General features: G+C 48.4%; 1 long non-coding RNA gene across 1 annotated transcript; it reads right to left on the bottom strand.

The window, feature by feature from the left end:
* Nucleotides 1–24,988: 24,988 nt before the first annotated feature.
* On the bottom strand, nucleotides 24,989–51,878 carry LOC115079749. Its single transcript, XR_003853362.1, has 3 exons — nucleotides 51,709–51,878; nucleotides 47,324–47,533; nucleotides 24,989–31,323 (listed from the first exon to the last, which is right to left on the bottom strand). It is a non-coding gene; the product is annotated as an uncharacterized LOC115079749 (long non-coding RNA).
* Between the last annotated feature and the right edge of the window lie 7,938 nt (nucleotides 51,879–59,816).

Raw genomic sequence — 59,816 nt, 5'->3', positions numbered from 1 at the left:
GCTGCAAGGTTGTGATCAGGGAGAATAGCTGCTGTTTCTACCAAGGAGAAATGAGAGAACATTAATGTGAAAGCCTTCACCTTAGTACAGTAAGAACATGTCAGTTACTTTGGTTTGACATGAATGAGTTTATAGGCTGTAATATAAACAACCAAGCTTCCTTTTTCTCACCACCACCCATAAGGGCAGTAGAAATCCATCTTTAGAGAACAGAGATGAAATTATGGGAGTAGGTAAGGCCCATCTGGTCTGCCCAGTTCATAGTGCTTGGCTGGTTTGACATGCAGTAGTGCTCAGACTAGGAGCAGAGGCTGCTGGGGTTCAAAGTCTCATTAACACCAGATGGCTCCTGCCTCTTCATTTGTATACCTCATTCCAACCCTTCATTTGTTTTGTCTCAGGCTTTTAATGGCCTTAATCCTCACTGTGGTCCTGATCCTAGCAACCTGTTCCCAGTGGGGTCGGGAGCAAGACATTAAAACCCCCACATAGTTCAGGTTCTCAGCCATAATTCGGTTTTTAGCGGCTCTGCTTTTTGTTCATCTTGTATTGCATGTTTGATTAGTTTACATTTAGAACAAAAGAGATGCTCCTTTTTATGGCTTCATAAATTTAAAAATTCCTCCTTTAATAAGAGGGGGGTGTCACTTTTTGATCTTTGTATGTTGCATATATCAAAATGTTAGCACAGGTTTCAGATGTACACTCTGCTGGAAGGAGTGGCTAAATGGAAGCTTTTAGAAAATTCAGAATCTCTGAAATACAAGAGAAACCCGTTGTGTAGGGACGGAGAGAAGATTGGGTGTGTCTGAATAAATTATAACATGAAAGGTGGTATGTACAAGTTAACTTTTGGAGGAAGGGGTGCATATTTGGGCCTCCAATTTTTCTGCCTTTGCTTTCATCTTGTATTCTGTTTCTGTCTACATCTAAATCTCTTTAAGAGGAAATGTTTGCCAGCAGTATGCACTGCCTTGCAGGACACCCCAGGTTTACTTTTCCTGTTTGGTAGAGTGGACATGGGAGTGATGTGCTGGTTTGGATGGAGAACAATTGCCCACTGCTGGCATTGAAGGGACAAAGGAGTGCAGTCCGCTGTGGTTCCTATTTACTGTGTTATTAAGTAGATCGCTTTTCGCTCATTCATGTAAGGGTATTTTGAAAAGGTTTGTGCCTTCTGCTGACTTGGTGTAGTGGGCTGGAACTTGTAGGTTTGTTTGGTGACTGAGCGTAGCACAAGTCCAGTTTTGAAACCTTTTTCCAAGGTCAGGAAAGGGAATTTCATTGCAGTTGGCTTTTCATTGTATCTGTAGATGGGCGGGACATGCCCCAGAAACAGAGGAATTGTGCCATGTGTTGCCCAATGAGTGATGACGGCCCATATGCCGCAGAGTGTGTTGTCCTGCAGACATGGCTTTCACTGAATTGCTGCCTTGGCTCCGCTCCCCCATGTTGATGAGCAGAATGGAGCCATGGTCACTCCTGTCTCTTACTGCCTTGGACAGGCTAATGCTTTGAAAGCTGCTCCAGCACGTGAGTATAATCTGCAGCATGTGTCCTGGTGATGAACTATGTCCCTGTGGAAATGTTTCTGCACACATTGGTAACCACTTACATTTTGGAAATGTACTTGGCTTTTTGCTCCTTTGCTGAAGGAAAGAGTTGATTCATTCATGCTCATCTAGCAAGTGCATCATGATACTTCACAAAACTATTAGCTAATCAAAATCAATATCAAGGCTGTTTTTACTGTGCCTAGTTCCATCTCATTATATTTGAGTCTCAGCATATTTCAGGTGTAATCACAAACTGCGAGTTTTGCTTTAAAGTGTTTCAACACATTTCCGGGGAGTAGACAACACTTGGCCTACTCTGTCATCCTGCCTAGCAAGGGTGTGCACCGAGATCTTTTAATGGCTACCTTGTCACACTGGAGGCATGTTTTACAGTGAGGGGATGCCGGGCACTTTGGGTGTTCTCTGCATTAATCCACTTTCCCATGATAATGGAATCCTGACTATTCAGTGTGCAAAGGCTGAGGGAATGGCAGGAAAGAAGAATCACTGAGGGGTGACATTAATCAGCATGAGCAGGTCTTTAGATCATTTCTTCCTCCCCTTCATGCTGGTGCTGAGCATCTCTAAAGGTGCCAAGGAAGAGCTTGTTGGTGCTAGGACGTGGGTTTTTCAGTAGGTGGTGCCTCGAGTGCTTGCCTCGGTAGCCAAAAGCTGCTCATTGGAACCAACCCAACCCCCTTGGGCACCTGGAAATGAAAGTTTGAGAGAGAGAGAACCCGATCTCAAACGGTGTTTTGAGGTTACTATTGTAATTCCAAATACTGAATTTTTTAAATGGAGGTTGCTCAGAAATTGTATCTTGGCCTCAGAATCTGTCGGATTTTGCACATTTCGCCATTTGTTAGTAGGACCGCCACACTGCATGACTGTCCCAGGAAGTAGGAAGAGGGTCTGTTAGTTTGGTGTCTAAGGTTACTCTTTACTCCTGGCTGCCGCTTTTGATGGTTTGCTGGGATTTTTGTCATGGTTGCCACTGTATTTCTTTTATGCTGCTTTCAGCTCTCTTGTCTGTACATGTGCATGGCTTGTTTTCAAACAGTTTAAACGAGGAATATTAGTTATAAAGCCTTCCTGCTACTGGCACGCCCAGTCTTATGCCAGTATTAAGTGGCTATCAGTGGTAAAACAAAAAAACTGGAATGGCCTGGCAGAAACCCACCACTGGTGTCCATGTCATTTTCTGTACTCGGTATTTTATCCACCTGTAGTAGTTAAACCCTTTCTGCCTCACTAGCACATCTATTGCCATAGGCAGAATATAATCACTTTTAAATAACACTTTTTTTTTGTGCCAACCACCAAATTCTCTAGCCATATGTAGATGATACTTGTAACGTCTGTCTTTACCATGGGGCGATGCCCACACGCCCCGGGACTTGCGCTATTATGCAAAATAGGCTCGGCACGCGCAGGGGGGTGATGCACGGTTTCCTCATGCAGGAGTCCTTTAATGCCTTGTGTCCCTGATAGATTTTTTTTTAAGTGCTCACTCTGTACCAGCGTGTGCATGATTAAGATAAAACATAAATATGGCCCATCTAATAAGGATAAAGGCAGCTGCTGCAGGAGAAGCGAGGAGCTGAACTGGAATTGGATACCCATGTGAATCCTCCATGCACAGGGCATGTTCTGAGTATGCGGTCTTCTCTGGAAACATTTCCCTTGTACTTTTAGGGTTAACTGATGGAACAGGCTCCAGCCCAAAAAGTGACTAGGAGCTCTGCTATGGTCTCTGCAAAAAGTGAATATATGGATAGCAAGCTTCCCATGCTGGTATCTGCCGGGCAGTGCAGGTTACAGTCAGTTTTGCTTTGATCTTTGCTTATGGACGTGGCTATAGAAGCAGTTTTATGTTTTTTCCTTAATATCTGCACATCAGTACCCCAGACTGTAAAGGGAAAAAAGTCGCGACTTGTGTTGGTTGTCTCTGATGTCTTTTTAAACTGAATGGAGGTATTAAAGATGCCAAGGTTTTGAAAATAGTGGTCAAAAGCAGCATAGCATAAAGTAACTGCATCTCACTCTTTTATGTTCTCACTCCTTCAGACTCGGGCACAGAATCCTTCCTTTTCCTTAAGATAACACCTTTGTCTCCAGTATCTTGGTGAGGTCTGGGAAGTGATTCTAGGTTTAGGAGGCTGAACCTATTTAAATCTTCCTATGAGGGTGCCTACTGGTCACTCTGAAACCTTTAGTGCCTTAAAAAAACAAATATGGTGGTAGCTAAAAACGTTTAAGAAATAAACGTTTTATCTATTAAGCTGGCATTCATTTGAGTCTGAACATGCCCCCTAGCACAGCCAGGAGCAGTGGGAAAGATTATCGAGTGCTCCTTTCCTCTGACTGCAGACCACCACCAGCTCTTCCCTGAGCCCTCCTGTGTTGCTGGGAAACTGGTAAACACAAGGACAAACAGCTGCTAGGACAGGCATTGCAAGCTTGTCTGCATGTGCTAGAATAGCTTTTGGTGTGGGGGAGGGGAGGTTCTTCCTTTTCAGAACCTTGTACAATTGTGAATGGTGCCCGCACCAGTGAATTCTGGCTCTAAGGACACAGCCGACAGGCTTCTGTTTTCTCTTGCCTGGCAGCCTCATGTACTGATCTAAGGCTCCTGCAGTTCCAACCTCTCCACCCTTGCTCTGTCGTCCAAAGCAAGCCACTCGAGCTCACAGGCCAATACAATATAGTGCCCAGCCTTAAGTGGGGTTGGATGTGCTAGAATCACTCCCGATGCAATAATGGGATTAGCGCATCCAAACAGTGTGTAACTAATAGCGCTCATCACCTAATTGTAAATGCCATGTAGATGAGGCTATTAGATATTACCCCAGTGCAAAAAAAAAAAAATCATTGTGCGTCCAGTGTGCATGTTTTAACATGCAAAAATTAACACCAGCCCCGGAGCTGGCATTGTCTTCACCCGCTCCAAGCCACCACAAAAAAGCCAAAAATCTTGCTTTTCTGTGGTTCCTCGTACTTCGTATTGTCCCGATACTAAGTAGGAAGAACCACAGAAAGCATCAAAGTCTTGACGGGGCTCAGGTTAGGGAAACGGATGCTCAGTTTTCGAGTGCCGCTTTCCTAACGTGTGGGCTAGGAAAATAGACGCTTGTTAATTGAGCGTCTGTCTTCCTACCCCGCACACAGCCACACGTCCTGGCTCCCGATGCCATGCTTTGTGCCAGGGACACAATTTAGCTCTAGCACAGCCTTTTTTAGCTCGGTAGCTCACTTGCCTATTGCATTGGGCACCCAGGAGAGGGGGATGTGCACGCGTTGGAAAAACGTCCAGTGTGGCTGCACGTTTTGTTGCGCTTGATACTGCTTCAGCCTGAAAATTTGAAGAAGCTTTTTAACCATGACTCTTTAAGTTGTTTGTACACTTTTTTGTGCTGGTTATATGAATGCTAAAAATCCTGCTCCTGTTATCTTTGAGCATGCAGTAGTTAAACCCTTTCTGCATCACTTGTATGTGGTGTAGTGTTGGTGAAAGCACTGCTTCCTTCCAGAAAAGGCTGCACCTGATTGTACAATATAGTTATACCATGGCAGCAAAATGTTGAAATGGTCCCTAACTGCATCCTGTGATCTAATTCTCTAATCATTCAGTCCAATTTGACACAATCTGCCTCCAGTAAAACCATGTTGTCTCAGGTCTTGCAACCCCATTGGATTGTAGGTAGTTCACTATCCTTCAGCGATGACTTTATTTTCCAACCACTATGGTAAGGCTTGCTGGCCTGTAGTTTGCAACTTCATCTGTTACCCTTTTTGTGAAAAGGAACCACAGTCCGCCTTCTGTAATCCCATGGAAGAACTCTTCTCTGATTTATTGAACAAGTCCAGCAGTACTCCGCAGACACACTTTATAGTGCATTGGTTCCTGCCTGCTACCTAGAGGCTGTATTAGTAGCCAACGTGAGGCCTCTGTACGGACTTCCCTAGCACAGGCTGTTCTCACCTGTGTCTGTATTGCAGCTGCCCTTTCACTGAAATGAAGCACAGAGAACTGGGGACTAACCCAAGGTCACCAGAAAGTGGTAGGAAATGATGCAGTTTCTAACTAGACCAGGTATAGTCCTTTTCTTACTATGAAAAGTTGTCCAACTCAGAATGGAAGTTGAAAATGACTTAGCCCAAAAGCAGGCAGCTGACCTGCATTTAGGTACAGGCAACTGCCTCTGAAGGTGGCAAATACATGGCCTGGCGAGGAGCCTGCTCCTCACGTTAGGGCTGTCCACTATTGTTACTGCTGTTGCATGCTGGGATTACTCTTGCTTTCCAATCCTGTCTGGAGGCAGGGGGGCATATTTTAATCTGACTCCTTATGGTTAGAATTAAGTTCTGACCAAAAAGAGAGCAAAGATGGGTAGAATCCGCAGCCTGCTGTGGCACTAGCTCAAGGCTGAACATGCAGCAGGCTCTCTTATGATGAAACAGAGAAATGAACATGATGGCAGAAAAAGACCTCATGGCCATCCAGTCTGCCCATCCGTCTAATTAATTCAGCATTAGAATTCCCATCACTTCTTAAAGATCCCCTGTAACTAGCCCATGCTTTCTTGAATTCAGATCCTGTTTTTGTCTCCTCCCTCCACTGGGAGGCCATTCCACACATCCACCACCTCTCTGTAAAGAAATATTTCCTAAGATTATGGCAGTCTACCCACTTTCAACCTCATCTCATGACCCCTCGTTCTAGATTGAAAGAGGCTCCCTCCTGTGCAGGGAAACCTTTGAGGTACTTGAATTTAGTCTCTTACCATATCTCCCCATCTCACCTTTCTTCCAGGATGTACATGTTTACATCTTTAAGTCTCTCCCCATGTGCTTTAGAATGACGACCACTACCATTTTAGTAGCCTCCCTCTGGACCAACTCCATCCTCTTTATATCCTTTGGAAGGTGCGGCCTTCAGAGTCTTACATAGTGAGATGTCTTAATGCTTGTTTTCATGCCAAACTTCTGTTCTCTTTTTATTTTTTAAATTTTAAAGCAAATTTGATGTAAGTAAATCTTTAGGGTGTCTAGGCCAGGTAGGTGAATAGCAGTTATCCTCCCTCAGATCCAGTGATAGCATCCATGCCAGGGCTTGGACCACCAACAGGTCGATGCAATGCTGAGGGCATGACTTTACTGGCACTTAGATGTACCTTTAAAACCCTCATACAATAACAGAATTAGTGTGTCCAAACGAGCACGAAGCTACTAGTGCTGATCACATGTAAATTTAATTTTGATGAGGCTATTACCTCTCGATGCAAAAAAAAAAAAAAGTGCACCTATTTGCATATTTTTACTCCAAAATTTAATGCTTGCCCCAGAACAGGTGTTAATTCTTGAGAAGCCCCAAAAGTTTACATTTATGTAGTTCCTTCAACTTAATAGTGTGGCAATATTAAATCGAAGGAGCCTAAAAAAAAAAACCCAGAAAAAAAGGTCACTGGTAGCCTGGAAAAGGGTGCTCAATTTCGGGCATCCATTTTCCTAACGCTTGGCTGTGCACAGATTAGGAAAAGGGCGTGTCCGTTCTCCTAACCCGCTGACAGCCACCTCTGCTGGGAGCCTGATGCTGAGGGGGCGCTAGGGACACAATTTTCCCTAGCACCTCCTTTCTAACACGGCAGCCCATTTAAATATTAGGTGCCTGGGAGAAGTGGATCAGCGCTCATTAGGAGAGCGGGCACTCGATCATGAGTGCCCGTTTAACACACACTGATACTGAATTGCAACAGAGACCAAAAAGGTTCATCCAGTTTGCCCAGTAAGTTTTTATATAATATTTCTATATAGTGTCTTGCAGAAGGACTCTATCCCCGGCTAAATTGGAAACAGTTTCCATTAGCCTATGGTGCCATAAGCCTTCATTGCGTGCTGCCCAGCCCAACTACTATGGTGATTAGTCCTAGTGCCAAAGGCAATGGAGTGCAGCTTCCTTCCTGCCTCTGGGGGAGCCCAGACATAGATCTGTTCCTGCAACAGGAACATGCTTTGGTTCTGCTCCCTGCACAAGACAGACGGCAAACCAGCATCGGAGACCCTCGCCCTCAGTGGGGGCAAGGGTCTTCTGTATGTGTATCCTCCAATTCCCTTAGTGGCGAAGACCCTCTTGAGCCTTTGTGAGGACAAAGGGTCTATGAGTCTCATAGCCCCTCATTGGCTGAGTCAGGTCTGGTTTCCACTCCTTTGGGAGTTGTCCAGCTGGAGACTGATCAGTCTGGGACTTCCCCCAGATCTCATCACTCAAGACCAAGGGAGGCTGCAGCATCCCAACTTCCATGCCCTGTCACTCAGTGCCTAGATGTTGAGGGCTTAATCTTGCAGTCGCTTGTTCTTTCAGAGGATAAGTCTCTGGTCCTGGTGGCTTTTAGACAGCCTTCCAATAGAAAGTCCTATGGACTGAAGTGGAGGAGGGCTTCTGGGTAGTGTGAATAAGGCCCTAGCCTGTTCTTGCCCCCTACAAAAACTGCATGATTACCTTCTACACCTATCGGAAGCTGACTTAAAGACCAACTCCGTTAGAGTTCATCTTAGTGCAAGTCAGCTTCCGATAGGTAATCAAGCATCTCATTACTGTCTGGATAGGGATGGCTGATGCAACAGGTTTGGCCAGTCTGTCCTTCAGCTTCTGTTTGAGGTGTAGAACCCACCACTCTCTTGCCTAGGGCCCATTGTTTGGGTTCAGGCTGTCTCCCCCCTCAGTTACCAACAGCACTGGTGGTGGGGTGCCTGTTGAATCCTGGTTGGGTGTTTGGTCCCCTTTTTTGTTGGGGAGCAGCCTGTAGCTAGGGATTCACCCATGTGATGACTACCATCTTGCTTGGCTTCAGAGTTTCTTACCTGTACCAGGTTCTCGGAGGACAGCAGGATGTTAGTCCTCAATAAACTTGCCTTCCACCCTACAGAGTTGGGTTACTCTTATTTTTTGTTTTAATCTTAATTCTATTTTACGTGACTGAAGAGGGGACTCTGTCATGGATGTGTGGTGCTGGGTATGCTCAGTGTGTCTAGTCAAACTTCTAGAAACTTTGCCATGTTTTCTACATTGGAGCTCTATCTGATGTCACCCATGGGTGAGGACTAACATTCTGCTGTCCTCTGAGAACACCTGTTTCAGGTAGGCAACCCTACTTCTGCTCTTGAATTCATTTACAGTTTTCATCCTCACTGCTTTCTCTGGAAAGGCATACCAGGCATCCATTACCTTCTCTGTGATGAAACATTTCCTGATAATTGGATCGGAGTTGTCTCCCCTGCAGTTTCATTTTGGGATCCCTAGTTCTACTGTTCCTTTCCAATGGACATATCTCCCCTGCCTCTCAAGTCTTCAGATACTGACCCTACACTATTTTGTTCTCCCTTCTCTTGCCCACCTCCATCCAACCTGTCTCTATCCTTTTTGAGAGACTGGCTCCAAAACTGAAGCGAGTGCTCTGGGTGTGACCTGAAGAAGGGGATTATCACCTCCTTTTTCCTGTTCCTTATTCCTCTCTATGCTGCCTTGCGCTGTCGCCTTCAGATTGCCAGAACCTTTCAGCACGATTCCTCTCCCAGGCCATGCACACTAGCTGTAGGGGGACAGGAATTCAGGCACGATTGCAACATGTACTCAAAGTAGCTCCTGAACATTTAAGAGTCATCACTGGTGTCTCTTGTTACTGCGAGGTGTGGCCTGGATCAGCCCTATATTATTAACCATTAAGCAAAACAAGCTCGTGCATAGGGCACCACAGAATGTTGAAAAATGTTTTCTGTTGCCTTCTAGGTATAAGTAAATAATTTGCTTATATTGCTTGCTTCTCTTTAGGGTTAAATACAAGTTTTAAGAGTGTTTATTTAATATAGTGATGGGGGTCTGGCCTGGAAGAAAACTAAAATTTGAATCTTTCATCTTTCAGCACTTATTGAATCTTGATGTCTTGTCAATTAAACAATGAATGGGCCAAGGGGTTGTGTGTTTAGGGCATCAGTTTGGCCTCCATCTGGCCCTGGTCTGGACCTGAGCAGCAGATGGTGACTTTTCCATGTAGCACCTGATTGGCTCTGAGGAAACATTGATCCAAAGAAATACTTTTGTGTTTCTTTGGACCTCTACTGTCTCCCATTAGAGGTAATGAAGCCGAGGAATTCTAGAAAGCATGGGCTGAGGGAGTGGTAGGGCTTGACTTGTGCCATGGATGGGCAGATTGTCAGATGGACAGCTTCTGCCGTCATGTTTCTGTGTTCCTGCAGTGATTGGGAACCTACCAGGCCTCCTCAGTCTGTCTCATGAAGTTTCACTGCCGTCTCGCTGTAGATTTTGCTTAATGCCCTGGGAAATGTCAGGATTACGCCTCCCTTCTCTGTCATTGTTTGGACTTGTCTAGTATGGTTTTAAAAAATTGTTAAACTTCCTGTAGTGTGTGTTGGGTTTGTGGGTGTTTTTCATACTTATTTGACCTTGGGGCTGAAGAGAAAAGAAGGCTGAAGTTGAGGCCCTGTCAGTCTAGCTAGGAGCTTGGCCACCCCTCCTCCTCCTCCGCAAGCTCTACCGCTTTATCCCTGCAGCGGTGATGCAGGCAGGCAGGCTCCTGTCACTACCATCATTACAGCATTTACATTGAAATTCTTTTGTCACTGACTTTAAAATGATCCTGAAATGCTAGCACAGAGGGAAAGGGGTGAAGTGAAGTCAGAGCTTGGCAGCTAAGGCCCAGGCCTTCTGAACTCCATTTTATGTACAGGAGGAGGGGAGGGAGAAAGGCGAGAGCCACTGGTATTCAGCATAGGACCCCGCTGTACTGGGGCAGGAGGCGTTCTCAGTATTGGGATGGGAGGGAATGGCGTGTAGTAGAGCCAAAAAGGAGCCTCGGTGGGGATAGGGTGCACTGTACCGGAGATGAGACTGCAGTTGGAGTAGGAAGTGTGGTATAGAGGCGAGGAGCTCGGGATGGGGCTGCAGGGGGAGAGAGGGCAGTGCTGTCGTAAACCACTTAGGGCTCTCAAGGTAAGGGGACAGGTAGGGAGTGTAGTACTAGGGGGGGGGGGGAGAGAGGAAGAGGTGTGAAGAGCAGTAGGGTGTGCTGTCCTGGCATGGAAGGGGCTCTGTTGGGGGGGGGGGGGGAGTGCTGTAAGTGTAGGTAGAAGAATAGTGGGGGAAGTGCACACCAGCTGCTTTCCGAGCTCGTATTATCCGGAAGTTCAGCGAGCAGAGTGCAGTCTAAGCTGCTTTGCCTTGGCTGCTCGTTGCTGCCACACCCTTGTAGTTTTACCAGGTAAGCTGGTTTTGATGTGTAGGCGCCACTGCTGTAGCCCTACAGCGAGGGAGAGAGAGGAATGACTCAGTCTGGTTTCCAGGATCTACAGGCCTGAGCTCCCAAATCTGACATTGCTGGGCGGGACGCGGGTGCCAGGCTCTTGCACGGGTTCTGGACCACAGCTTTTGGCTTGTTCTCATCCTCCACACTGCTGGCGTGGGGCACAGAGGATTAGAACAGATCCCACCCTCCAGTTTATCTCTGCTGCAGTCAGCACAGCAGCACTTTTTTTCTCCCCTCCCTCCCCAGAAGCAGTCCAGCAATTACTAGCTGTATATGGAAATAATCTTACCCAATGAATCTCGTATGCCAGCAAACTAGGGCTTACGGAAACACAAGCTGAAAGTACCCAAACCGAATGTACTCCTCTGGAAAAAAGAATCGCTGGAAACGGTGCCAGCTGCTCTGTGCTTGCTCCAGCAGAGCTGAGCTGCCTGTGTAAACGGTTTATATTACAGAATATATGGTTATGGTCATCTCTCACTGGGGCTAGAGGATGGCTACTGGCTAGGGTAACTTACACGAGACACTGCTCACTCTTTTCTGCCAACTGAGGTGTGACGGAGGAGCTCGAGAAGAGGTGCACTCAAACTTAGTGACCAGAACAGACTTCCCAGTACCCAAAAATTCAATAGATTCCATCCTGCCACCAGATGTCTGGCCAATGACTGAAGACAGCTTGCACAGTTGCTTTGCTATATAGGCTGATGGATTATGGAGGGGACCAGCTGCAGCTCAAGCCTTATTCGCTTTATACCAAGGTTTTTACAATAGGATGTACATAAGCACATAAGATTTGCCATACTTGCTCAGACCAAAAGTCCAGAATCCTGTTTCCAACGGTGACAAATCCAGCTTACAAGTACCGGGTAAGATCCCAAAAATTCGATAGATTCCATGCTGCTTGTCCCAGGGATAAGTGCAGTTACACCTTAATGGTTTATGGAGGTTTCTTCCAGGAACTTATCCAACCCTTTTTTAAACACAACTACACTAATAGCTTTCACCATGTCCTCTGGCAATAAATTTCAGAGCTTAATTATGTGTTGAGTAAAATTTAAAACTTGTAAGAATTTTTTTATCACCTAGTAACTTCAGTGGATATGCTGTAGTCTTTGTGCTCTGAAAGAGTAAACAACTGATTTAATGTTTACTCATTCCACTCCATTATTTTGTAGACCTCTCATATATCTCCTCTCAGCTGTCTCTTTAGAACATAAGAACTTGCCATACTGGGTCAGACTGAGGGTCCATCAAGCCCAGCATCCTGTTTCTAACAGTGGGCAATCCAGGTTACAAGTCCCTGGTAAGTACTCAAACATTAAATAGATCCTATGTGAGTAATGCCAGCAACAAGCAGTGGCTAATCCCTATTATTAGCAGTTTATGGACTTCTCTGGGAACATATCCAAACCTCTTTTAAACCCAACTACACTAACTGCCCTATCCACATCCTCAGACAATGAATTCTAGAGTTTAATTGTGTATTGTGAGAGAATTTTCTCTAATTTATTTTAAATGTGCTACTTGCTAACTTCATGGAGTGCCCCCTAGTCCTTGTGTTATCCAAAAGAATAAATGACGTTTCACATGTATCCTTTCAAGTCCTTTCATGATTTTGAGAACCTCTATCATATCCCCCCTCAGCCGTCTCTTCTCCAAGCTGAACAGCCCTAATCTCTTTAGTCTTTCCTCAAAGGGGAGCTGTTCCATCCCCTTTATCATTTTGGTTGCTCTTCTTTGTACCTTCTCCACCACAACTATATCTTTAGAATAGTTTCCACTATTTTTCCAGGCACTGAAGTGGGGTTCACTGGTCTATAGTTTCCCAGATCACTCTTAAGCTCTTTTTAAATATCGGGGTTACATTAGCCACCCTCCAGTTTTCAAGTACAATGAACAATTTTAATGATAGGCTACAAATTTTTACTAATAGATCTGAAATTTAATTTGTTTAGTTTTTTCAGAACCCTCTGATCCATACCATCCAGTCCAGGTGATTTGCTACTCTTTAATTTGTCAGTCTGGTCTACTACCTTTTCCAGGTTCACTGTGATTTGGTTCAGTTCATCTGAATCATCACCCTTGAAAATCATCTCTGGAACCGGTATCTCCTCAACATCCTTCTTAGTAAACACTGAAAGAAAGAATTAAAGCCATCGTGGAAAGACTAAATTATCTTCCCTAAGAGCCCCTTTAACCCCTCGATCATCTAACAGTCCAACCAACTCACTTGCAGATTTCCTGCTTTGGATATATTTTAAGTTTTTATTATGAGCTTTTGCCTTTGCGACCAGCTTCATTTCAAATCCTTTCTTCACCTGTCTTATCAATGTTTTTACTTAATGTGACAAAGCTTATACTTTTTCCTATTTTGTTTAGATGGATCCTTCTTCCAATTTTTTTTTTTAAGGATGTTATTTTGGTTAAAATAGCCTCTTTCACCTCCCCTTTAAACCATGCCAGTAATTGTTTGGCCTTCCTTCCACCTTTCTTAATGTGTGCAATACATCTGCACTGTGCTTCTAAGATTGTTTAAAAATTCAATGTCAATGCCTGTTGTGCAAGCTTAACCTTTGCAGCTGCATCTTTCTTTCTTTTATTTCTAGTTTCTTCATTTTATCAAGGTTTCTGTTTTGAAAGCATGCTCCCCTTCCAGTCATTGGCAATAGTGATCATAACATCAAATTTGAACTAAGTGGTTCCACCACTGTTACCTCTCTCACCAAATCCTGCATCCACTAAGCATTAGATCTAAAATTGCTCCCCCTCTCATCACCAATTGCTCCATGAAGCCGTCATTTATTCCATCCAGGAACTTTACCCCTCTAGCGCATGCTGATGTCACATTTACCCAGTCAATATTGGGGTAATTGAAATCTCCCATTATTACTACATTGCCAAACTGCTTAGGTTCCCTTATTTCTTACTAGTTCATCTATCTCATCATTTTGGCCAGGTGCATGATGAAATCACTATACTCTTACCCAACAGACATGGGATTTCTTCCCAAAAATATTGTGCTGTGCTTTTAGTCTCTTGGTTTATCCTGTTGGATTCTATGCCCTCCTGGCCGTAAAGCAATGCCCTTCCCTCCCACACACACACACACGATCCTCCCTGGTGTGGCACTGTTCGATTGGTTATCCTCCTTCCATCTGGTCTCTGACATGCAGTTCTGTCTCTCATCAGTCACTGCTATGAATGAACTCTCCCATTTTTGGGATTGGCATACAGACATTACAAAGTGTGTTTTGTTTGTATTAACCTGCTTTTCAGTTGAGAGGGATGATTTGCAATTCTTTAGCTCAGGTGCTTCTTTACTTGAGGCAGATGGATTATGTTTGCTTTTATTGGAACCTCTCTGCTGGGATGCCCTAACTCTCCTGTTTCTTTAGTACCTGTTGAAGATACCTCCCTCTGAACCATGCAGTGCTGAGTGACTGACTGCTTTCCCCCTTGTTCTTCAGTAAAAGCTGCTCCTTCTCCTTTATAAAGTTAGTGCCAGCAACCTGGTTCCACTCTTGTGAAGTTGGAGCTGTCCTTTTGGAAAAGACTCCCTCTTCCCCAAAAGGTTGCCTATTTCCTTACAAAACTGAATCCCTCTTCCCTGCCCCATCCCTCCTCTAAGCAGTGAGACTCTGGACCTCTGCCTGCCTGTGGAACAGGGAGCATTTCAGAGAATGCTACCCTAGAGGGTCTGCATTTCAGCTTTCTACCTAAAATTCTAAATTTGGCTTCCAGAATCTCACCCCTACACTTTCTGATGAGGTTGGGGGCCCAAATCTACTAGGACAGCTGATTGCTCCCCAGCACTGTCTAAAATCCTATCTCGGTGAGGCGTGAGGTCTGTCATCTTAGCACCAGCCAGGCCGTACTCTTCACATCCACCAGCCACCCAGTAATCTATATTTCTAATATTCAAATCACCAGTGCTGACGGCTGATCTAACCCTTCCCTTCTGGGCAATAGTCTTGGGAGCCTTGTCCTCTGTGTGAGAGGACAATGCATCAACTTGCTCCAGGATCACTTCCTGCTCTCTGAGTAAGTGACCTTCCGGCTCCAAGGCAGCAATAGGGCTGCCAGTCTGAAGTTGGGATGTGGCTCCTATGTCCCTGAATATCTTATCTGTAAAGTGATTAATAAATGATACTAAATAAAATCTATACCTTTCTGTCTCTCAGCTCCTCTACATCTGCCACTGTAGCCTCCATCGATTGGACTCATTCTCTGAGAGCCAAATGCTCTCTGTACTGGGTGCACACATACAACCTCTTCTGCGCTAAAACAAAATCATGCATGTGCTGCCAAAGACTGGAAGACCCTTCTCTTGCTGCTGGACTGCTGTCTTCATCTTCATTTTCTTGAGTTTCTTGTTATGTTTAGGTTGCTATTGGAATAGGAATAGTACAATTAGAGTACTTTAACTTTATTGGTATATTCACTATTGTAGTGACTTACAATAGTGTGATTTAGATACGAATCTGATTGATTTGGGTTACTCTTACCTAAGTGCATTATTTTGCACTTGTCACCATTAAATTTCATGTTCCATTTGTTTGCTCAGTCTCCCAGTTTTGCAAGATCCTCTTTCAAGTTCTTAAAATCCTCTTGAGTTAACAATTATGAATAATGTTGTCATCTGCAAATTTGATTAACTCACTGCTGGTTCCCATTTCCAGGTCATTTATAAATATATTAAAAAGCAGTGGTCCCAGAACAGGTCCTGGTGGCTCTGCTAGTCACCTTTCTCTAATAGGACACAGCTCCTTATCCCATCATTCTTTAATTTCCTAAGAACTTGCTCATGAGGGACTTTGGCAAATGATTTTTTTTAAATCCAGGTATACTATAGCAACTGGCTCAACTTTATCCACGTTTATTTATGCCCTCAAATAAAATATAGCAGATTAGATGGATTTGTGTATGTATCTTAAGTTCTTGCCTAGGGTAGAATTGGACTTTTACCTCAACCAATCAATTGTCCTTCCAACATTTTTTCCCAGGCCACATGTCCACAAGGGTAAAGAAGCTCTACACTATTTAGACTGTAAGAAAATATGCCATACTGGGTTAGAGCAAGGGACCATCATGTTTCGTATCCTGGCTCCATTAGTGGCCAATCCAAGTCTCACATAGCTGGCAAGTATCCAAACAATAAATAGATCCCATGCTACGAATGCCGGCAGCAAGCAGTGGCTATTCTCTATTGATTAATAGCCGTGTATGGACTTCTCTTCCAGGAGCTTAGCTGGGTTTAAAAATGGTTTTGATAACTGCCTTAACCACATCCTCTGCTAATGAATTCCAGCGCTTAATTGAGCCTTGAGTGAAAACGTCCATTAGTTTTATGTTTCTTTTGACACTAACATGCCTAGCATTGCCAATTGCCAAGTATATCCTTTCTAATTGGCTTATACCATTCTCGTAAATCTCATAATAGGTCTCTATATGAGAAGTCCAGTTGATCCTAAATGTCCCAGTGGAATCAAGAAACTCAGGGGCATACTGACAGTGATCTGGGTCCCTGGGCAATGAGGGTCATTGGCTCCTCATTGATCCCTAGCCACTCATCTGCGGAAGAGTGCTGTCGACCCTCGGGCACTGCCCTTTTGTATAAATGATCAGCCTGCCCCTATAAGGATTTCAGGAAAATCCATGAAACAGAACTCACACTTCTGATGGATCTCCCATTCCAATTTGTCCTCTTTCCCCTTCCTAAGCACGCCTTCAACTATAGATGCTTCCAACATGGGCTTCACCTCCAGAGCTGTTACACTTTGACTGCCTGGAAGTTAGGGTAATGTTGGGATGCCTATTGGAAGAGTCAGCCCCTCCCTGCTGCCAGAAGGGTTTTCTTCTTCAGTGATGATCTCTTATCCCAAATATCCTGGTGCCTGCATGTCGCAGGCTGCTTCCAGTTATGGCAGGAGGTGCAGCTTAATTGATGCATTTGGAGCTGAACCGAGCCATCGTGCCTGCTCTAGTGTATTGGGATCCTGTGCCACCCAACATTATTACTAATGAAACCATTAGAAATGAGTGCAGTCGGGACTAGCGCATGCTGTAAATGAGCAGCAGCAAGTTTCCTGCCTCTCTTCTCTCCCAAGCAACTGCAAGGCCTGATGCTCTAATGACCTAGTTGAGGTGCAGTCAGTGGGCAGGTCCCGGGTGGCCTTCCCTCTCCTGTGCTGGCCTTGGGAGTGCTCTGTAATTATTGATGCAGGAAGAAGTTGTTATTGCTTTTCCTGCTCTGCCAAACCTGGGAATTTCTGTTATCAGCAGGGGCTGCATGAAGAGCCCGAGTGGTTCTAACATGCAGGGTTTGTTTTCAGCCACAGCCCCTTCACAATGCCCAGACAGGAGCACTGCTTGGCACTCAGTCCTATGCAGTGCAAGGATGGGGGAGACTTACAATGCTGAGGGGGGGACGGGGACGGACGGACAACACATAGATTAGGAATGGCCCATCTTGCAAAACAGCAGGGGAATTTCCACAGAGGCTGTCCTTTGAGCTATGGTAATGAGTGAGTCTGAGCATAGGTGTCTGTGCCTGCAGCAGGACCTGAAGGAGAACTGCTGCACTGGGGTTAGTACTGCCTTCTAGGTCTTAATGTTAATATACACTTCTAGAATGCCTTTCTGGATCAAAAGAACAATCCAGAGTGCTTTACAACAAATAATCCAAATATCTAGAACCAAGTGCTTCTACGACAGGTTTATATCCAAGAAATGGGGCTCTCGCTACCTCTACTGCTTTATGGTATTATCCTAAGCCAGATGTGTCCCTGATTGCTGGCTGACCTGCTCCTAATGCACCTATGGACTTGTAGGTGACTCCAGCCTGAATCTGTATCTCCTGATACAATGAGAGGTTTATGTTTCTTATTTACGAAGCCTGTAGTTGTCCGATAAAGAGATACTCTGTACTCTATCTAGAAAAGCATTTTCTTACTACAGGTACTGATGAAGAATTAACTGGAAGGGAGGAATGGAGAAGGAGAAAAATGAAGAACGTGAGAGACAGAAAAAGCAGCACAAGACTGAGAGAAGGAGGAAGGTAGAAAGAGACTTGGTGAGACTGTACAGAGGTAAGGAGGGAGCATTGTTAGGGGTCTGCATCTGTTTGCTCCATGTCAGTGCGGGTTTGCAAGATGTGAGCTGCTTTGGGGTACTTGCCTTTCTCTGATTAGCAGTCTCAGCTCTGGCTCACGCTGCCTCTCTGCTAGAAAACCAGTGGCATCTTGAAGTTGCTGTATTTTTCTCTTAATTGGGCCTTCTCTCTCTGTATTCCTGATTTCCCAGTGCTCCCTGCCCAGGAGTGTTTCACCAATACGCAGGCAGATGTGCTCAGCCTTTGTCAAGAGAAACAATTTTCTACCTGACGATATCACACAAAGATGACAGCTTAAGCTCTGTAAGCTGGTCCGGACCGCACCCTGGCCCTCCACCCCCCAACTGAGGCTGTGTCCCCCTGTTCCTCTCTTAGGCCATGGTGGGATGGGATCCAGTGCAGCCAGGCCAGGCCTCGGGGCACGTCTCAGCCTCGCCCTCTCCAAAACCAGCCCTCAATCTGGCTTCTTTATGCAGGAACTAAGGGGGAGGGTGGCAATTTAAAGCACTGTACCCCCATGCACATGCATACATCCTCTCTTTACTGGAACTTCGTCTGAGACTGTACGTAAAGAGAATGCAAATAACCTTTAAAGTGAGCTGAAAGGGCGGCACTGGCAGAGCAGACCTTTGATCACAGGAGTGCTGACATTATAGGTCTTGCCAGGGTGTGTCCCTCCTCCCTGCTCAGCTGTAAATCCTGCAGGAAGTTTCAAAGTGCAACATTCCCCCTTCCTGTAGTGAAAGCCTTCTGATGTGTCAGTGGGGCAGAATCCTCCTCTCCCCTGACTCAGCTGCCTCCAGGCCCAGCAGCACAGATCAGGCAGCAGATAAGGAAACTGCACAGCACAGGCTCTCTGATGCCCCCTGCTGCCCCAGCTGTGTACATCGCCCCTTTGTGGCTGTTAATGATTTCAGCTATTATCCAAAGTTATGGGGAAAGCAAGATTAGCCACAATTAATTACCATAGAGGGGCAGGCCAAGAATGTATTACTGGAGACGGCTGGCTGAAAAGCTCAGACTTGCAGCCTTAAAATGTTCCTGGAGGCTGTCTCCATATTAAATACAAAATGTTTATTTCACAGCTCTGCCGATGCACCTCACTCCTGCCCTGCAGCACCCCCTGCTATTCCAGGACTGAGACCCTCACACACAGCTCTGCCAATGCACCTCACTCCTGCCCTGCAGCACCCCCTGCTATTCCAGGACTGAGACCCTCACACACAGCTCTGCCAATGCACCTCACTCCTGCCCTGCAGCACCCCCTGCTATTCCAGTACTGAGATCCTCACACACAGCTCTGCCAATGCACCTCACTCCTGCCCTGCAGCACCCCCTGCTATTCCAGTACTGAGACCCTCACACACAGCTCTACCAATGCACCTCACTCCTGCCCTGCAGCACCCCCTGCTATTCCAGTACTGAGACCCCCCACACAGCTCTGCCAATGCACCTCACTCCTGCCCTGCAGCACCCCCTGCTATTCCAGGACTGAGACCCTCACACACAGCTCTGCCAATGCACCTCACTCCTGCCCTGCAGCACCCCCTGCTATTCCAGGACTGAGACCCTCACACACAGCTCTGCCAATGCACCTCACTCCTGCCCTGCAGCACCCCCTGCTATTCCAGGACTGAGACCCTCACACACAGCTCTGCCAATGCACCTCACTCCTGCCCTGCAGTACCCCCTGCTATTCCAGTACTGAGACCCTCACACACAGCTCTGCCAATGCACCTCACTCCTGCCCTGCAGCACCCCCTGCTATTCCAGTACTGAGACCCCCCACACAGCTCTGCCAATGCACCTCACTCCTGCCCTGCAGCACCCCCTGCTATTCCAGGACTGAGACCCTCACACACAGCTCTGCCAATGCATCTCACTCCTGCCCTGCAGCACCCCCTGCTATTTCAGTACTGAGACCCCCCACACAGCTCTGCCAATGCACCTCCCTCCTGCCCTGCAGCCCCCCCTGCTATTCCAGTACTGAGACCCTCACACACAGCTCTGCCAATGCACCTCACTCCTGCCCTGCAGCACCTCCTGCTATTCCAGTACTGAGACCCACCACACAGCTCTGCCAATGCACCTCACTCCTGCCCTGCAGCACCCCCTGCTATTCCAGTACTGAGACCCCACACACAGCTCTGCCAATGCACCTCACTCCTGCCCTGCAGCACCCCCTGCTATTCCAGTACTGAGACCCACCACACAGCTCTGCCAATGCACCTCACTCCTGCCCTGCAGCACCCCCTGCTATTCCAGTACTGAGACCCCACACACAGCTCTACCAATGCACCTCACTCCTGCCCTGCAGCACCTCCTGCTATTCCAGTACTGAGACCCCACACACAGCTCTACCAATGCACCTCACTCCTGCCCTGCAGCACCCCCTGCTATTCCAGTACTGAGACCCCCCCATACACACACAGCTCTGCCAATGCACCTCACTCCTGCCCTGCAGCACCTCCTGCTATTCCAGTACTGAGACCCCACACACAGCTCTACCAATGCACCTCACTCCTGCCCTGCAGCACCCCCTGCTATTCCAGTACTGAGACCCTCACACACAGCTCTGCCAATGCACCTCACTCCTGCCCTGCAGCACCCCCTGCTATTCCAGTACTGAGACCCTCACACACAGCTCTACCAATGCACCTCACTCCTGCCCTGCAGCACCCCCTGCTATTCCAGTACTGAGACCCTCACACACAGCTCTACCAATGCACCTCACTCCTGCCCTGCAGCCCCCCTGCTATTCCAGTACTGAGACCCCAAACACAGCTCTACCAATGCACCTCACTCCTGCCCTGCAGCACCCCCTGCTATTCCAGTACTGAGACCCTCACACACAGCTCTGCCAATGCACCTCACTCCTGCCCTGCAGCACCTCCTGCTATTCCAGTACTGAGACCCTCACACACAGCTCTGCCAATGCACCTCACTCCTGCCCTGCAGCACCCCCTGCTATTCCAGTACTGAGACCCTCACACACAGCTCTACCAATGCACCTCACTCCTGCCCTGCAGCACTCCCTGCTATTCCAGTACTGAGACCCTCACACACAGCTCTGCCAATGCACCTCACTCCTGCCCTGCAGCACTCCCTGCTATTCCAGTACTGAGACCCCCCCATACACACACAGCTCTGCCAATGCACCTCCCTCCTGCCCTGCAGCACCCCCTGCTATTCCAGTACTGAGACCCTCACACACACACAGCTCTGCTAATGCACCTCCCTCCTGCCCTGCAGCACCCTCACACACAGCTCTGCCAATGCACCTCACTCCTGCCCTGCAGCACCCCCTGCTACTCCAGTACTGAGACCCTCACACACAGCTCTACCAATGCACCTCACTCCTGCCCTGCAGCACCTCCTGCTATTTCAGTACAGAGACCCTCACACACAGCTCTGCCAATGCACCTCACTCCTGCCCTGCAGCACCCCTGCTATTCCAGTACTGAGACCCCACACACAGCTCTACCAGTGCACCTCACTCCATGAGAAGATAATTTAGCCTTTTGTGATTTTCAAAGTTTGGGTAGTTTGGTATTCTCTTCATTATTGGTCCTTCTGCTGTTTGCTTGGTCCTAATGTGTGATGGTTCTACCATGCAGAATAATGAAAAGACAGTAAGGAGGCTGCCAATATCTTTTAATCAAGTAAGTCCTACAAGCATCAATGGGTCCGATAATGGCACCTGCAAGCTATCTAAAGGGTGGAAACACCCCCTCCCCCTTCTGGCCCCAAACACATTTTTTTAAATTAATTCCTTGATCATTTATGATCAAAGGCTCCAGAATGCACAGGGAAGGTGCTACGGGCGACGTGGGGTATCCACATCCTCCTTCCCCTTAACACTCTTATCATGCACTTGGCTTTGTATTCAGTTTTCTTTTTGCTTTTCTGCTAAACGTCATCGTATGCTCATTCTGTTTGGACCTGAGGAAAGGAGCGTTAATGCCTGAAAGCTCGGCAAGAAGTGTATTTACTCCAACAAAAAGGCGTTGTTTTAAACTTTCTTTCCGTTAAGTCGTTATTGGGGTAATTTAAAAACTTTTTTACGAGGGTAAATGTTTGTGAAAAAAGGTCACTGAAAATCCCCTTCTTCCTCCCCCACTGTAGGCAGGACTCGTGCTGTTCAGGTGAAGCTCATGGGGGTGGGGGGAAGGCTCACACTGGACTTTCTGCAGCATCTACCTTTGTAGCTGTTTCATAAAAGGTGCAAATGTACCTGGACACTGGACCCAATGTATGCCACTGGCAGGATTCTGAAAGGGAAACCCTGCAGGAGCATTTCCTTGAAAATCAGCCTACAAACACCCCCACGCTGCCCGCGGATAGAAATTGGCTGGTGTGTAAGGACATTTTGCTGATGTCATTCCACTATTAGCCTGAAGATGGCGCCTTTGGCCTGTTCGGTGTTCCTTCTGTGTTTTTTTTTTTTGTGTTTTTTTTTGTTTTGTTTTACATTTCAGGAGGAGTGGGGATCTGTGTGCACTTAATCAGGGGAGATAAATTCTGAAACACATTCACTGGTACTGCTGGCAGGCCTGGATTTAGACATAGGCAACTGGCTCTGGTGTACAGATTTTCTTAGATGCCTTAGGGCCAGTGCTTCCAGTCTGTCATCCAGGCTCTCGCTGCCCCAGAGCCAACCCATAGTAGCAGCAACTCCAACAAAAGTTTAGCAAAGTGTCTGTTAGCTCCACCCCCTTCTCTGTCTGGGCTTCCCGTTCCCATGAAAGCCCCTGTGAAGGATTTGGCCTCCACCAGGCCTGTCAGCAAATGAGAGCTCACAGACTCTGTGCTAAATTATGTTCTTGCTGTTGCTATTGGGTCGGTTCCCCTTCTGGAGCTGTAGGTCCAAGGTGAAGGTGGCAGCCCAACTTTTCTTGTAATTTGGGCACTGGAATCACAGCCCGCAAGCGGAGGAGCCTCAGCAACGTAGACTCCACTGCCTGCTTCTTTTGCGGGGAGCTGTAGGGAGACTCCATGAAGATCTCCCAAGGAACACTGAGAAATTCTAGAACATATCACTTCCAGAGCCCCCCGGTCTAATGTGAACCTGACCTGCCAGAGTTCAGTCTGTCTCCGGCAGCAGTGGGGAGAGGGCTAATGCTTTCACCGCCATGCTCAACTTCCTGCACCGCTAGCCTCTCAGCTCTTCTGGCAGCTAAATCCATGCTGGAAAACAGATAGGGGGACTCCCTATCTCCTGCTCCTGGAGATGGATCGAACACCTTCATTGAAGGGGGGGGGGGGGGGTGGCGGAAGGCACCGCTATCTGAGCCTGTGCCTCGTCTGGGCTGCCTGGGCCAAAAGCACTGAGATCTATCCAAACGTCTAGCCCTCTTCTGTAGGGTCAAAATGTCTGACACCCCTAGTATGGCCTCTTGCACTGAGCAAGCGTGGCACCTGCTTCTTATCCTCTGGCAACTGACTCATCACACTTAGCCTTTTAAAGGATCACTCTTATTTGGGAGCAAGTTGGAAAAATGGCTATTTTGTAAGATTAGACTTAGAAATTGCATTGGCCAACCAATTCCGCAGCTACAGCTGACACCTGGCCGCTATCACTGAAGCCACCCCTCTGGCAGAAGTATGGACCAGTCCACAGCCTGCAACTGCCAAAAAGGCAGCTGCTGGTTCCATCACTGCCCTGGAATTCAAGCCAGACTCATCGACCTCCTGAGACCGAAGCAAATAGGCGTGAGCCAACAGGGAGCAGCAGGAGGCTATCTGCAAATTCATTGCTACCACCTCAAAAGGCCTGCTTAGATAGCCTCAATTCTCCTATCTTGCGGATCCTTCAACACCGCTCCCTCTTCTACAGGGATAATTGTCCACTTGGTGATGGCATTCATTTTTGGAAGGCACAACTGCTCTCTCACCACTGGATCCAGGGAGTACAGCCCTTCCGAGGCTCATCCCTCTTTAAATTAGATTCCAGAGCACCCCATTCAAGATCAATCAGCTCTTAAATAGCATCCATAACAGGGAAGAAACAAGATGCTTTCTGCAAAGTAACCAAAATAGGATTCTTCTTTTGGCTCAGACATGGGATCAGTATCCGGTACTCTCAGCATCTTCAGGGTCTGAGAGATTAGCGTCGGCAACTCATCTCTGACAGAAGTGCAGCAATGTACTATAAGGTTCTAATCCTGGAGAAATCTCCCTATCCTCCAGAGAGTAAAGATCTCCTTTCTCATCCATGCCACCCGTTCCCCATCAGTGTGACCTGCAACAGCCTGAGACACCTTCCAACATTCATCCAGAGCACCAGCCTTGCGCAATTCTGCAGTGTGCAATCCTGAACTTTCGGGTTTGGCTGGCTCTGCCAAATGATCCTGTAGAAAGGACTGCAGCTCTTAAAACAATTCTACCCAAGAGAAGGTGGATGGGTCCATACCAAAACCAGGGGTTGTTAGTCTGCACCCACGGCGTTGCCCTCCCCTGCTGATGAACCAGTTAAGGGAGTCTCAAAGCCAGGTGAAACGTCTAACAGGTCCTCCTCCGGATCCCTTCCTGCAACCTGCTCCAAAGAGCCGAGCTCAGCAAAATCAGTTGGAGACAAATTGCCCTCAGCCTCCAAGCAGCACTGACAAAGATTAGAGGGAACCCCTGGCTGTGATGCCCAATTATGGCAAGCCTTGCAAATCGCCGGAAACCAGATATCGGACCAAAGCATTCAACTGAGTGAGGGATCACCAGATATCACCTCAGGAGAACTCAATTGAGGGAAGGACCACAAGGTATCACCCTCAGGAGAAGTGGGGCATGATCAATTCTTCTCTTTCATTTCTTTTTTTAGACAAGCAATTCCCAGTCGGGAGATGCATGTCCACCATCTGCTGGAGACAGAGAATACGGGCGGGCTGTCACTGTAGGGGTATATATACTGTGACGTCAGCTTTGCTCTGTCTCCATCTGCTGCTAGAGGTGCATAACCCACTGCTCATGGATTCACCTTTCTGAATGCTTAGAGAGAGATTAAAAACTAGAGAAATCACCACATCTATTTATTACTCGCTGTTCCAGCAGGTGCGATCAAAACAAAAACAATGCGTCATAAAACAGAGAATAACACAACGCATACAATGCCAATCCCCATCCATGTCTCAAGGAAGTCTAAGAAATGCACAGACGCAGAGGAAGCCCAAAGCAGCGGGAGGAGACAGCCCGGGCAAAAACTCCACAACAGGGGCGCTTTGCAGTTCTTTTCCCTTACCCCCAGTGCCCTGCAAGGAATTTGTTCCACACAGAATCCCAGCCACGGTCGCAGAATAAGGACTGCGTCATTCACTCTGTCTGCCCATTTCCAGCTGCCGGTTCTATTGTCACAGGTCTCACTCAACCTCGCTGTGGTCTTCTCCCTCCCTCTGAGGATCATTTTCAAATGATTTTATCTGGTTAACTAAGCATTACCTTCCTAAAATTGTCCCCTCTGTGCAGGTAGAAGTACCCCTGCTCTTTTACTGCATTGGCATTAACCGTGTGGCAAAGGAGAGGGTGGAGCCAGCAGTCATTTTGAGGTGCTGAATTTGCACCTGCACTGTGGAGATGCTCATGGTGCCAGCTGGCCCTACAGCCTGAGCTTCTCCTAGTGACACCTTCCCTCTTTATGCTTTGTCCCATGATTTGGTGACTGTTGGTATTTGACCCTTGGATTTCTGCCTGATTTTGCATATTTTTATTTTATCATTACCCATTTTTCCAGATTTTTAAAATCTTCTTTCCTCTCATCTGCCTCCTCTGGCATCTCTACTCTCTTGCAGACTTTCATAGCTGCAGCCAGGGTCACTTTCTCTTCTAAATCTTCCCCATTGAGGATGACCAGACCTACCTTTGCCCTGTGGCAGCCTGCTGGTCACTTCTTCTTTACCAGAGCAGACCCCACTGACCGCCACTCTCCGCTGCTCTATCAACCTCTCACCTACTTTATAATGTTTCTGCCCGCTCCCAGCCTGGCTATAGCTTGCAAGGAACAGTTCAAAGGCTTTACTGAAATCCTGAGGGGCCACATCTACTGCACCCCCCAATCTATTACTCTTCTCACGTCATCAATGTGAATCCTGTAACCCACAGCTCTCAAGGTACTGCCATATTGCGTCACCGTGCCCACCACTGATGTTAAACTAACAGGATTATTACGCCATCTGCTCTGTTGGAACCTCTCTTGTCTGAAGTAATAAGGGGTAAAGGCAGCACACGTCATTCGATCAGTAATACAGCTTATCCATTGCAGGCTTAATACTGAATTACCCATGATCACATATCACAGCACTAGTCAAGGTAAATCAGAAGATGACTAGGTTCCTGCCTCAGTGAGCTTAGCACGTAAGCCTGAGCAGAGGTAGTACAGGCAGCATTTGAACCCATGACTTTAGATACTGCTGCATTATGGGAGAAGAGCCTGAAGAAATGCAAAATCACTTGCAGGAGCTCCCAGCCAATCAGGGGCCAGATTTGTTCTTTCCCTGTGAGAAGTTTTCTAAATGTCTCCACAGTTTGTATAGGGTTAAAATACCCTTCAGAATTGCTCCAACAGTTTTCTGTCCCAGTTGTTTGCATTCAATCTCCAGTGCGTTTCCTGTTCCCTAGTACTGCTTAATTCCTCCCACCATATCATCACCCCCAGCACAAAAATAACATCCACCTCCCAGCCCACGCTCCAGGCTGCAGCCCTCTCCAGCTGATATGCCTTCACCCCAAGAACAGTATTTCCAGGAATCCCCAGCACAGCACCCAAGGGATTCCTGGGAAAACTGGACCCTGAGGCCAAGGTCAGAGGCTGCCAGATGTCTCCGTTGCTTGTCCCCAGCGAGGGAAATGTTCTCCTGCAGATGTTGCAAAGGCTGTGCTGATGGTGAATGTTCTCTCACACTCACAGACTACGGAGACAAACAAGCGTTGCACAAACGTCCATAAAATTCAAACCGCTGGCTGGAGTAGAGATTTAGGATCCAGGTTTCTACTGTGCCCAGCCGGGAATCTTCTAATCGCTGTTTTCTACTGTACATCAGCAATATAGCGTAACACAGTGGAATACATTACCATGCAACGGAGTAAAATAGTGTATACAAGAGTGCAAAGAGCTTAATGATTAACAACATGACCATGAGGAGTATAGTCAAAGGCGACGCTCATGGAGGAAGCAGTAAGAGCAAACCTCGATATCTCACATTGCCTGCTCTCCACTATCCAGTTCTCTTAACTTGCCTGGGTCACTCTCAGCTGGGATCCCACTTGAGGTAGCCTCTGGATACAAGAAAGGACCACAGGGACCCTATAACCACCATGCATTTGTGTAACACTTCCTACCATCAAATCCCATCTCTCCTACTGTACAATCACTGCCTCAAGACTGGTTCTTAGAAACGTGATGGTAGAAAGAGATCACCTAATTCTGGTTTCCAAGCCCTACTCCTCCCTCAGCGATCCCATGTTCATTCCATGCCTTCTTGCATCCACCACCAGCGTCTTCCCTTCTTTCATACTTAGAAGGACTTCCTCCCCTATACTGTACCTCTCCCTTAGGGTTTTGCAGCCTAAATGTACAACGCTGCATTTTTTAGCATTAAATCGTAGACCATTCCTTCAGCTTTGCTAGAGCCCTCCTCATGTTTCCTCACCTTTCTGCCTGTCCATCCTGTTATAGATTTTGGAATCATTGCCAAAAAGACAAATCCTTCCCAACAATCCTTTGTAATGTCACTCACAAAAGATTTGAAAAGAACGGATGCAAGGACTGATCCCTGTGCGTCACTGCTAATAGCACCCCCAACTCCATTTAACACTACCCTCTGTCACCTCCCACTCAGGCAGTTTGTAATCCAGTCATTTACTCTAGGGCCCATATCAAGGACTTCAGTTTATTTACAAGTGGCCTATGCAGAACCGTGATAACTACAGCCACACCTACTTATGTATGTGCTAGTGAAAATGACCCTAAAGCAACTAACCCTACTGCTCTTAACACCGATGCACTGATAGCTGGGTATTCTGATTATGAGTTCTCCCATCAGTCCAAGCTGTGCGTCCTCCAGTTGGCTGTAGCTATTCCTGTTGGCTGTGGGTCCTCCTGCAGGCGTCTGCGTGTTCATCTTCGATGCATAGTTCCTCCCTTCCCGAGCTACAGTGCTTCATCTCAGACTCACAACTGACCAGAGATGCAGCACTGCACCTAGGGCTGGGAGACACAGAAACTTCTTTCTGCAGAGCAGTCCATCTACTGCCACTCACAGGCGAAGAGATGCTGACTATGCCCACTGCCGGCTCGGGCAGTAATGCTAGCATCACCACTGGTTTCAGCAGTAAATGTTAGCTATGATCACTGTTGGCTGGAGCAGTAATGTCACGATCACCTCTGGTTTGAGTAACAATGTTGGCTCTGATCACGGCTAGCTTGGTAATGCAGAGTGTGTTTGAGCCTGGGCTACTGCGCTGAGATCTCAGAACTCAGCTCACTTGTGTCCAGATTCTGGGCGACCGATCTATGCAGCATTCCACTTCAGACCGTCAGGCCCTGCATACCTTGAATACATGTCAGCATGTGAGATGGAAATGCACAGTTTATGGGGAGGAGAGGGGAAAGGATTTGGGGATATGGAACAGATGTAGGTCATAAAAAACTCCAGCAGATTGAGGGTGGGGCGATGTTCTGTGCTTTGCATTAAAAATGCCCTGAAATTCAGAACACAGTTTTCTAATGCAGTCACTAAAACAATTTTAACTCCCAATGCCGTAAGCTAATGCATTGGGAGTTAAAAAAAAACCCAAAAAGGCATAAACCCCAAAATGTATGTAAAAAATGTTCAGTGCAGGTCCTGGCTCCAGAACTCAAACATCTGCCCATGGACCAGGAGCCACATTTCCAGCACTATGCAAACCCAAGGTAAGCCAGCATCCCTCTCTATACTGAGGGAGAGTAATAGGGAATGCCGGCGTCCCTCTCTATATGGAGGGAGAGTAATAGGGAATGCCGGCGTCCCTCTCTATACGGAGGGAGAGTAATAGGGAATGCCGGCGTCCCTCTCTATATGGAGGGAGAGTAATAGGTAATGCCGGCATCCCCTCTCTATACGGAGGGAGAGTAATAGGTAATGCCTGCATCCCCTCTCTATATACGGAGGGAGAGTAATAGGTAATGCCGGCATCCCCTCTCTATACGGAGGGAGAGTAATAGGTAATGCCTGCATCCCCTCTCTATACTGAGGGAGAGTAATAGGTAATGCCGGCGTCCCTCTCTATACGGAGGGAGAGTAATAGGGAATGCCGGCGTCCCTCTCTATACGGGGGGAGAGTAATAGGGAATGCCGGCGTCCCTCTCTATACGGAGGGAGAGTAATAGGTAATGCCGGCGTCCCTCTCTATACGGAGGGAGAGTAATAGGGAATGCCGGCGTCCCTCTCTATACGGGGGGAGAGTAATAGGGAATGCCGGCATCCCTCTCTATACGGGGGGAGAGTAATAGGTAATGCCGGCGTCCCTCTCTATACGGGGGGAGAGTAATAGGTAATGCCGGCGTCCCTCTCTATACGGGGGAAGAGTAATAGGTAATGCCGGCGTCCCTCTCTATACGGGGGGAAGAGTAATAGGTAATGCCGGCGTCCCTCTCTATACGGGGGGAGAGTAATAGGTAATGCCGGCGTCCCTCTCTATACGGGGGGAGAGTAATAGGTAATGCCGGCGTCCCTCTCTATACGGAGGCAGAGTAATAGGTAATGCCGGCATCCCTCTCTATACGGGGGGAGAGTAATAGGGAATGCCGGCGTCCCTCTCTATACGGAGGGAGAGTAATAGGTAATGCCGGCGTCCCTCTCTATACGGAGGGAGAGTAATAGGGAATGCCGGCATCCCTCTCTATACGGGGGGAGAGTAATAGGTAATGCCGGCATCCCTCTCTATACGGAGGGAGAGTAATAGGTAATGCCGGCGTCCCTCTCTATACGGAGGGAGAGTAATAGGTAATGCCGGCGTCCCTCTCTATACGGAGGGAGAGTAATAGGTAATGCCGGCGTCCCTCTCTATACGGGGGGAGAGTAATAGGGAATGCCGGCGTCCCTCTCTATACGGGGGGAGAGTAATAGGGAATGCCGGCGTCCCTCTCTATACGGGGGGAGAGTAATAGGGAATGCCGGCGTCCCTCTCTATACGGGGGGAGAGTAATAGGGAATGCCGGCGTCCCTCTCTATACGGAGGGAGAGTAATAGGGAATGCCGGCGTCCCTCTCTATACGGGGGGAGAGTAATAGGGAATGCCGGCGTCCCTCTCTATACGGGGGGAGAGTAATAGGGAATGCCGGCGTCCCTCTCTATACGGAGGGAGAGTAATAGGGAATGCCGGCGTCCCTCTCTATACGGGGGGAGAGTAATAGGGAATGCCGGCGTCCCTCTCTATACGGAGGGAGAGTAATAGGGAATGCCGGCGTCCCTCTCTATACGGGGGGAGAGTAATAGAGAATGCCGGCGTCCCTCTCTATACGGGGGGAGAGTAATAGGGAATGCCGGCGTCCCTCTCTATACGGGGGGAGAGTAATAGGTAATGCCGGCGTCCCTCTCTATACGGAGGGAGAGTAATAGAGAATGCCGGCGTCCCTCTCTATACGGGGGGAGAGTAATAGGTAATGCCGGCGTCCCTCTCTATACGGAGGGAGAGTAATAGAGAATGCCGGCGTCCCTCTCTATACGGGGGGAGAGTAATAGGTAATGCCAGCAGTAGCGTGGGATGTCCATGGGCACTCACTTACATGCACAGTGTTGTATGCACTTTTTTTGGGTACAAAACTCCCAGCTGCGTCAAGGAATAAAGTTTGTGCAGAAAAAACGTGAGCGAACCTGCGCTCTGCCAAGTGCACTTTATTACATGGGCCTCCCACTTTGAGCTAGAAATGTTCCTCAGGGTGGGTGTATGCACGGGTGTGTGAGAGAGAGGACACAGCATCTGTCTCTTAAAAGCAAAATTCCTATTTTGTTAGTGTTGTGTGTACGGCAGGATCCCAATAGGTTTCTCTGGGAGCTTAGAATGGCACCTGCCGCCACCTCTTGGGAAGATGGTAGCCGCTGGCACTATCCCCCGACTCTGAGTTTCTGAAAGATGGGGCAGATCTAATCTTTTTGTGTTACCTAGAAGCCCGCATGGAAGAGGCCAAGGGGGGCCTTGATTTTAGGCCTGTCCTTCCTGCTCTGTCCAGCCGATCGGCCTCTGCCCTCTCTGCCGCTGGCACTTGTCTGTCTCTCTTCATTCTAATCTTGCTGGCTCCCATCATGTGGCCAGTCCATGCCCCTTATCTCAGGAGCAGCGCCTCACTCCGGCATCACCTCCAAGGGCAGTCCTGCAACAAGCAGAATTACAAACAATTATTTCTGAATGAAACATGTGAGAGCATGGACATAGTCATGAATGCAGATAGAGCCACGAAGGACTCCACAATGTATTCACCCACAATATCTTAAGCATGCATATATGCATACATCATTATTTATACAGCCAAAAAAATTGTTAAATAGAACAAAGAAACTTTCAAATATACCTGTTGTTATAAAGGTATTTTTGTATTTCATATTAAAAACCCCCAAATTAATTTTCACACAAAAGCATATCCATGAACTAACAATATCATCTCATTCTCGTTCTTGTGGCCTGGATTGGCCTCTGTTGGAAACAGGATGCTGGGCTTGATGGACCCTCGGTCTGACCCAGCAGGGCTATTTCTTATGTTCATATGTTCTTATCTCAATTAAAACCCTTATCACACAATGAACCCCTCTTATTGATGAGTAAACATTTCAAATAGCAACACTGACAAAACTCATCTAACTTCCCATCACTTCATAATATTCTTCTTTACAATTCCTACAAGAGTCCCTTGAACTGATGATACGAACAGTGTTGTGGATAGATGGTACTTCAATATTAAAGATTTTTCTACAATATGTTAACTGCTCTATTCAATGGAATTCAGTGGTAGGATCAGTCACTAATTTCCAAACCTAGATGTCTACATACAGACACATCCATGCCCACAAGCATTCAAACACACACGCAAACATACATGCATCCACGTCCACACAGGTATACAAATACATACACGCATCCACGTCCACAGGTGTACAAATACATACACGCATCCACGTCCACACAGGTATACAAATACATACATGCATCCACGTCCACACAGGTATACAAATACATACACGCATCCACGTCCACACAGGTATACAAATACATACACGCATCCACGTCCACAGGTGTACAAATACATACACGCATCCACGTCCACACAGGTATACAAATACATACATGCATCCACGTCCACACAGGTATACAAATACATACACGCATCCACGTCCACACAGGTATACAAATACATACACGCATCCACGTCCACAGGTGTACAAATACATACACGCATCCATGTCCACACAGGTATACAAATACATACATGCATCCACGTCCACACAGGTGTACAAATACATACACGCATCCACGTCCACAGATAAACAAAAACACACACACGCATCCATATCCACATCCACAGATGTACAAGCACACACCCCACACCCACAGGTCTGCAAACACACACATATATGAACAACAAGCAGGTAGTTTTCCCTGTGAGGAGCGTAAGTGTAGAGCTTTGTGGGTACCTTTGCTGCCCGAAACAAGGTGAATAATATTGAAACTCCTCTCCAGCTGAAAGCTGCGTGTGGGAATACCTTGGTAAGATCAAGCGGAGGACTGCACGGAATTTCACCCACATCGAGAGTACGCCCGGCCTAGTGTCCAGGTTAACAAGCGGCTGGATGTGCTAGTCTAGCACCCAATGCAATAAGGGGATTAGCACATCCAAAACCTGCAGTCGATAGCACGCATCACGTGTAAATTCCATGTAGATGAGGCTATTAGTTGTTCCCCTGGCGCTCAATGCACACTCTTTGACGTGGCAAACTTAACTTCAGCCCCAGTGCTGGCCTGAAGTCATTCCGGGAGTCAAGGGCTCATGGCAGAAGCAGCCTCGGGCAGTTCCTGGGTGCCGGTGGCTGCCCTGGCTCTGGCCTAGATGTGGGGGCTCGCTTCACAAGTGCAGCAGCCCTGCCCGCACGCTTCCCGCTGTCTCGGGAGCGGTTTTACACTTTCCCAGACTCCACCTGGATTTGGGCTGGGCTGGGCTGCTTTTCCTGTGCCTGCAGAAAAGGCAGAGATGTTGTTGAGGGGGGTGGAAGGGTTGCTGAGCTGTCCCTTAGTTCCTGAAATATTTCCTCCTGTCAGACGTTCGTGCGCACAACCACGCCTCCTGCTCACCTGATACACTGAGCGCAAGGGACGCATAATTTCTCCCTAGCGCATCCTTTTTAACGCAGCACGCAGGAGAGGTGGCTGTGTGCGCATTAGAAAAATGGGTGCTCGATACCCGGGCGTCTTTATTGCATCGGCCTGTCGAGGTGGCACATTCTTAAAAAGTCCACGGCTTTGCTTATTGCGCTCACCATCTCAATTTCTTATTAAAACCCCTGTGCATCTTCATTAGATGTCCATGGGCTTCTATCTGCAGCTGGAATTGTGCCTTTAACTCTGATTTGAGCCACCAGCCTCGTAACTAAAACTACCTTTTGCTTTTTCGTGATTTGGGCTGCAGAAATCTCCTGCCTTTTATGGTTAAAGCCAGATTTCTGGGACGGAGCGTTAAAAAGAACTCAAATCCTGAACCTGGCGGCTGAAGGGGAGCTTGTGGCTTTTCTTTGTGGATAAATTATAACGCCAGGAACAAAGGCAGGTTTAGGGCATTAATTAGGCCTTTGCTTTCCATGAGGAGAGGAAGTGATTCACGCAAGCTTTGGCTTCCTCCAGGTTTGGGTCTGTCTAACAGAAGCCCAGCCCGCCTTCCACTTCTGGATTTACCTCGTGCATCTGTGATCGCGTAGCTCCAAATCCTCCAAGAAAATCAGGTTCATAGCCGCCTCAGTGGGTAACGAGCAGAAGAACTGAGGCTTATCCTCCCAACTTCTGTTCCCTTACTGCTGGGGTCTCCACCCCTTCCCAGGGAGGCCATGCCAGGGATCCAGCATCCTTCCCAGGAAGAAATATTTGCTACTCTTACTCCTGATCGTGCTGGAGTTGGTGTGGAGTAAATCAGGATCGCACTCAGGCCAATACAGTAGGTTGAGCTCGGCCGAGCACGCCATTAGCCCCCATTTGGCCACGCATTTTCGACGCGCTATTTTTTAGAGATGTGAATCGTGTCCTCGATCGTCTTAACGATCGATTTCGGCTGGGAGGGGGAGGGAATCGTATTGTTGCCGTTTGGGTGTGTAAAGTATCGTGAAAATCGTTAAAATCGTGAGCCGGCACACTAAAACCCCCTAAAACCCACCCCCGACCCTTTAAATTAAATCCCCCACCCTCCCGAACCCCCCCCCAAATGCCTTAAATTACCTGGGGGTCCAGCGGCACACTAAAACACGGCACACTAAAACCCCCTAAAACCCACCCCGACCCTTTAAATTAAATCCCCCACCAAATGCCTTAAATTAACTGGGGGTCCATAGGGGTGGTCCATAGCTTAAATTACCTCCGTAGCCTTAAATTACCTCCGTAGCGGCGGTCCGTAGCTAAATCGGGGGAAGGGGGAGAGCAGGAAACCGGCACACTAAATCGTGTAGTCTTCAGCCGGCGCCATTTTGCAAAATGGCCGCCGCAAAATGGCGGCGGCCATAGACCAAAACGATTCGACGCAGGAGGTCGTTCCGGACCCCCGCTGGACTTTTGGCAAGTCTTGTGGGGGTCAGGAGGCCCCCCCAAGCTGGCCAAAAGTTCCTGGGGGTCCAGCGGGGGTCCGAAACGACCTCCTGCGTCGAATTGTTTTCCGTACGGAAAATGGCGCTGGCAGGAGATCGACTGCAGGAGGTCGTTCAGCGAGGGTTCCGGACCCCCGTACCACTCATAACCCACACACACACTCTTCCCCTCTCTGCGCATACTCTGAGAATTTAATGTATTAATTATCCTTTTTAACAGAGCAAATAAAAACCAAACTGCTGCTCAGGACAAACCAGCCACAAATGCTAAAAGGATATATTTACTGCAGTGCTAATGGTGACAAAACCCCACTCCTCCTGATCAGTAAATAGCTAGTGCTCCAGTCAGATACTAAGGGCCGAACACTAGCCTGCTCCATCTGAATAATTTTGGAATCACAGAGACCGTACTGAGCACGAGAGCAGTGCATTAGTACCAGCTCTGGAGGTGACTGGCGGGGCAGCGAGTGGCTGCAGCACTGGGGAGTGGTCTCAACCAGTTCCAGTCTGCTGTGGGGGAAGGGGTATTATCCCTCACCGGGGGGGGGGGGGGGGCACCTGAGAGGCATTTGAGTCCCGGCAGGGAGACTGCAAACCCATCCCAGTGAGACAAAAACAGAGAACCAATCAGAGTGCACACGTCTGATAGGGGCTCTGGGCAGCCCTGTAGCACAACCAGCAAGGAGTATGAAATCCAGCAGTAACTATCCTCACTGTGCTACGAAAGCTTTAAGCTTCAGAAAAAGCCTTTCTGCTCCAATGCATTTCAGTGGCAGATTGTTTGCCATTCGTTTCCCTTTTAAAATATCCCTCCTGCAGTGGTTGCAGTATGTATGCTCAGGCGCATCCTGATGCATGCTGGTCTTTGAAGTCCCGCTCTTAGCTCAGAGTGCAGTGTGGTTAGTATTAGAGTAAGGCCTGGAAGTGCCACTTACAGCTTTGCAGGCCCCGCCTTCCCAGATCCTGGGCTCTGTCGTGCTGCAATGTCTGGACCTCAGCCGGGCTTGGGGTTCTTGCTCAGAAGCCCTCCATCTGTCCGTCTGTCGCACTCTCTTGCTTTCTTTTCCCTGTGTAACTATTTTCCGGAGTAAACTGAGTGTCTGGCAAGGTGCCAGCTGTGCAGCCTGAAACACTGCCTTTTAAGGCTCTGCTTTCCTTCCATGAGATGTCTGTGTCTTGGAGGTGGGAGCTGGAATCAGCCGCCTTCTCACTTTCTGCCTTCTCCAGGGAAGAGCGGCAAACATGAGCTTCTAAACTGACAACCAGTTTTCCTTGCTTTATTTTATCTGAGAGACAGACAGACAGACAGCATGAAGAACTTTCTCGGCTGTCTTGTGGGGCTTGAATGCTAGTCAGCCATACCACAGTTGTTCCTATACCAAGAAGGGTGGTTTGGCTCTCCCTGGGATCTGTCCGTCACGGGTTTCTTCTGCACCAAGTTGGGCAGGTGGTCCTGGCATTCCTCAGATAGCCAGTGACTTGCAGATCTTTGTAAGGAGGCCGTCCTGCCGCTGCTTCCTATCTTATCCTTCCATTTCTACCCCACCTTGGTAAGCCATAAGGGTCACTCTAAGTGGCTACAAAGTTAATAAAAAAAATCATAAATACAATCCAACATAAATTCAAAGACATAAAATGCAACTCATGTGCATTCAATAAATAACTAAATTCATGATCAATAAACCTAATGCTAAACAATAAACATAGACTCTATTACCTCACTCATTAGGGAAGATCATGCAATAAAATTCTATCCATGAATCCAAAACAGGTCAAATTAAAGCAGGACTGAATGTCTCTGCCCTATCTGCATGCAGGCCAGCACATCCTCTTCTGAGTTACTCGCCACATCCTTCTCCATCTGATGTTCCTTTGGCATAAAACGTAAACACTCTACTTTCAACTCGTATTAAGCAAGAATGCTCCTGACACAGGAGGAAAGTGCTTGTGTGACATTAACGGTGAATAAAAGTGGAAAAGATTTCAGATCAATAGTGGAGCTCCCACTGCAGCCTATAAACCCTCGTCAGCTTTTCCGTTTCAGACTCTAACATTGGCAGGGCTGAAGCTTTCTCTTTTTGAAAACGCTGTGGAAAAAGCCGAAAGCTTGCCTTGGTTTTATGTCAAAGCCTTGCATCCCGTCAGCTCTCTCCCATAGCCCTCTGCAAGCTCGCTGTCATCCTCTAACCCAGGAGCGTGTGATCTGGGGCATCTCGCACTGCTCTGTTTACTTGTGAGATTCCTGCTGGCTTGCAGTGCAGTCCCTGGGGCTCGTTGGGTTTCCAGGATGGGAAGGGGTGAGAGTGAGGAGCACCAGTTCTCCCAGCCCCATAACTCATGAGTAGAACTGACAGCAATTCCCCTGGCGCAGGAGGTTTATCTACAGGAAGTGAAGGCAACATGAAACCAACGGTTTGAGGCTTTGAGAAAGTGGTGGAGGCTCTTGTGCTGGGCCGGTGGGGAGAAGGTTCATGTGGATCACCCCAGGACAGTCTCTTCTTTCAGAGGCGAAGGCTTCCTACTAGCCCTGTACTGTGCCGCTGTCCTCACAATCTCCCAAAGCAGCCTTGAGTGACGACAGCATTGCAAGTGTCCTAAGCAGCACTATCCTTCCGGGCCCCTGCAGCTCTGCACTCGCCTTTTGGGAGATCTTGAGGCGGGTGGCAGCTCTGAATGAAGACAGCAGGATGGGGAGGATAGCTTAAGCTGCCCACCACAACTACATTTTTGCTAGGTTATCTTCTTCCCTTTTTGATCATCATTCTAATGAGTGATTTATTCTTCTAGGATGTTCCCAAATTACTCTGTTAACCATAGTTGATGGAAGTCCTGCCACTCCCATGTACTCTAGGCTGGATCTCTTCCTTCCTTCACTCCTTATTCTCCTACAAAGCATTTTTTATTTCCCATCACTCCAGGCATGAGTGACATACACCCAGGTTTGGATTTACGTCTCCGGATGAGGTCATTGGATGTCCCCTCAGAAGCTGTGGCATCAGGGTAGGAAGGGGTCCTCTACAAAGATGCTCTGTCATCAATGGATCCCCCTCTTCTGCCTTCGGTTGACATAACGCACCCCTCTTAAAGGGGCCCGGCCTCATCTGGACTCAGTGAAGGAAATCAAAGGGTCATGGGATAAAGGCTCGAGGATGGAGATGAAGAACAGAGTGCATGGGGGTAACTGGGGGTAACTTGCTGGTGTGGCAGTTGCTACCCTTAACCAATAACAGTATCAAGGCTTAATGCAGCTCCATCATTGCTCTCTGCTTTAACGGCAGTGGGAAAAGGGGAATTGGATTCAGACAGCAAGCAACGAGAGCCCGACTTTTACGGTCTGGGAAACAAATAATCATGGGGATAACCTGCATGAAGGGGCAGATACTATCATAAGCTTTCTGAGCAGACTGGATGGACCGTTTCATCCTTTTCTGCCGTCATTTCTCTGTTTCAAGGTGTCCCCAGACAGGTATCCTTTCTGATCCTGCGTGCACCTTCCATCTTGACTTGTTTGGAAAGGTGATAGAATAAATGAACTAAACTTCCCTCCCTCTATAGATCTCACCGATTCTACCAGAGATAAAACTTGTTCATGAATTCCCTGATCACTGCCACTTTCTGTCCTATACAAGAAGTTCCATCAGATGGCTGTTTCTATCCCCAAGTTACGCAGTCTCTCAGTATCTGCAAGTTGAGCTCTGACTACCGCTCCTCCTGCATTTTGTTTTACATTTAAGCACCGGAGACACAGAACTGTGCTCTAATATCAGACTTTTTGTCCAAATCTATGGATCCAGCTTCCTGACGCACTGCGGACAGAGGCTTGCCGCAAAACTTCAGAAAGCATTTAAAGGCTTTTTAATTTAGGCAGACCTTTAGTATATTAGAGTAATGTATGAAGGGCTAGCACCTGTAACAGCTGAGGCTGCTCACATTCTACATTTGTGGTCGCTGTCTGATGCTCTGGAGACGAGTAGTACTATGTTAGTTTACTTAAATGTTTCTGTGATTTTAATTATTGGTGTTCATTATGTCACCTTATTAGGACTTGGGCTAATTGTGGCCTATTTATTTTTTAAATAAACATCATTAATGGCCCCACCATACGCCGTGTGATGTCACTGAGGTGTCATCGCCACTCTGAGCAAGCGAATACCTTGCTAAGGGCTGTTTTGTCAGCTTAAACCTACACCCAGGACATTTAACAGAATCCAGATTAGTATTCATGTTTATGTATGCATTAATACAGCGATGTTTTCCTGCACTCTGCATTCATGTCTTTTTACAATGTTGCAGTTTATCAAGAAATAGATACAGTAACTTTCTGGGCATGAGAAGTTTACAAAGTAACATACAGAAACACAGGAGGGGAAAGAAGAAAGGAAGAAAATTAGAAACCAATAATACGACTAGTGAAGTCCCAGGCTGTGGGATGTACAGTGTTAGGGCCAGGACCCAGCAGGTTCTGCGCTCTCGTCTCTCCCCTAGCACTAGGCACAGTCTCACAGCAGGAGAGGCGTTTGGGTTTCTCTTCCTTAAGGGCTGCTTCTTGAGCTTTCCAGTCCGATCCTGCTAGCTGTAGCAGTTCAGCCCGAGCCCTCCTGCTTCTGGACATTATGAGCATGGCGGCTGGAGAGTTGGAAGATGCTCACTTGTGGAGCATCTTTCTTGGATTCGGGTAAGTCAAACTGAAGAAGCAGAATAAAACAGATCATCCCTGCCCACCTGTCTCGCTTTTCTTCACGTCCCCTCTCCTGTCTTCTCTTTCCCCTCCCATCTCATTTTGCTTTCTTTTCCTCTCCTTCTCCTTCCCCCAATCCCCATCTCAATGCTGATACCATGAAGAAGGAAGTGACTTCTGCCAGTTTAGTTGCTCATAGGAAAACTCATTACTCGATGATTCCTATCTCTATCAGATATGTTTAAAACTCCCCCACAAAATCAAAGATACCACAAAAATGAACAGAAACCTTTTGGCCATTTTGACACTGGCATAAGGTAGAAATGCACAAGCCCTCTCAGAAGAGTTCTTCTATTTTATGGCCCGCTCCCTTCCCTTCGGTGGTTACAGCTGGCCACATCTGGAAGGTCAGTACAACTTTCCTGCTGCCAAGGTTTCCCCAGGCTCTGCGACTAGTTTGAAGTCCGTTGGTCTGCCTGTTGGGGGTATTTTGAGCCTGTGACTTTCCAGATGGACATTCCTATCCCATGACTTTGTCATGCTTGTGGTAGGCGAGTGTGCATTGTCAGTCTGAAACACACCTTTCATAGACTGGCGTTTGTCTAGGACTTGTGAGCACTGGTGCCCTATCAGTGTATACCACTCTCACAGGTCACTTCACAAGTCCCATTCTTGGTACAATCCAGCCATAACAATAACATTTTATTACATGACTAATTCCTACCATGTAGATATAAGTTGTGATATAAGCACAGGAAACCTAACTGGAACTCTACACATACACATTTTAGCTCACACAAATCCAGCAAACATTCAAACACAAGGTATCCACATACTTTGTGTTTGAGTATCAGCTTATGTGGCTAAAAGTGCACACACACCCCTACACCCTCGAAAATGATTGTGGAAAGTACGTGCACCCTCTTACACCATCCAAAACTACAGTGCAAAGTATGTGCACATTCTTACACCATCCAAAATTACGGTGCAAAGTACGTGCACCCTCTTACACCATCCAAAACTACAGTGCAAAGTACGTGCACACTCTTACACCAACAAAAACTACAGTGCAAAGTACGTGCACCCTCTTACACCATTCAACACTACAGTGCAAAGTACATGCACCTTCTTACACCATTCAAAACTACAGTGCAAAGCATGTGCACACTCTTACACCATCATAAACTACAGTGCAAAGTATGTGCACACTCTTACATCATCCAAAACTATAGTGCAAAGTACGTGCACCATCTTACACCATCCAAAACTACAGTGCAAAGTACGTGCACACTCTTACACCAACGAAAACTACAGTGCAAAGTACGTGCACCCTCTTACACCATTCAACACTACAGTGCAAAGTACGTGCACCTTCTTACACCATTCAAAACTACAGTGCAAAGTATGTGCACACTCTTACACCATTCAACACTACAGTGCAAAGTACATGCACCTTCTTACACCATTCAAAACTACAGTGCAAAGCATGTGCACACTCTTACACCATCATAAACTACAGTGCAAAGTACGTGCACCATCTTACACCATCCAAAACTACAGTGCAAAGCATGTACACCATCGTAAACTACAGTGCAAAATACGTGCACACTCTTACACCATCATAAACTACAGTGCAAAGTACGTGCACACTCTTACACCATCCAAAACTACAGTGCAAAGAATGTGCACACTCTTACACCATCGTAAACTACAGTGCAAAGTATGTGCACACTCTTACAACATTGTAAACTATAGTGTAAAATATGTGCACACTTACACCACTTACCCCATCAACACTATAGTGTAAAGTACATGGATACTTTTACAAAATCCAAAACTACGTTGCAAAGTAAGGCAGCGGTCCAAAGAAGGCAAACAATGTGGTGTGAGGTTAGTATTGGAAGACCTATGAGGAGAGGCTGAAGGAGGAGAGGAGGTGCAGGGGAGATATGATACAGACCTTCAGACACTGAAAGGGTTTCACAATGCATGGAATTCCAGCCTTTTCCATTGGAAAGAAATTAGTAGAACTAGGGGCCATGAAATGACACTTCAGGGGGGAACACTTAGAACCAACGTCAGGAAATATTTCTTTACGGAGAGGGTGGTGGCTGCCTGGAATGCCCTTCTGGAGGAGGTGGTGAAGATGAAAACAGTGAAAGAATTGAAGAACGCTTGCATGGGGTAACTTGCTGGTGTGGCAGTTACTACCCTTGACAGAAGGCTTGGGGATTATTACCCATAACCAATAAGTTTTGAAGCTTTTAATGCAACTGCAACATTGCTCTCCGCTTAGACGGCAGAGGGGGAAATGAGTAATTGAATTCAGACAGCAACCACCAGGGGCCCCAACATGTACGATCTGGGGAACTGATAAGCATGGGGACAACCTGCACAGAGCTGCAGTTATTACCCGTGACAGAAGGCTTGGGGATTACCACCCTTAGCCAATAAGCCTTGATGCTTTTGATACAACTGCAACATTGCTCTCCGCTTCGACGGTGGGTGAAGGGGAGTTGGATTCAGATGACAACCAACATGAGTCCTGACTTTTACAATCTGGGCTACTGATACGCAGACGTAAGGGACAAAGCACAGGACTGCTTCTATGGCAAAGTCCATAAGCAATGCACGTCAAGCAGCTCTGTCTGAATTTTCAAGGCGGCTCATCATCCAGTGAAAATGTTGCTAGCTGACATTTTTATGGGTTATTGTAAGGCTTGAGGGTAACCTGCACAGTGCAGCAGATGCTACCATACGAAGCTTGCTGGGCAGACTGGATGGACCATTTGGTCCTTTTCTGACAGTATTACTACGTTACTACGTGCACACTTACACCATCCAAAACTGCAAACTCTTTTGAAAGTGAAATCTTAATGTACACGTGGTTCTCCCCGAAACATGTTACGTTCTTAGGAATATTTGTCTTTTTACTGGGGCTAAAAGTCCACGTGTTATGAAGCTATGTACAGGCTTAGCTGGCTGAAAATCCACTTAGGTGTTTCAACCATTCTACCCACGTAACTCCCAATTTTTATCCACATGGTTCCTAGGTCTTTGAAAATCTACCCCATGGTATTTAAATATCTATCCACCTTTCTCAGAGTCTGCACGTTGACTGCTGATCTGTGACACCCGTTTCTAATTTAGCACAATGGAATAAGTCCAATTTCTGTTTCGGAAGCTCTATCCAAGCTGCTCAGAAATATGCGATCGTGAGCCTCATCATTCAGCCTGCGGACAAATATTTCTCTAGAATTTAATCCCTTCCTTTATCTGATTCAGCCAGTCACGCGCTCCCTAGAGAGACCCTCGAGTAGCCCTGAATCCTAGCTCCCTCTCCTCACCGTGCTGACCTCGGATTCGCGGGAGCTCAGTATAGTTCTCATCTTTGGCAGTGTTTAAGAGCTCTTTGGGATGCTTTAGGTGCACTGGAGGTGGTGGGAGAAACCTGATGGGGTCCCCCTCAGGCCCATCTTTAGAAACCAGCCCTGAACACCTCTAGTAAGTCGCATGCCTGTTACACTGTAGGTTTTTTCCCTATGGGACTTCTGCTAAATACAGTTTAAATTGATACATTGTGATTTATTTTACTGTTATTCTTACTGTAATGTATATTTTTTCGTTTTTTTAACCATGCTGAGGACAAGCTTCAGTGGTGACTTGGCTGTCCCCTGCTCTGAGCAGTTTAACGTGCGGACGTTTTGCTGTATTTGGCGGGGGAGGGGGATGTTCCATGCAGGCGAGCTTATTTCCCAGGTGCAAAGCCATTTTCAAAGGGGAATTAATGCAAGGTGCAAGGACAAAATGGCCATAGGTGTTGCATCTAAGCAGGAAGTTTGCAAACTCTGCCCTTTAAGTATTACTCTGACAGCTTATGCAGAAATTGTCATAATAAGAAAGTGTTAAATTGTCGTCAATACTGCAGTGTAACTTTTAGGGGATGTGCGCGCACTCTCTGAGCCTAACTGGTGGCCACCAAAACTCTTTCAAGCCATTATTAATGCAGCTAAAAGCCTCCTCTTCTGTCTTATATAATAACAATCCTAATTCAGTATTTGTACAGTGCTGTTAGTGTACCCAGCACTGTACAAGGTTATCCACATGGTCACACTGGCCCTGCCCCTTGCAGTCTAAATGTGAGCATTGGGAGGTTAAGTAACCTGAATTCACAGAGGGATTTGTGGGGTGGGGGAGGGAAGGAGAGCTGGGCTTGAATTCTTGCAGCCCAGGATAATAAGAATTTGCACTTCTGTGGTGCCTTTCCTCGAAACAGGATCCCAATGCGCTTTATAATGAAAGGACTTCAATGTCCAGTCTCTTCTGCCCCTGTCTCAAACTTGTTACTCTAAAAGCCATGCGTGTGTTTCCCCTAATAACATTCTCCAGTCCAAGTTTCCCAGACATGCGGGGGGAGGGGGTTTCCGATCCACTCCTACGTGCAGACTGCAGAGGCAGGGGCTGTCCCAGAAAGTCGCTTTCTTTTGTCCTGACTGCACCTGTTTGGGGTTTTTGTTACTCTGTTTCTGTCTCTTCTCCCTTATTTTTCTCTCTCATTCTTTTGTTATTTCTTCTCAATAGTGTACTAGAAGTGTTTACATTTGTCCTTGCTCACACTTAGAAGCCGTCCCATTAACAATGTTTGCACACTGGCAGTAATCTCTAGGACATCCTTAATGATCAACTGGAAATATGCACAGGGCAAGGAAACACACAACAGAGCTACACCGGTGCACGTGGTTCAGCGCACGTACACACACACACACACACACACACACACACCAGTGCACGTGGTTCAGCGCACACACACACACACACACACCAGTGCACGTGGTTCAGCGCACGCACACACACACACCAGTGCACGTGGTTCAGCGCGCACACACACACACACCAGTGCACGTGGTTCAGCGCACGCACACACACACACACACACACCAGTGCACGTGGTTCAGCGCACGCACACACACACACACACACACACCAGTGCACGTGGTTCAGCGCACGCACACACACACACACACACCAGTGCACGTGGTTCAGCGCGCACACACACACACCGGTGCACGTGGTTCAGTGCACACACACACACACACACACACCGGTGCACGTGGTTCAGCACACACACACACACACACACACACCAGTGCACGTGGTTCAGCGCGCACACACACACACACACCGGTGCACGTGGTTCAGCGCGCACACACACACCGGTGCACGTGGTTCAGCGCGCGCACACACACACACCGGTGCACGTGGTTCAGCGCGCGCACACACACACACCGGTGCACGTGGTTCAGCGCGCGCACACACACACACACACCGGTGCACGTGGTTCAGCGCGCGCACACACACACACTGGTGCACGTGGTTCAGCGCGCGCACACACACACACACACACCGGTGCACGTGGTTCAGCGCGCACACACACACACACACCGGTGCACGTGGTTCAGCGCGCACACACACACACACACACCGGTGCACGTGGTTCAGCGCGAACACACACACACACCGGTGCACGTGGTTCAGCGCGCACACACACACACCGGTGCACGTGGTTCAGTGCGCACACACACACACCGGTGCACGTGGTTCAGTGCACACACACACACACACACCGGTGCACGTGGCTCAGGGCGCACACACACACACACACACACCGGTGCACGTGGCTCAGCGCACACACACACACAGATGCGTGCACACACACGCGCACACACACCAGTGCACGTGGTTCAGCACACACACACACGCGCACACACACCAGTGCACGTGGTTCAGCACACACACACACACACACACACACCCCGGTGCACGTGGTTCAGCGCACGCACACACACACCAGTGCACGTGGTTCAGCGCGCGCGCACACACACACACACACTGGTGCACGTGGTTCAGCGCGCGCGCACACACACCCACACTGGTGCACGTGGCTCAGCGCACACACACAGAGATGCGTGCACACACACGCGTGCACGTGGTTCAGTGCGCGCGCACACCCACACCAGTGCACGTGGCTCAGCGCACACACACACACAGATGCGTGCACACACACCAGTGCACGTGGTTCAGCGCGCACACACACACACACCCCGGTGCACGTGGCTCAGCGCACACACACACACAGATGCGTGCACACACACGCGCACACACACCAGTGCACGTGGTTCAGCACACACACACACACACACACACACCCCGGTGCACGTGGTTCAGCGCACGCACACACACACCAGTGCACGTGGTTCAGCGCGCACACACACACGTGGTTCAGCGCGCGCGCGCACACACACACACACACTGGTGCACGTGGTTCAGCGCGCGCGCACACACACACCCACACTGGTGCACGTGGTTCAGCGCGCACACACACACGTGGTTCAGCGCGCGCGCGCACACACACACACACACACTGGTGCACGTGGTTCAGTGCGCGCGCACACCCACACCAGTGCACGTGGCTCAGCGCACACACACACACACACACAGATGCGTGCACACACACGCGCACACACACCAGTGCACGTGGTTCAGCGCGCACACACACACACACACACACCCCGGTGCACGTGGTTCAGTGCGCGCGCACACACACACACACACACACACACCCCGGTGCACGTGGTTCAGTGCGCGCGCGCGCACACACACACACACACACACACCCCGGTGCACGTGGTTCAGTGCGCGCACGCGCACACACACACACACACCCCGGTGCACGTGGTTCAGTGCGCGCGCACACACACACACACACACCCCGGTGCACGTGGTTCAGTGCGCGCGCACACACACACGCACCTTGACATCCACGATCTTATCCGATGTGCACACAATATTGAGACACTTGCCACACCGTATCGGTGCACACCTGCCTGGCCTGACCAGTAAGATCTAAGTGGCCAGAGCAAGGAATAATCAGATCACATGGACAGTTCTGCCTCTCCAGCCCAGAATCGCTGCAAGACAGAACTGAGGAAGGAAAAGGTTGGCCTTCCCTCCAAACAGTTTAGAAGCTGAGATTACAAACAAATTCCTTAATCATTTGCAGACGGGCTGAGAGGAAAAGAATCTGTCTTGGGAAGGGGGAGAGCCGCTGAGCGTCTAGACAGTGCTGGAACTTGGAAGAGAGCTCGGGGAAGCTTGGATGGGTGCTGGCTGCCCCACACCAAGCCAGTAACCCCCTTATACAGCCAGAGGTCAGGGAGACGCTGCACGTGTGCGTTCAGGCAGGGTCACCTATGGCTTTGAGCTTCTCATTTTGTTTTTGAGGGAGTGGAAGCTGTGAAAGAGCCCAGCAACCACAGCATTTTATCCAGAGACCTCGACAGCTCCACTTACAGAGAGCAGGAGAAAACCTTCAGCCTATTGAAAGAGGCCACTTACCCGGGTGACAGGGAGTAAATTCACACACTCGGTTATCCTGCAAGGCACACACTTTTACCTGCACAGAGAGGAGACATTTCTGCAGGGACTTTTCAAAGCTCACGGTAAATGCACCCCTGCACCAATGCTTATCTGGTAACATCGCGCATGAGGCAAATAAGCACCAAAGTTACAGCAATGCTCTTAGCGGACCTGCGGGCCTACGTCCCAGCAAAACCACACACACAGTTCCACCTGCGATCTGGTGCGTGTAGGTTTGTTGAGAGAATTGTGTGATCTGTGACTGGGATCAGGACAAGTCAGTGAAAAGCCAATGCTTATAAGTTCTTATGAAAAGCGAAGTAAAAAATTGCCTAAGAATGATGCATGGAAACGCAGGGCCTTGTTCACTAAGCATTTTCCCCAGAGACACAGAACGGGAGTACAGACAGGAAAAATACCTCCTGTACCTGGACAGAACTCACCTTGAGCTACCAATGAAGAGGGCTGTGCTAAACGAATAACAGCTCAGAGCGGCAGGCCTGGTACCAGGATGCAGGTCAGATATGGTGGAGGCATTTAAAAGCCATGAACTCGGTGTAATCTGCTTGCATGCCTCAGCTCCTCCAAGTATCCCTGTCGCTAGGGATGTGCATTCAACGTGTTTTGTCATGTTATGCGCATCATATTTTTCTCTGTGTAGAAGAGACCCACGCATGTGAGGATGCATTTTACATGTGTAAGTAACGAAATGAAAGGAATTTACCCATGCAATGAAAAATAAACAAAGAAGAAACCCAAAATGCAAGGAACACAACTTTTCCCATGCACACCCTAAGGGGTAAACAGAGCAGGGACCAGGGTCACTAGGTCACTCCTGGACAGGTATGGCTGCAATAGGCTCCATAGTCATCGGTGAATCTGGCTGGACTCCTGCACTGCGGACCAAGTTCTGACGGCACAATCATGAAGTGAGGGAAGGAGCACATAGAAAACTAGAGGCAGTGCAAGCCCTCACGGCTTCGGAGAATCGAGGCCCGAGTCACTAAGGCTTTCCTGCCAGTGAACCCGAGTCCCCTGGTAAAATGCAAAGAGTTCTGTCAGAGTAAAATGCTAAAGCAGGATGAACTCAAAGGGCAACTGGTAAATGAACCCAGACCTTTCTGTAACCGAGAGGAGAGTCGGGGTTAGACAAGCAAGGAACAAACCCCAAAAGTCAGAGGAGAGCTGAGGCAAAACTCGGCTGCTCTTTCTGACACCTTTATCCCTCATCTGGCTGTGATAAGGAAAAACAAAGCAGAATATTTAAAAGCATCTTTGGTTTGCCTTACATTTCCCAGAGGGAGAGCAGGGAAGGGATCCCCTTTGCTTCTTGGTTCTCAGATTTTGCTTTCTGTAGTTACCACCGATCTTTACATTTAAGGAAATCCCAGAACTCACATGCGGTCAGCTCTGGACCCCTGGCTACTACCAGTTTGATGGTTTTCAAATTACAGGGGGAAAACCGAAGCACCCAGAAAGAAAAAGACGGGAGAGTCAGTGGCAGAGCAGGGGATTAGGACTGAAGCTGGAGAGATAAAGGATGTTTGCCATTCTGGCACTTACATTGTGCAAATGAGACAAGAACTGAACTAACTTAGCTTTAGTAATTCCTGAGATTTTGGGGATGCCTGGACTAACATTTGGGCTCTCCTAGTTTGTTTTTACTGTTTTTGGATGTTTTATTTTGGGGGGGGTGATTTATGATGTTATTATGGTTATAATTTTGTCATATGTTGATTACATTGGATGAAATGTATTGATTGAGAAGGCGCAATGAAATCATTTCTCAGTAAATATAAAGTGGCCTTCTCAAGGTTACGCACACAGTGTCCGTGGAGGAACGGAGGCTCTGCCCCAGCATGAAACCTCCATCCTTCTGCAGGAGCACAAATCTATTCTCAGAGACCCTGATTTGCTATGTTTGGTTGGGAGAATAAGTACAATTCTGGAACTTGCTTTGCCAAAAAATATTTTTTTGAATGAAGCGTGACACAAACTGAAGTAAATAAATCTGAAAATTTCCCATCAGTGATCAAAAACCAAACCTCCAGCCATTTCCTGAGTGTTTCTCATTGGATGGGGGTGGGGGGGGGGGTTAACAGATCACGTTGAAAGAAACCAGGACACCGGGGGGGGGGGGGAAAGCCCGCCATCTCGGAAAGGACTGCATGCAAACCTTACATTAACCTCCGCCCACTGGGCAATGTCCCTGCTGTACCGCCTGCTCGGGAATGTATCCGCTGTACCCTCTGCTCGGGGAACGTACCCGCTGTACCGCCTGCTCGGGGAACTTACCCGCTGTACCCTCTGCTCGGGGAACGTACCCGCTGTACCCTCTGCTCGGGGAACGTACCTGCTGGTACCCTCTGCTCGGGGAACGTACCCGCTGTACCGTCTGCTCGGGGAACGTACCCGCTGTACCGTCTGCTCGGGGAACGTACCTGCTGGTACCCTCTGCTCGGGGAACGTACCCGCTGTACCGCCTGCTCGGGGAACGTACCCGCTGTACCGCCTGCTTGCTGTACCGCCTGCTCAGGGAACTTACCTGCCTTACTGCCTGCTCAGGGAACGTACCCGCTGTACCGCCTGCTCGGGGAACGCACCCGCTGTACCGCCTGCTCGGGGAACGTACCCGCTGTACCGCCTGCTCGGGGAATGTACCCGCTGTACCCTCTGCTCGGGGAATGTACCCGCTGTACCGCCTGCTCGGGGAACGTACCTGCTGTACCGCCTGCTCAGCAGGGAACGTACCTGCTGTACCGCCTGCTCAGCAGGGAACGTACCCGCTGTACCGCCTGCTCAGCAGGGAACGTACCTGCTGTACCGCCTGCTCAGCAGGGAACGTACCTGCTGTACCGCCTGCTCAGCAGGGAACGTACCCGCTGTACCCTCTGCTCGGGGAATGTACCCGCTGTACCGCCTGCTCAGCAGGGAACGTACCCGCTGTACCCTCTGCTCAGGGAACGTACCCGCTGGACCGCCAGCTCGGGAACGTACCCGCTGTACCGCCTGCTCGGGGAACGTACCCGCTGTACCGCCTGCTCGGGGAACGTACCCGCTGTACCGCCTGCTCGGGGAACGCACCCGCTGTATCCTCTGCTCGGGGAACGTACCTGCTGTACCCTCTGCTCGGGGAACGTACCCGCTGTACCGCCTGCTCGGGGAACGTACCCGCTGTACCGCCTGCTCGGGGAACGCACCCGCTGTATCCTCTGCTCGGGGAACGTACCCGCTGTATCCTCTGCTCGGGGAACGTACCTGCTGTACTGCCTGCTCAGCAGGAAACGTACCCGCTGTACCCTCTGCTCGGGGAACGTACCCGCTGTACCGCCTGCTCAGCAGGGAACGTACCCGCTGTACCCTCTGCTCAGGGAACGTACCCGCTGTACCCTCTGCTCAGCAGGGAACGTACCCGCTGTACCGCCTGCTCAGCAGGGAACGTACCCGCTGTACCGCCTGCTCAGCAGGGAACGTACCTGCTGTACCGTCAGCTCGGGGAACGTACCCGCTGTACCCTCTGCTCGGGGAACGTACCTGCTGTACCGCCTGCTCAGCAGGGAACGTACCCGCTGTACCCTCTGCTCGGGGAACGTACCCGCTGTACCCTCTGCTCGGGGAACGTACCCGCTGTACCGCCTGCTCAGCAGGGAACGTACCTGCTGTACCCTCTGCTCGGGGAACGTACCTGCTGTACCCTCTGCTCGGGGAACGTACCCGCTGTACCACCTGCTCAGCAGGGAACGTACCCGCTGTACCCTCTGCTCGGGGAACGTACCCGCTGTACCGCCTGCTCAGCAGGGAACGTACCCGCTGTACCGCCTGCTCAGCAGGGAACGTACCCGCTGTACCCTCTGCTCGGGGAACGTACCTGCTGTACCCTCTGCTCGGGGAACGTACCCGCTGTACCGCCTGCTCAGCAGGGAACGTACCCGCTGTACCCTCTGCTCGGGGAACGTACCTGCTGTACCCTCTGCTCGGGGAACGTACCCGCTGTACCGCCTGCTCAGCAGGGAACGTACCCGCTGTACCCTCTGCTCGGGGAACGTACCTGCTGTACCCTCTGCTCAGGGAACGTACCTGCTGTACCGCCTGCTCAGCGGGGAACGTACCTGCTGTACCGCCTGCTCAGCGGGGAACGTACCTGCTGTACCCTCTGCTCAGGGAACGTACCCGCTGTACCGCCTGCTCAGCAGGGAACGTACCCACTGTACCGCCTGCTCAGCAGGGAACGTACCTGCTGTACCGCCTGCTCTGCAAAGCTGCAGCTACTTTTCTGATTTCATTGTAGCCTTACTTAGTGCAGATAATGAAATCCCAGTAGCAGGCTCAGGTCGGCAGGGCAATCCTGAAAGTTAGCAGTTTGGGAATGAGATTTGCTGCACTAATTCCCCGAGAGATTCTTGGCAGAATGGAGAGAGCCCTCCCTGTGAGAATTTAGCCCCCCAACGGGTCCACTCTGAGCTTGCAGCCAGCAACTGTCTCAATGTACGGCAGCGGGCCTCAGCGCTCAGGCAATGCCGCGATCTCGTTTGCTCACCCACTGAACACCCCTCAGTGCTGAGAGCAGGAGGACGGAGACTCAGGCAGCGGTGGAGCAGGGCTTTATTCCTAAGCTGCTCCTCTACACTTTTCTGTTTCTTTCCCAGACCCTGCAAGGTTCGTGGCAGGAATTCCTCGCACAGTTGCAGCTGGTGAGGGGGAGAACTGGGACCTGCCAGCAGCCCGGATTGCCCGGCACAGGCACAGGGCTCCATTACTGGAGGATTGGTCGCTAATTGCAGCCAGGGAGCCCCTGACTCGCAGAGCCCCTGGTCCAGCTTGCACCTACCTCTCCTGCTGATTGTCCAGAAGTCGATGCTCAGACCTCTTTTGAACCAGGCACTTTTGGCCTGGGGGAGGGGTTCGGCTCTTCTCTCCAGAATATAAACTGCCACTGGGACCCCGTGCAGCCCCTCTAGCTGTTTTAAACAGCACGTGAGGGGGGGGTCTCTGTCCTGATGCTCTGCTCAGTACAGCTCATAAGCTGGAAAACCGTTTTCTTTTACCTTATATGAGCTGAAAGAAGAGGCCAGGCAGCTGGAAGTCACATCTGTCAAACCCTCCAAGGGCCGCCATTGGTTGGTGTGTGGTCATGTGACCTCCTCCCCCCCTGCCTTGACCTGTGATAGTTCAGAAGAGCGTTGGTTTTACCCACTAAGGAAGGGACGTTTGACAATTTTCATATTTCTTCTAAATTTGGAGATTTCAGACAATACTGGAGGCTTGGCCTGAGATGCCAGATGTCCATGTGGAAACCATTAAGTCTGAGAGAGAAGGGGGGTTGGGGGGAGGGGAGGGGGTTAGCAGGGAGAGAGAGAGAGAGGCCTGTGACCACTGCCAGCTTCTTGCCTGGGAACAGGAGTGAAGTCAGCGAAAGTTGTTTGTAATAATTTCCTTCCTTTGCTGTCCTTCATGTGGGAAGGAGCTCTGTCTGCAGGAGCCCTGAGAACTGTAGGCTGGACATAAAACAAATTGTGTCTCGTAAGCCACAGGACCTCCGTGACCCCCACTAAATAAGTAAAGCTCCCCAGGGAATATTTCGCGTATCTCAAACTTCAATAATAATAAAGTATGAGCCAGAGCCCCAAGCCCAGCCCCAGGTCTACGATTCACCCCCCCTATTTGGACTGACTGCACCCAAAACCCGTGAAGTTTCCCCTGTAACCGTTGGGCTCTGTGAATCTCAACTTCCCAATGGCTAAAAACAAGAATGAGGCCAGTGGCACCTTCTAAGCTAAGAGATTTATTGAGGACCGAGCTTTCCTTTCTCAGATGCCACTTCTGCAAGCACAGACTAAGCTGCTGCCCAGCCCTCTGAAGAAAGCTCTTTGTGATGCCAAGGATTGTGTAAGTATCTTCTCTGTAACTCATGGAGGGAGCTCTCTCTCTGTGCAATCCTCCATCTCTTTACTCCCTCCTATAACCCTCGCCACACACACACACTCTTCCTCTCCAGGTGCACAGACTGAAGCCATGGGCTGTGGCATCATTCAGCTTGGGTCTCAGGAGCCAGAGGACTTCCCTATCCAATTAAATCACCAGAAATGGGCACGCTTACCTTGAAACGTCACAATAACATGAATTTGCTTCTAGTAAAATAGTGGGATTGAGTCTGAGCAGGACGTGCAGACTCTTTTAGTACAAATAACAGGTGCACAGGATATTCAGACACAAATAGTGGGTGCAAAGGACATACACACCTTTTCAGCACACGCACATTGCATCTGCTCACTTTCCAAGGGAAAGAAGATGGGTAGCTCTCATTGAAAATTTGTCTGACGTGCACACATTAATGGCACCCATATGGTGGTCTGTTTAAAAATATCCCTACAACAATCCATACCTACAATTACCACAGCCAATATCCTGCAGTATGCATAAGACTGGAACTCGTAGTCCTAATGTGCAGTCAAGCGTCACTAGGGAATGCTTCAGTCGGATTACCTTTCATAACTTCTGTATAGTGCAGTACTGAACAGTGCCTTTCCTGAATATTTACAGCACAGTCAAGTGTGCAATGATAGTAGATTTAAAGAGTAAAATATGCGTCTTCAGAATACAGCCCCAGCATTCTAACCTTTACAGCAATCTGCAGATTTTCCGAGGCTTCCTGAAGCATCCTAAGGGCCTCATTTACTGAGCATTTTTCCAATAGACACAGAATGGGAGAAAAGCCTTAGCACTGCACCAGGTTACTGTGGAAATACCCATGCAATCTGGCAGACTAGTGTCGAACGGCCCTCAAATTACAGCACAAAGAGTAATTACGTATGGAACAAGGTATCCACCGGGTACAGAGAACAGTGCAGTTCCCATGGGCCATCCCACTCCAGGGCAACCCCGAGGGTTAATAGAGAAAGGGCCAGCTGCAGTGTACTTACAGCAGAAATATTAATTAGGGTGCATTGGTTGAAGTCATAACGCCACATGCTTAGTTATGGGACATTTGCAGAGAAATGGAGAATCGCCAGTCTGCCTTTGGTACAAGGAAACCTGTTTCTGATCAAGTTACTGAGGATCTGATGAAATAAGGACTGGGTCGGCTTCGGAGGGAACTCACGTATGGGCATTGTCTAAGGAAAGCAGACGGAGCCTGATCAGCCCAAATGGAATTTAGAAAGATCAGGCGGTTCAGTCTGACCCTCAGCATCTCACAGAAACATAGAAATGACGGCAGAAGACGACCAAACGGCCCATCCAGTCTGCCCAGCAAGTTTCGCACTTTTTTTTTTCTCTCACATACTTATCTGTTTCTCTTGGCTCTTAGTAACCTTTTGGTTCTATTTCCCTTCCACCCCCCACCATTAATGTAGAGAGAGGTGTTGGAACTGCATCTAAGTGAAATAGCTTAATTAGTTAGGGGTAGTAACCGCCGCAATAAGCAAGCTACACCCATGCTTATTTGTTTACCCAGACTATGTAATTCAGTCCTTGTTGGTTGTTGTCTGTATATAGATCCACTTTTCTTCATTCCCCCTGCCGTTGAAGCAGAGAGCTATGCTGGATATGTGTGACAGCAGCCACAAAGAACATCCAGGCTGCTCCTTCCTCTCCAGGCCAGCTTAAAGCACTTGAGGGCAAACTTTCATTAAGGCCACACTCCCTCTTCCCTTCCCTTCTCAGCAATGGCTGCCACACACACTGCACGTTTTCCTTCTTCCAGCCTCACAAGCCCGGCATGAGGCGTCTTCCTCCGTCCAGCCTGTGCGGGCTGCAGTCAGCCTTGGGCTACGGGCAAGAGGGTCAGGCAGCCTTGGTGAACTTTTCATTTTGCACTCCACCCCCCCCCCCCCCCTGAATTAATTTTCAAGGCCATAGACCTCTCTTCCCCCTCCCAGACTCAGCACTCATTACAATCCCCCCAATCCCCCTCCCAGATCCATCCTCTAAGACACAGAACCGGATATCGTGCTTTTAAACATGAAACTCTGTTTTGTATAAATAATGCAAATCCGTTTCAGAAGTCGTGTCACAGTGTCCAGCGAGTGTGTGATCTGTGATTTTGGGAGGGTAGACTGCGTAAGAAACGTATAAATGTATAAATACTTCATTGGCCTTGGCTGAGCAGAGCTAGGGATGTTGTCACGTTCATCACCTTCCTTCATTATCAGAAACGTTGGCGTCCGGGGCACTATTTATGCGCAGTGTTGAGGGCACATTTTCCTTCTGTGCGCCCGGCCACCTCTCCTGGGCGCGCGATGCAATATTTAAATTAGGGGGCGCTAGGGAAAGTTTGTGCCTCTCTAGCCAGGGCTGGCGGAGGCACTGGGTGACTCAGGCCTGGGCCAAGGATCCCGACCATTAGGGGGCATGAGCCGTGCGGAGCCCCCTAATGGGGGGGGGGGGGCGGGGGGCGGGTGCAAGGCGGAAGGTGCCTAGGGCGCCTAATCCCCCTGCACCGGCCCCGCCCCTAACGCCTCCTCTGCATTGCCCCCAGGAGAGGCGGCTGTCGCTCAGGACCGGAAAACAGACGCTTAATCTACGAGCATCCGTTTTCTCCCGCTAACGCCACGGACTCGCACAAGGGGCAGGGCCTGGGACGGTGTTTTGGGCGTCCAGAATTTTTTTCTACAAAACTTTTTTTTTTTTTTTTTTTAAAGCTAAATCTGCTTTCTGTGATTCCTCCTACTACTTGGTATCGCTACGAAACTATGAGGAGGAATCCCAGAAAGCAGTTTTCTTTTCTTCAATGCGCTCTTGAGCATGGCATACACCTTTTATGTCGGCCCTGGGCTGGCGTAATATTGCCAAAAAATAAAGAACCAAAGCGTTTGTTTTCTCAATCAAATCATATACAACCAAAAAAACAAGTATACTATAGTGTAATCCGTATCTTCAATGTGCTGTCATCAAACACGTGGTGGTAAATCAACTATTTTTGTATCAGCTAGGTGTAACGGCAAATGCCTTCTAAGTCCCGTTTAGAAATAATATGCATCATATGTCCCGAGTTGCTGAATAAACTTCAGAGACATTCGTGTCCATCGGAAAGCATCTGCCGTGACAATGTTTACATAAATTACTCCTGAGGAAGCGATTTTCATCGCGAAACACCGGCCGATGTCGGGTGTCATTGTTTGACATTTCGGGGCATATGATGCATATTATTTCTAAACGGGACTTAGAAGGCATTTGCAGTTACACCTAGCTGATACAAAAATAGTTGATTTACCACCACGCCGCAAATGACGAGTAGTCCGGACGGCAAGTGAATTCACTGCCGTTGTCTGGCTTGCTGATGCGGTTATAAATTCAAAGCAAAATACAATATATTTTTTGAAATTTTGTTTGATGACAGCACATTGAAGATACGGATTACACTATAGTATACTTGTTTTTTTGGTTGTATATGACTGGCGTAATATTGGCCACGCGGGATATTTTCTGCACCGCAGGCATTAGCTAATAGCTTTATCTACATGTGATGAGCGCTATAGGCTACGCGGTGATTTGGACTGGCGTCCATAATCCCTGATGCAATATGGGGATCAGCGTGTCTAAAATCTGCCAACTCGCGTATTAAATCGTGGGCTAGCCGCTGTGCACCGTACTGTATTGGCCCCTTTATGAAGACACAAAACCCACAAAAAAGTCAGTCAGAACGTACACAGCAAACCTGCCGTAGCAAAACTCAAACAGCAAGAACCTTATTTGAAAAGGCAACACTGCAAATATTCCCCTGGGCCCTAGACCATCAATACGCCTCCTACTGGGAAACCAGAATAAGCTGGCTTGCTACCGATCCGTACACAGAAACTACGCAAGCAGAACATCTCGCCTAGATCACACATGCAAATCCCAGGCCTTCACCAAGTACATAATAAACGAGCACAAATTAGAAGTAGAAATGTGCAAACACAAACTGAATTGTCTTTGTTTTGCTGTCCACTCCAGCTTCAGCAGCCCCCTCCTGTTCCCTGGAGTCAGGAAGGGTGGGAAAACAAGAGGATGAGAGGGGCTGGATTAGGGAGCAGATTGGCTCTTTTTTGCTCTGCAGGGGGGAGGGGCAGTATTAAAGAGAGCAGAGGGGCTCATGTTTGCTCTGTCCACTCTCCCACGTCCCCCTCCAGTTCCCTGCTGCCCCTTTTGCCTACAGGTAAAAGTGACCCTGGATGGTGGTGGTGGAAACGTGGGTAAACCTGGAAGCTCTCCAGATTCCATTCAGAGACTCGGAAATTATATCAATTACTGAGCCTTGGGGGGAACCCTAAAATGCTCCAGTAAACCTGCAGGAAAGCAGGAGGGAGGGGGTGAATTCTGATCCTATCCCATGTGTCCAACGCCCTTTCCAGCCCTGCCTAGAGTGGAAGAAGGTAGAGGAGCGTTTGCGTGGGCCAGAAGGTCAGAAAGTCAACTGGTGCAGAGGAGGAAGGCTGCAGTGTTGGCCCAGCAGCATTCGATTAACAGGGAAGGAGGAGAGTTTTGGTTATTTACAATTTCAGCCTCAATTCTCACTCCATATTAGAAATCCCAGGGGGGTTACAATAAAGCACAGTTTATACCCATAATTAAAATCCACGTTACAGACCCTCCCCCGTCCTTCCTTAGATTACTTCGGATCTGAATGATGAGTTGTTTCTGCTGTTATAGGTAAAAGCAATAATTCCACTTCAGCTCCAGATTGATTTTTTTTTCTCTGATTGCTGCTGAGACGTGGGATGTGCACTGCCAGAGTTCACACCGGGGAGAATGCAAACAGTGCATAACCTTGTACACGTGTTTGATGCACTGCTCTGCTGAGCATGGGCAGAGGTAGCCAGGAAAGCAGATGGATAAAAGCAAGAGGCAAGAAAAGGAGCGGGAGTGCTCCCTGGGCCTCTGGAGTCCTCTGGGCTGTGATTCTCTGCCTCAATCATCAAGCAGACATTTCCCAATATTTCACTGCCGTGGAAGCCCGGTAAGTACTTATTCATGCCACATAGTTTGCATCTCTTTCCATTCCGTGGACCTAGCTTAGTTTTATTAATGGAGCATGCTCCAATAATGAGGTCAGCAGACCCTAAAATTCCCACGGGCTGTGACATCCCCAAGCGTGCTAGAAAACTATGCACCGAGACAATGCCCTGAAGCACCAAGCACAGACCCCTGAAACTTGTTCCTAAGATAGCAACCCGCATGCATAAATAGGGCCCTAATTTTATGCTGTGGATGCACCATCTCAAGGCCTCCTGGCACCGCGGGCCACAGCACCTGCGGCGTTTCATGTCCCACCCCCTGCGTTTCCCCGCTCTCTGGTGCCGCCAATGCAGGGCTTGAAGCAGGCTCCGTGGCACAGCAAGCATAAGGCGGGGAGATGGGGGATGTGGGAGAATTGGCTTAATATTCATTTACTGTCCTGGCTTCTGTCCAGCAAAACAAACTCCGATATTACCTGGAAAAAAAACAAACTCCCGTTTTTCTACCGAAGTTCTCCCATTTTTGTTCTTGTCATTTATTTATTTATTTATTTAACAGTTTTTTATACCGACCTTCATAGTAGATAACCATATCGGATCGGTTTACATTTTAACAAGGGTAAACTAAGGTAACACTTCTGGTGAATAATAGTTAACAAAGGAAAATGGAATAAGTCAAAGTTACAATCAACAAGGAATGGAAAAACTTGGAGGCTTAAAGACAAGCTGGAAGGAAGATAAAGGCAGGTAGAATAAATATAACGTGATACGAATAATTTAACGGGCTAGAGCATATGCTTTAACCTGGAGATGCCAGTGTCCATTGTACAGGAGGAAGTGTGTCAAGACCTTGTAAGAAGAGAGGCTCAAACTAGTGATTATCCGGTGGATCTGGGAAGGCTTGGTGAAAGAGCCACGTCTTTAGTCTTTTTCTGAAGGTTAAGAGGCAGGGTTCCAATCTGAGATTTGCTGGGATGTTGTTCCAGATAGATGGGCCTGCTATTGAAAAAGCTCTGTCTTTTGTCGTAGAAAGGCGTGAGGCTTTAGTAGGGGGAAATTTCAGAGTGCCTTTGTGGATATCTCTCGTTGGTCTGTTGGAGGAGTGGAGTTTGAAAGGGATTTCCAGGTCGAGTTGGAGTTGCTGATGGATGGTTTTGTGTATTAGGGTAATAGATTTGTACAGGATTCTGAAATTTACTGGTAACCAATGTAGATTTCTGAGGATGGGGGAGATGTGTTCACCGCGGCTGGTGTTAGTCAGCAGTCTTGCTGCTGCATTTTGTAACATCTGCAGTGGTTTGGTGGTAGATTTGGGGAGGCCTAGAAAGAGGGCACTGCAATAATCTATTTTGGCGAACAGAAGAGCCTGGAGGACAGTCCTGAAATCTTGGAAAAATAAGAGTGGTCTCAGTCGTTTCAAAACCTGTAGTCTGTAGAAGCTGTCTTTGGTAGTTGTGTTGACCATTTTTTTAAGGTTTAGACGATTGTCTATTATTGCCCCAAGGTCTCTAACGTGCGTACAGGTGATGTGAGCATTGTGTGGTGAAGTTGGAGGAAGATTGTTTTCATTTGAAGAGATGAGGAGAAGCTCCGTCTTTGAGGCATTGAGGACCAAGTTTAAGCTGTTGAGAAGATTAGTAATGGATAGAAGGCAGTTATTCCAGTAGGTGAGAGCTTTTGAGATGGATTCTGTTATTGGGATTAGAATCTGTACATCATCTGCGTACAGATAGTGAATTAGGTTTAGGTCTGTCAGTAATTGGCAGAGGGGGAGGAGGTATATATTGAAGAGGGTTGGAGATAAGGAGGATCCTTGAGGTACGCCAAGGGAAGATTTTGTTAGAGGTGACTCCTTGTTATTGATTTTGACTTTGAAAGTCCTATTGCTGAGGAAGGACCTGAACCAATTGTGGGCTGATCCGGAGATGCCGATATCCTCTAGGCGATCCAAAAGGATGGTGTGGTTGACGGTGTCAAATGCCGCCGAAATGTCTAACAGAAC

The sequence above is a fragment of the Rhinatrema bivittatum genome, chromosome 18, assembly GCF_901001135.1.
Source record: "Rhinatrema bivittatum chromosome 18, aRhiBiv1.1, whole genome shotgun sequence".
Classification (NCBI taxonomy): Eukaryota; Metazoa; Chordata; class Amphibia; order Gymnophiona; family Rhinatrematidae; genus Rhinatrema; species Rhinatrema bivittatum.
Note: the sequence above shows the minus strand (reverse complement) of the source record. Positions and strands in the feature narration are given on the sequence as shown.